Raw genomic sequence first — 72,089 nt, 5'->3', positions numbered from 1 at the left:
ATTTTTTTTTAATTACTTTATTAATTGGCCAGACATAATTGTTTTCATTACTAAATACAGGTAGTCGCCGGCTTCCGACATACCCGACTTATGCGTTTTTTTACTTTATGACACCAGAGTCTCGTTTTTTTTTTACTTTTTAATAATGTTGACTTTTGGTTTGTGATGCATGGTTTTATCTTGGCGCAGGAAGCGTAGAGCTGGTAGTACGAATAGCAAGCGAATAAGAACGCATGCACATATGAGGAAGAACGTATTTTGCACACACGAAGAAGAGCGCGCTTGTTCCCATGAAGAAGTCACACAACCAAGTAAGGGAGAGGGGACAGATTACAGCTGCAAGCCTGTGCGCAAATTTTTTGCTTGTGTTGTGAAACAATTACAGAGGCAACACCTGTATATAACACCTTTTGTACTGTTTATTGTGCATCTTCAATTGTGGTCAAATACCTGGGGCGAGTTTATGTGATTGTTTTTGATGATGTGCGGACGCTAACTGATACATGCTAATTGTTTGAGTGGTTTGTTATTCATTCTAATAACGTAATAATAATATAAAAAGAGCAATAATTCTAATAATACCTGTAATAATATAACAAACCGGGTTCTAATGTGGCGAATGTGTTTGTGTGGTGTACCTGAACGCATCGCGTGGCTGACTTGACAGAATGAGCATTTTTAGTTTTACTTTGGTTACTTGCTGCGGAGGACACTAGGCGTGTTGTGTTGCACAAGTTTATTGAATAAATGATTGGAAACCCGATGAAGCTGGCAAATTCTTTGGCGATGTTACCACAACAATAATTGCCGCCTTAACTTATAAAGACTGGCGAACGGTGGAGGACCGCCGAGATAGAACGTCTACGGCTGTATTCTTGAGGAATATCACGGATGCACACCCCACGCTCATATTTTTTTATTATATTGATCATTTCCATCATGTCACTAGTAAGTAAGCGTCACCTTTTTTCACCACTTGCACTAACATTGTTGGAACCCATGTTGATTTCTAGCAAAAGAAAATCTGCCGTATGTGGGTCTTGCGGGAAAACAAAGAAACTGCGGTGCTGTCATAGATCCTCCTATTTAGAGCATGTCGTTGGATGTAGAAACAAATGGCGAGTCAAATTGTCGAAAAGATGGTGTGTCGAAGCGATCACATGTCAAGGGACCACTGTATTGATGTCATGAGCCGCTAAAGTCAGCAAACCACACGAACGTCTGACGTCTTCATTTTGGAGCTTAGCTCGCTGTCTAGCTAGGACTTAGCGCCAACATCTTGGCAAGGACAGTTCAATGACGTATAATATATGTTTTTGGATAGTTATTTTGAGATTTAGGGGGTATTTAGGGATACCTAACGGGTTAATTCCGATTTATGCCGAAACTCGGGTTACATCGCCAGCGTAGGAACGGAACTCGTTCGTAACCTGGGGACTACCTGTACAAGAGTCATTGCAAATGAACTGCGATGATGCAAAATATTGCTTACCCATGTGTTTCCTTGAAATGAGAGGAAAGAAAACCAAAGCAACTTCAATCTCCTAACTGTCAATCTCTTCCATGAAATATGCACATCAAGTGACATGAGTAGTGTTTTGTTTACATTACCACGTCATATGTGAAACCTTTTATTGAATTTCAGAAAAAAATTCTGTTCTACAAATAAAGCTATTCATATTATTCTACTCTTTTCGCCAAAGTCAAGAGTGATAAATCATTCCTCCTATAGATGTACATTAATATTAAAATCATCGTTAAAATATTCTGACATATGATAGAAATGTGTCATCAATTATTTAGACGAAATGGTTTTCTCATCACCGACCAAAAGTAGTGGTATATGCTGACAGGGAACACAGACTACAGTATAATCTAAGCATGAGTTTTGCATTAGCAGTTGAAGAAGACATGCCAAATTTTAATTCTTAATTAAGTGTATCCACTTATCAGCAGACTGGATAAAAAAATCCCATTAATTTCCATATAGACTAAATAAACGTTGAATATACTCATGTAGCTGTAATTCTTTTGTATTAAATAGTTATTATAATCAAATGCATCACAGAACCAATGAAAATCCAAAGAATGTCACATATGTAAATGACTTTCATACCAAAAGCCAGGCATCTTACATGGAATTTATTAGTTTCTCCCTAATGCATTATTATTTGTATTTAATTATTTCCTTCCGGGTTCCCGAAGTCCTGCTGGAATATTTTCACACAGAAAACCACATGTCTGTCTTTTTTTTTTCATATTCTTTATGAGAAAAGCAGTTATTCACCTCTGACTGAACTTCAGTTTGTTATTAGGAAGAAAAAAAAAGAGGAAAATAAACAGAGAGAAAGAAAAAAATTACAGTGATTTTTAAGATATAATTGATAAACAAACCAGACTTATCAAACAGAACATTGCATCAGCTATTCATGTACCATGGCTGATCAAATATTTTTGGGGAATGAAACGGAATACAAGTCAAAACGTGATGAAGCAGTTGCAAAGCGAGTCTTGACTGTGTGAAGACACTGCCAAAGATTTTGCATGACAAATAAGGTCATGTTCTTTCGCATATATTGAAGTTTAATTTTATTCTTGGTTTAGTCCTGCAATTGACCAGAGATAGCAAAAGACACTTTCACGCAGGACACGTTATAACAGATTAAGCACATAATCAGGCTCGCTACGTGTTTAACAGTTGGCCATTCTTATAAGATAATATTTTTCTACCTCAAACCTATAGGATGGAGCATTTGTCGGAGGCTTTGTCGGCAATTTTGCAACTTTGTCTGAGTGCTGATTGAAAACTGTTAGTCAGCACTAGCGTAGCATCCTCCCATCGTAGCAAACATCGCTTTAAAATGTTTATTTTTTTACCTGTACATAGTGTAGCATTGGAAGGAACCCTATTTATCTATCAAATTCCTTGACTTTTTATGGAGACTGACGAAGCGGCTGGCAAACGTTGCCACTAGTAGCAGCCAGTGTTGTTAATAACAGTGTGAGAGTATAACGACGTTTCTAATGGCGTTTTTTTTTTTTTTTTAATAGTTGTCAGTAATCAAATTACTTTTCCCATCTTTGCAACGCTGTTACCGTTACTGAGGATGTAAAGGCGCTCATTACTACAGTTTGGTTGAATGAAGTACAAATTGTCTGAGCGAAACAGTGAGAGCAGGGCAGGAGTGGGGAGGAAGGATTGGGGTGGCGACGCCATTGCAAATGCGATGATTATTGGCTACAGTAGGTGGCTCAGAACATTAGCATAGCATCTGTGTTTTCGTTAGCATTAGCATTTAGCGTGGCGAGTGTAATCTTAAACTCTTGGGCAAGATTTTTCTACATACAGTTTGTGGCATTCAGGTGGGTACAGTTAATTGAAAATAATGTACTGTTTTCCTGATGAGTGTGCATTATCATCACCAAGTTGGCGTGTCCTTGTAGACGCTACAATATTGACAGGGATTCACTAAGGACTCAAATGCTCAAATATTCCATTTTAACAAAAAGGTTTATTATTCAGTCCATAGGAGTTCAAAAAGAGACAACAAAAAATCACACCACTTTCTGGACACCAAAAAACTGAGCATAGTCAACAAAGTAACAAAAAGGCATTTGATCCAAATGTAACGGGTACACACAGGTCCGTTGGGAAGCGTGGAAACCTCCCTGCTGATTCCTTCATATAAGGATGCTAACGGCTGTGCCGCTGGCTCGAGCTGTGGTTAGCGTCCTTGCCTGCCGAGTGGAGGCGTCGTGGCGCGCGGGTTCGCGTCCCGGCCTGGTCAGAGGTGGGAGCGGCGCGGCGCTGACACACCGGTTACACAAACATAAATGTTAGTCAAGAAGAGGCTTACATGAGCTGGTAACATAGAATGTGGCAGGATACAAGACAAACCAACAGTTGCACCTGAGTATAAGTCACACCAGCCATGCCCAACAAAGAGGATAAAAACATACATAAGTCGCACCGGAGTATAAGTCGCTTTTGGGGGGAAATTTACTTGAAAAAATCCAAAAAATTGAACAGATATGTCATCTTAAAAGGCAGTTTAAAATAAAAATACAATGGAGAACAACATGCTGAATAAGTGTACAGAATGATAATGTTACATGATGCATGAACGAAAGTTACGTATGTAACTACGGTTCTATGAATCCCGAATGACCGCCAGAGGCGGTGCTGAAAGCACTGAATGATCCCTTCGCGCATGCGCAGTGCGAGTATTAATACCAAAAAAGTCACCTGTGACCCCAGGTTGACCTCCTGCCGGGGTATAAGTTCCGGCGTCAACCTCGTACCAGCCCCTACAGAACCTTCTCGCGTGTGGCACGAGGATTCTGAGTGACGGAACGCTCTGGCGGTCATTCGGGATTCATAGAACCGTAGTTACATACGTAACTTTCGTTCTATTTCATCCCTGCTAACCGCCAGAGGCGGTGCTGAAAGCACTGAATGACCAATACCAGCGGGGTCACGAAGAAACAGACACAAACCTCACAGGGAAGTCCCCTCCGATCCGAAGACCGCACCCAGCGGGTGGGGAGAGGTGACGTCCAAACAGTAGAACCTGAAGAAGGTGCCAGGCGCCGACCATGAGGCGGCGGCACAGATGTCCTCCAGAGGCACCCCTTTCAGGGCAGCCCAGGATGTGGCCACGCCCCTGGTAGAGTGACAGCGCACACCCGACGGCAGGGGGCGACAAGCCATCTGATAGGAGTAAGAAATAGTATCAACGACCCAATGAGAGAGGCGCTGCTTGGAGAGGGCAGAGCCCCGACCACGTGCCCCGTAGCAGACAAAAAGTTGGGACGACCTACGAAAACTTGCCGTGGAGTCCACATAAAGCCTCAGGGCCCTCACCGGGCACAACAGCTCCTGTCTGCTCCCACCCTCCCCAGGCGGGGGGCGGTAACGAGCAAGGCGTAAGGGACGATTGCAACGGGAGCCAGCCAACACCTTGGGCATAAACGCAACGTTAGGCCACAGTGTGACACCTGAACCCTCGGGGTGCCAAAACATGCACGACGGGCTAACCGAGAGTGCGTGCAGTTCGCCAACCCGCTTAGCAGAGGCAACGGCCAGCAGGAACGCCGCCTTGCGGGCGACCCACTGAGACCCGGCCGCATCCATAGGCTCGAAGGGGGGGGCGCCACAAGCTGTCAAGCACCAGCTGCAGATCCCAGACCGGGGCGCGAGGACACCTGCGGGGGTGGAGCCTCAGAGCCCCCTTGAGGAATGTAGCGACCAGGCCGTGGTTCCCCACAGATCCACCAGAGACCTTGGCGTGATGAGCAGAGATGGCAGCGACGTAGACCTTGAGGGTGGACGGAGAGCGACCAATATCAAGGAGGGACTGTAAGAAGTCCAGAACAGTGGGGACAGAACAACTCACCGGGTCATCCCCACGGTCCCCGCACCACTTCACGAACAACCTCCACCGGCCAGCGTACTGCAGCCGGGTGGAGGGCGCCCGGGCGTTCAAAAGCGTCCGCCTGACTGAACTCGAGCAGGCGTCAAACAGCGAGTCGGTCCCCTCAGCGGCCAGACGTGCAGGCGGAGACGGCGAGGATCGGGATGCCATAACTGGCCCCCCAACTGGGACAGTAGATCCCGCCTCTCGGGGAGGCACCAAGGCTCGCCGACACACAGGCTGCGCAGCAGGGGAAACCATAGGCGAGCCGGCCAGAAGGGGGCCACCAGCAGCAATGAGTGCCCCTCCAAAGACACCCTCCGAAGCGTCAGCCAGATCAGAGGGAGCGGCGGGAAGGCGTAGAGCAGGACCCTCGGCCAGGGGTGGGCCAGCGCGTCCTGACCGAGAGGGCTGGAGCGCTCCCCCAGGGAAAACCAGAGAGGGCAATGGGCCGACTCCCGGGAGGCGAAGAGGTCCACCTCGGCTTGGCCGAAAACTCCCCAAATCGCGCGCACCACCTCGGGATGGAGGCGCCACTCCCCCGGCGGGAGGCGACGGCGGGACAAGGAGTCCGCCAGACGGTTCAACTGGCCGGGAAGATAGGCGGCCCGCAGGCTCGCAAGACGAGGGGCCGCCCACACAAGAAGACGGCGGGAGGCCTCCAAGAGATGAGCGGACCTCGTGCCCCCCTGGTGGTTGATGTGGTACACGGCGGCAGCGTTGTCTGAACGCACCAGCACGTGCCTTCCCCGTAGGAAAGGGTAAAAGTGCCGGAGAGCCAGGTGAACCGCACGCAGCTCCAGGACGTTGATGTGGACAGCGTGGTCCCGCAGAGACCAGCTGCCCCGAGCAGCCCTGCGCTGCCAGACGGCACCCCATCCCAAGCGACTGGCGTCCGTAGTGACCACCTCGCGACGGACTGGGGCAACCCCCAATGGAACGCCCTCCAACAAGAAAGCCCCGTTCCTCCACGGCGCCAAGGCCACCGCGCACCGGCCGGAGACTCTCAGTAACCGTCGTCGGTGCCGCCTGGCGTCCAGGCGAAAGCCATTCAGCCAACGCTGCAGGGGGCGCAAGAAGAGAAGACCAAGGGGCACGACCGCGGTCAGGGACGTCAGCACGCCCAAAAGACGCAGAAAGGTCAGATACGGACGTACCTGACCCACCGGAAAATGCGAGAGGAGGCGAAGAGCGGCCTCCACCCGACGGGACGACGGTCGAGCCAACATGGCCACCGAGTCCAGAGACACCCCGAGGAAGGTCGCCTGCTGGGAAGGAACCAGACACGACTTCCCCAAATTCACCCTGATGCCCAAGCGATCCACGTGGGCAAGAAGGACTGCCGTATCGCCGTACGCCTGAGCGCGCGACGGCGCACACAGCAGCCAGTCGTCGAGGTAGGGCAGAATCTTCATGCCCACCGACTGGAGGGGAGCCAGACCAGCCCGCACAACACGGGTGAACACCCTTGGGGAAAGGGAGAGCCCGAAGGGGAGCACCCTGAACTGCCAGTGGCGACCCCTGTAGGCGAAGCGGAGAAACCGCCTGTGGCGAGGAGCGACCGGCACATGAAAGTAGGCGTCCTTCAGGTCCACGGAGGTGAACCACTCCCCCCGGGCGACCACCTGCAATACATCCGCGACGGTCAACATGCGGAACGGAAGTACCTTCAGGTACCGATTGAGGCCCCGCAAATCCAGAACCGGCCGAAAACCGCCGGTCTTCTTCGGAACCAGAAAATAAGTTGAGTAAAAACCCCGGGGGCAAGCCCGGGGATCCACAGGCTCGATGGCCCCCATGGCCAGGAGAGAAGACAGCTCCCGGCTCAGAGCCAGAGCCCTCGCCGGGTCCGAGACAGTAGTCACCCGGACCCGGCGGGACACGGGGGGCCGGCGTCGGAACTGGAGCACGTACCCATGGGTCAAGGTGGATATCACCCAGGGGTCCGAAACTCGAGCAGCCCAGTACCTGAGCTGCTGGTGGGAAAAAAATCCGACGGCCGGCCCAACGGCCTCAGTCCCTGCCCCTCCGGCCCCGACGGGCCCTGGGGGGCTGGCGGGCGGGAGGCCCCGCCTGCGCCCGACGTGGAGGCAAGCGGGCGGGGTCACGAAAGGAATCGGCTGAATGCCGGGAGGCTGGCTGGGCACCATAGCCCCCATCAGGGGAAAGGTGCGCCGCACGGCGAGGACGAAAACCAGCAGAGGGAGCCCCCAGCCCACCTGCAGGAGCGGAGCCCCGACGCAGGCCCGACAGCTGTTGCCTGGTCGCACGGGCCGAAATAGTCCTCTCCAAGGCAGACACCGCCGCCGAGCCAAAAAGATGGCCGGGTTCAACCGGAACGTCACGGAGCGTCCTCCGGGCAGGCTCAGTCAGGGGGGACTGAGCAAGCCACACCTGACGACGAGCCTGCACAAGATAGGACATCGTCCGCCCGAGCTCCCGCGTCACCAGGGCGAACGCGTGCAACGCCGCGTCGCAGAAGCCCACGGCAGAGGTGTCAGCACCGCTCTCGGGCAAGGACGCCGAGAGGGCCAACAAGAGGTGAGCCATGGAATTACCGATGCGCCCAGCACGCGCACCGGCACCATAGGCCCGGAGAATGAGTTCATCCGTCAGCCGACCCTGTGGCTGAGGGCACCGCACAACCGGGCGGAGAGACTCCTCAGGGGACACGATGAGGGATGCAATGGCGGGCTCAACACCCGGCATGCGGTCCAGGCCCACAGCGGCCGGATCATGCATGGCCGCCAGAGCCCGACCATCGGCCGAAAGACGAGAGAGAGCCGCCGGATCCCTCCAGCCCGCATGGAGCTCCCTAACAAAGTCGGCCGAAGCAGGGACCGCAAAATTCGGGGCGGACCGCTGGTGCCGAAAAAATACGCTCGCCGGCGCCGAAGCGGGCCGTTGAGGCAAGTCCAGCTGTAGACGCGCCAACGCGCCGCGCAGCACCGCCAGTATGGAAGCGTCAGGGGAGCCGGCTGACGAGCCCAGCGCAGAGGACGAGGAGCCGAGCTCCGAAGGCACAAACGCCGACTCACCCACGTCATCATGGAACATGGAAGCCGAAGCCGCCAGCGAGACGGCATCGGCCTCCAGGTCAAGGTCGGGCATGCCAGGCGAACGCGGATCAAAAGCAGCCGCTGAGTCACCCGGGGGACGGTCACCCAATAGAGACCGCAACTCAGCCACCTCCCTGCGCAGCCGCTCGACATCAGAGGCGAGCAGCTCGTCAACTTTCGATCTCTTCGGACGGGGGCCGGACGGAGGAGCCGAAGGACCGCGACGCTTCGAGCGCCTAAGCCCAGAAGGGGGCCGCGTCTCAGATGCGGACGGGCCCCCGAGCACGACGGGGGAGGGGGACGAACAAACATCCGCAAACCCCCCGCGTGGGTCGTCAGATAGGCCACGGCAAGCCGCACACCGGTTCAGGGTGTCGGACGGCCCAAGGAGGGAACCGCAGGCCACACAGCAGTGAGAGCCCTCCATAGCGACGCGACCGTGAAAACAGCGAGCCGAGGGAAGGTGGCGCGAACGGCACCTACACGGCAAGCGCAGGCAAGCCAGCAAAAATGCTCACCACAGGTAAGCTAGCGAAAAAGGCTACCCACGGGTAAGCTAGCGAAAAAGGCTAACCACGGGTAAGCTAGCGAAAAAGGCTAACCACAGGTAAGCTAGCGAAAAAGGCAAACCACAGGTAGGCCAGCGACCGATCGCCCACAAGCGGCGGAAAAGCGACGCCACACGGCGAATGCCCGCGCGCGGCCAAACAGGGCGGCACGGTAGCCGACGCGGCGGTCGAGCAACGCGCCGGCGGGGACAATCAAACGGGCGAACGGAGCCGGCGGCCGCGCAAACAGCGAGCCAGCCGCGATCACTCACCCAACACAGACGCCGCCGGCCGGGAGAGGGGTCGCGCACGAAGCCGTCACCGGCGCGGGTCGGCAGTAGTCCCAAGTCCGGAAAACGAAACAAGAAGAAAGCCCAAGACTTCCCGATTGCCAATAGAGTGACGCAGCCTTAGGAGGGCGAACCCGCAGCTCCGACTCAAAGTCTAACAAGGCTATACGCGACACAAGTAGCAACTGCCACGCGAGAAGAAAAAAGGGGCTGGTACGAGGTTGACGCCGGAACTTATACCCCGGCAGGAGGTCAACCTGGGGTCACAGGTGACTTTTTTGGTATTAATACTCGCACTGCGCATGCGCGAAGGGATCATTCAGTGCTTTCAGCACCGCCTCTGGCGGTTAGCAGGGATGAAATAGAACAACGAAATGCGAACGTGGCCGGTATATTAATGTAACATAGCTATTAGGAGTTATTCAGATAACTATAGCATAAAGAACATGCTAACAAGTTTACCAAACCATCAGTGTGACTCCAAAACACCAAAACATGTGAAATGATATAATAATGTGTAATTTGATCATAATAATTTCACAAACAAGGCGCTCCAGAGTATAAGTCGCACCCCCAGCCAAACTATGAAAAAAACTGTGACTTATAGTCCGAAAAATACGGTATACAAAGGATCACACGTGGATATGATCAGCCTGATTGGGAAGAGCAGGAAGTAAAGTTGGAACAAGGCGGGATGCCACTACCAAAATAAAAGCAGGAAATTCTGCACAAACAAACACAAAACACAAAATTGACAAATATAATATTCATTTGTTTTTTTTATTACCAAAAATAGTGATATGCCGTAAACATTTATGGAATGACTATCCATTAACCTTGTGTGATGTTCTTTAATTAAAACAACTAGAGCAAAGACAGGAGAGATAGGAGATTCAGAGCCTGCATATTGAAAAATATATACACTGCTACCAAAAGTATTGGCACCCCTGCAATTCTGTCAGATAATGCTCAATTTCTCCCAGAAAATGATTACAATTATAAATGCTTTGGTAGTAATATCTTAAATTATTTTGCTTGCAATGAAAAAACACAAAAGAGAACAAAAAAACCAGCATCATTTTACACAAAACTCCAAAAATGGGCCGGACAAAAGTATTGGCACCCTTTGAAAATCATGTGATGCTTCTTTAATCTGTGTAATTAACAGCACCTGTTACTTACCTGTGGCACATAACAGGTGGTGGCAATAACTAAAACACACTTGCAGCCAGTTAAAATGGATTAAATTGACTTAACCTCTGTCCTGTGGTACCACATTGAGCACAGAGAAAAGAAAGAAGACCAAGCAAAATTGTGAGGAGGCATGGGCAATCGCAAGGCTACCTGTCCCTCTCCAAAGACCTGAATGTTCCGTGTCTGCCATGTGCAGTGTCATCAATAAGTGTAAAGCCAGTGGCATTGTGGCTAACCTCCCTAGATGTGGACGGAAAAGAAAATTTGACGAAAGAGTTCAACGAAAGATTGTGCGGATGGTGGATAAAGAACCTCGACTAACATCCAAACAAGTTCAAGCTGTCCTGCAGTGCGAGGGTACAACTATTTCAAACCGTACAATCCGTTGGCATCTGAATGAAAAGGAACTCTATGGTAGGATACCCAGGAAGACCCCACTTATGACATAAAAAAGCCAGGATGGAGTTTGCCACTTACCAGAAAAAGCCAGAAACGTTTTGGAAGAATGTTCTCTGGTCAGATGAGACAAAATTAGACCTTTTTGAGAAAAGGCATCAACATAGAGTTTCCAGGATAAAAAATAAGGCCTTCAAAGAAAAGAACACGGTCCCCACAGTCAAACATGGCGAAGGTTCACTGATGTTTTGGGGTTGCTATGCTTTCTGGCACTGGACTGCTTGACCGTGTGCATTATGAAGTCTGAAGACTACCAACAAATTTTGCAGCATAAAGGACCCAGTGTGAGAAAGCTGGCTCTCCTTCAGAGGTCATGGGTCTTCCAGCAGGACAATGACCCAAAACACACTTCAAAAAACACCAGAAAATGGTTTGAGAGAAGGCACTGGAGACTTCTAAAGTGGCCAGAAATGAGTCCAGAACTGAATCCCATAGAACACCAGTGAAGAGATCTGAAAATGGCAGTTTGAAGAAGGCCCCCTTCAGATCTCGGAGACTTGGAGCAGTTAGCCAAAGAAGAATGGTCTAAAATTCCAGCAGAGCATTGTAAGAAACTCATTGATGGATACAGGAAGCGGATGTTCACAGTTATTTTGTCTAAAGGTAGTGCCACCACGTATTAGGCTGAGGGTGCAAATACATTTGTCCGGCCCATTTTTGGAGTTTTGTGTAAAATGGTAATGGTTTATTATTTTTTTTTTTTCATTCTCTTTTGTGTTTTTTCATTGCAAGCAAAATAAATGAGGATATCACTACCAAGGCATTTGTAATTGCAATCATTTTCTGGGAGAAATTGAGCATTATCTGACAGAATTGCAGGGGTGCCAATACTTTTGGCCAGCAGTGTAACTGAAGTCACTATATAATGCAAATAAGGTTGCTTAAAAGTTGGTGGGGACAATTCGAGCATCCTGAAAAGTTGGTTGCGTTATATCGCTACCGTCCCTAGGCAAACCTACGCCCTTGACTGTTTTCCTGCTGAGTGTGCATTATTGTCACCAAGTTGCCGTTATCCTTGTAAACGCTACAATATAATATATATATATATGTATAGTATATTTTTTTAGTACAAAAAATAGTCACTCGCCCTAAACATTTATTGAATGCCTATCCATGAACCTTGTGTGATGTCTTTTATCAAAACAACTAAAGCAAAGATAGGAGAGAGGTAGGAGATTCAGAGCCTCATATTGAAAAATATATACATATGATTTTTCAACGTGTAGCACATGAAAAGTAATGTCAACTACTTTGCTGAGTAACTAATTAGTCTTACAAAGAGGTAACTGTGTTACCAACTTAATTACTTTTTGGGAGAAGTAATTTACTGTAACTAATTACTTTTTTAAAGTAAGATTAACAACACTGGCAGAAGCTATCTTTTTATTACCAGTCTAACCACCCATGCAGCCAAGATGTCTAATGGTCCATAGTATGAACGTACCTTATCATAACGTTCCACATAAATACGTTTTTAAATCTTAATGAGAAAACATCAATCATGTGTGTACAAAAAAAAAAAAAACATAAATAGGCCACAGGGGTCAAATAGAGAGAAAAAGCACAACATATAATCCGAAAATTATAGTACATTATCGGCAGACTGTATACAGAACAATGAGGGAAGATCTTGAAGAAAAAATGACTAAAGCACATGGTGTTTGGCAAAAGTAACACCAAAAAAGTTAACAAGAGACATGATCAAGTATCACTTGTGATGAACGTTGACCAAAGGATATGCCATAAAAGAAGTGAGCCGTTCACAATGCCAGTTGACATACACGCTCTAATAAAGCTGGCACGAAAGGGTAAAGCAGAAACCTCATTATTAATGTTTGTGCGTATAGGACATGTATGTTGCAATTATCCATTAATTGTTTGTTTACCAACTTAAATTGTGTGGCAGAAAATGGCTCCCTGAAAGGAACAGAGCCATTAATCAGAGCAAACAATTTTCTCGCCCACCATAATCCCTACGCATGCAAAGTGTTTAATTCTTTTCATTTTCTTGACAGCAATTTAATTTAACACAGGATCATGATTAATTTGCACAATGAGAGTCAACTTAACACAGTGCACACAAGAGAGGTAGACGCACGTTACACTTTTGCTATTAAAAAAAGGAAGGTGGAAAATGCAGTGGTTTAAACTGATTGGCAAAGAGGAGCATTTGAATGAAAAGTATAAGAACTCGTGAATAAAAAAGTATGGTATATTTATTTTGTTCTCCCAATAATGTAAATGACTGTCTCGAAATCACAATGAGTACATCAAGTGTAGTACATTTATTTCCGATTTTTGGAGATTGCATACGTCAAACACCTGCATTTCTATAGTTAATGACCCCTAAACAACCCGTTAACCCTTTCAGTGTCATTGATGATAAATGTCCAATCATGCAGCCCGTTTCATCCTCTTCCTGTGAATTTGTGTATATCATTAGTTTATCATTAGTAGATGTCCAGTCAATTTGAACTGTGAGGGTGGCAGCAAACAAATGGATGTTCATTTCCTGCTAGTCCTCCCACTTTAAATGGATTAAGTTTTTAGTGCCTTCAATGGCTGACAAAGAGTTAAATGGCAAATATATATACAGGTTATCACAAAAGTGAGTACACCCCTCACATTCCTGCAGATATTTAAGTATATCTTTTCATGGGACAACACTGACAAAATGACACTTTGACACAATGAAAAGTAGTCTGTGTGCAGCTTGTATAAGAGAGTTAATTTATTTTCCCCTCAAAATAACTCAAAATATAGCTATTAATATCTAAACCCCTGGCAACAAAAGTGAGTACACCCCTTCGAAACTACGTACATCCCTAAATGTCCAAAATTGAGTGCTGCTTGTCATTTTTCCTCCAAAATTTAATGTGAGTCGTTACAGGAGTGCTGTCAGTATTACTGCAGAGATTGAAGAGGTGGGGGAGCAGCCTGTTAGTGTTCAGACCATACACCACACTCTACATCAAGTTGGTGTGCATGGCTGTCACCACTGGAGGAAGCCTCTTCTAAAGACGGTACACAAGAAAGCCCGCCAGTCTCATCAGACCATAGGACAGGGTTCCAGTAATTCATGTGCTTTGTTGACATGTCTCAAGCAAACTGTTTGCGGGCTATTCATGTGCAGATAATTCATTTTTTATTTCATATATTTTTAAAATTTTATTATTGTTTTATTTCATTATTTTCGGATTAATGCCCTTTGCCTTGGCATTGGTTCTAAAACACGAAGGCTCAAGACATTGAGTTAGAAAGGTGCCGATTCTGAAAGCCGATGGGAGGGTGTGTTTGTGGTAAACTTTGAACGGTGCTGCAGTCGTCATAGCAACACACGTTACAACCTATGAAACCTTGACAAATACATTTTCTTTGAATTTTGGGACACCCCAAAAATGTGTCTCATGCCTCCAATTGCTAAGCTAAATGAGCACTCAATGTACGTTTCTTACACAAATTGTACTAACTCACAGCAAATGCACATGTACAGTTGTATGAAAAAGTATCTGAACCTTTTGAAGTTTCTCACATTTCTGCATAAAATCACCATTAAATGTGATCTGATCCTTGTCAAAATCACACAGATGAAAAAACTGTCCGCTTTAACTAAAACCACCAAAACATTTATAGGTTTTCATATTTTAATGGGGATAGAATGCAAATAATGACAGAAGCGGAAAAAAAATAGTAAGTGAACCATCACATTTAATATTTTGTGCCCCCCCCCCCCCCCCCCTTTGGCAGCAATCACTTCCTGTAGCTGCAGAACAGTGTGGCACATCGATCAGGACTAATCTAATCTAATTAGAATACACAATATTCTAATTTCCTGACTGTCTCAGGAAATTAGAATATTGTGTATTCTAATTTCCTGAGACAGTCCTGTATATATACACAGGACTGTCTCAAAAAATTAGAATATTGTGTATTCTAATTTCCTGAGACAGTCCAGTATATATATATATATATATATATATATATATATATATATATATATATATATATATATATATATATATATATATATATATATATATATATATATATATATATATATAGTGTATATATATGTATACAGTCTATAGTGTATATATATTTATATAGTGTATATATATGTATATAGTGTATATAACACTCATAACAGGCTCACAGGAGCATAAAGACATTTTGTTTGGTGAATCTATTTCCCTACCAGTTGAGTAAATGAATAAAAAAGAATGTTGTTTATTTAGTGGCCTCAAGCAAGAAGCAAGTTCAAAGTCGCCTGCCAATTATGGGATTGTCTTTGCGTATATTTAACAAACAATACCTTCTACTTGAATATGTTTCTTATCATATAGTAATGTTTAGAGGTGTGCATCGGCACTGCCCTCACGATTCGATTCGATTACGATTCGGAGGGCCACGATTCGATTCGATCCGATTCGATTTGATTCAGAGGGTCACAATTCGATTCGGTTCGATTCGGCAATGCATCGCGATGCATTAAAGCCTGGGATGCATTAAAATTCTAAAGCAAACCATATTTTTCGTGAATCATGAGGCAACACAAGCGGTCAGACATTAAACAAATTTTTATTGGCTCTTGTGTCACTCCTGGTTGAAGTCAAAGGAAAATAGTATACTTTCATATATATATAAATATATATACATACATATAAAAAACAGATCACAGCATTTAATTAGTGCTTTGAATGAGACCAGGGCTTTCTCTTTTTTTTTACACACAGTAGCAGCCTTTCACACAGTGCAACATCTGAACTCCTGTGCAAAATCAGTAATAACGGTCACTGTATTTTAGTCACAACAACCCATCAATAAAAATATTCAAGTAAATATTCAAGAAAACGACATAGACAATATTGTAGTGCAGCAGCATCTTTATTGCAATATCAATCCAGGGAATGGATTGATATTTGAATGTAAAGTAGCTCCCTCTACAGTAGAGCCTAGATCTTGAGCCCGAACCCAACCCGACCAGACCCGACTGAATTCGGGCCGGGTCGGGCCCAAAATGTCAATCTTTACGCTCGGGTCGGGCTCTCTCGCTAACTTTTTTTTTTTCAATAAATATATATTTGTATAATCAAACGATGTATGGATGTTAAACTAAGGAATACTTGTTATAAAATAAATAAATTGGATAAAACAGAGAGAAGGCGCTTTGGTAATCACAAACATGAGCCAGTGCATTGTTTGCGCACATGAACGCCATGGCCCCGCTCTCCTTTTAATTTTCCCCACCCGCTCTTGGCGCTCTCCGCGAGTCTGCAACGCTGCATCCTGGTATTTCCTTTTTGAATTCGATATAGAGCCGCAAGAGGTGAAAAGCAAACTAAAGACGGTGGGATTGAAAAGGCAAGAATCCACGAGTGGTGTGTGGAAAGGATTTAAATTGATAGTGGAAGATGTTACAGAAAACTGTCGGCCTTGCCGAATGCAACAAATGTGGCGCTTTGCTCTCGTACGAGAGCAGAAAGACTGGCAAATTGACGCTGAGCAGGCATTTTAAAAACTGTACTGGCCTAAAAGATATTAGTCAAACATCATTATTATCATTTGTTTCAAGGGCTGAACCTCTTCATGGTAAGCAGGACATCGTGGAGTTCGTCGTGTTCCTTAAAACGTCATTATTTATTTTGTTTCAGTGCTCCTTAAGGCAGGTTGTTCTTTTGTGTGGTCTGATGCGAGTCATTAAAATAATGTTATTTAAAAGTATTTTAGTTTATTTTTGAATACGCTGCTGTTCCTCTCCTTGTCAGAGAGGCGCGTATGGTGAGCACAATATCCCACACAGAAATATATTTAACAAACCTTTCCAGCGTTATTTCGTTGTGTAAATGCATTTATAATTATAATAAAAATATGTAGACTATTTAAACATTAAGAAAACTTGCGTTTTTTTCTGCCAACTCGAAGAAATTGAAATAAATGCTGAGGAAATGACGCATGAGCTATCTACCTGATAGAACAGACACACAAATATAAACGATATAAATGTTTATTGAATATGCGTCTTACAGTCTTGTTTATCTGGGAGAATTTGTTACAAAAGACAGGTTTTAATTTATCATTATGCACATAGGCATCGTCCCAGTTGTGATCACACAAAACGCAACCACGCATTGCATCCCCGCATTTGCTCCTCCTGCTGAGTCCTCACAAATAAAACGGGCTCGGGCCTACAAATGAAACGTACATTTTCGGGGGGGGCGTTTCGGGCTCGAGCCTACAAATAAAACGTAAAATTTCGGGCTCTCGGCCTTTAACACACTGGGGCCGGGTCGGGTCGGGCTGGATTTTTTAGGCCCGAACTAAGCTCTAATTTAGAGAGCAGAGAGATAGGACATAATATAACAATGGCTGAAGCGGAGAAAGTGGGAGCGAGAAAGATTATTGATGCACCTAACACATTGAAAGCAGACATCTGGAGACATTTTGGCTTCTACGAGATTGGTGGGAAACTTGACCAGAGTTATGCTGTGTGTAAAAAATGAAACATAAGAATAATAATACAAATGGGGAAACCAAATCCGTTGCATCACCGGAATTGCGCAGGGAAGATTTTTGAACGTACTTATATATTTTTAAATGCGCTGAATCAATTCGGCTTGTTGCCCGCATCGAATCGAATCGTCCATGCCCCGCATCGGGATGCATCGCCGCATCGATTATTGTTGACACCCTTAGTAATGTTTAATGCATCCCAATACACTTTCTTTCTATGTGATAATATTAAGCATTTATATATTAAGCAAATACTTACATATACATTTATACATGCAGTACATATACATATATAAACATATATATAGCAGCTGGATAGCTCAGTGATAATATCGCTGACTTGGGTACGGGAGGTCGGGGGTTCCCCGATCAGGGCAAAGTGATATCCAGGTGGGCCCTTAGGCAAGGCCCTTCATGCTATACGCCTATACCTCACACTGAGTGGAACAATCAATGATAGAGTCATACCGGCTCGAACGTCGCCCGGGTTAACAAGGTTTGCGTCAGGTGTTGGGGGACCAGGACAACCTGGTGTCAAGTGGGCTACTGGAACAAGACACAGATGGAGCAGGACGGAGAACAGGGTGTTAATGGAGTGCTATTACAGCAGCAACCCCTCCAAAAGGGGGTACACGCAGAGAATGTGGGAAGAATGGTTACTTTGAAACCCCACATCCACAAACAAACACACACAAAGAAACACTAGCTCAGTGTTCTAATATCCGCAAGAAGAACTTGCTATCACAGTTAGAGATTGATGAGGCACAATGTGTCTACAAAGATGCTACGGCAAGGGGGAGCCAGGACACCAGGTCATGTGGGGGGTTTTATCATCACCCTCCAACACCGAGATTGGGTACCAAGCCCGAAGAGCAGCGGAAGAGAATGAGAGAGCAGCGGACCTGAGAGAGAAGATCATGAAGTCCTGGGGTAATTCAACTACCTAAGGCAAACAAACAAATTACCATCAGAATCTCTACTGGAAGATGTAAATACAGCACTACAGCAATACAGCAACATCACCAGTGTAAAGATCACTGAGATCAATCAGCTGATATACGCAGCAGCATCAGTCATCCAAGAGTCACTTGGCTACAAGATAAACAGCCCCAGTAGCCGGAAGGAGCCTCCATGGAAACGAAGGCTAGAGGCACTGGAGACTGCTAAGCTCACAGCCCTAGCTATCCATCTAAAGAGGTAGAGGCCAGGAGAATAGAAACACTGCACTCCATGAATGCCTAGCAGCACAAATGAACCAGCTGCTGAAGTCGGGGACCCACCCAGAGTGGCTAACCCAAGGTCAAACAGTCCTCTTCATGAAGGACCCCCAGAAGGACACAGTACCACACTACCAGCCTATCACCTGCCACAGCTCCTATCAGGCATCATAGCGGCTAAAATGAGCAGGCACATGGAGCAATACATGCACAGGGGACAGAAGGGGATTGGCATTAACACCAGGGGACAGGGAAGTCACCAGAGACTGCAAGGCCAGGAGCACCAACCTGTGCACTGCCTGTCACCTCCTCTACATTGATGATATCAAGCTGTTTGCCAAGAACGAGCGTGACATCGATTCCCTGATTTACCTCACGAGAATATACAGCAATGACATCGAGATGTCATTTGGACTAGATAAGTGTGGGCGAATGGTATCCAGAAGAGGGAAGATTATCTCAACTGAAGGGGCTGAACTACCTGAAGGCAACATAACTGATGTGCAGGACAGCTACAAATACCTGGGAATCCCACAGGCAAATGGGAACCATGAGAAAGCAACTAGGAAGTCTGCCACAACCAAATACTTACAGAGGGTGAGGCAGGTCCTCAAGAGTCAGCTGAACGGCAAGAATAAGATCCAGGCCATTAACAGCTATGCCCTACCAGGAATCAGATACCCAGCCGGCATCGTATCCTGGCCGCTGGAAGAGATGCAGGCTACCGACATCAAGACAAGGAAGCTCCTTACAATGGACGGAGGGTTTCACCCTAAGTCCAGCATCTTGAGGCTCTACACAAAGCTGAAAGAGGGAGGCCGAGGACTAGTGAGCATCAGAGCCACTATCCAGGAGGAAACTACATCCCTCAAAGAATACATCATGAAAATGGCCCCCAGTGATGACCTGCTCCGTGAATGCCTCAGGCAACAGAACCCCAGTAAGGAGGAGGACCCTGAGGAGATATCATGGAAGGACAAGCCGCTGCATGGTATGTACCACTGACAAATTGAGGGGGTGGTTGACATGGGAAAAAATACCGGTGGCTGGAGAAGGCCGGACTGGCTTCGGCTTCGTAAGAAGCATTTCTAGTTGAAAGTCCATATTGCCCAAAGACAGCCCCAAAACATCACTGCTCTAGAGGAGATCTGCATGGATGAATGGGCCAAAATACCAGCAACTGTGTGTTAAAAGCTTGTGAAGATTTGCAGAAAACGTTTGGCCTCCGTTATTGCCAACGAAGGGTACATAACAAAATATTGAGATGAACTTTTGGTATTGAGAAAATACTTATTTTCCACCATGATTTGCAAAATAATTTCTTTAAAAATCAAATAATGTGATTTTCTGGGGGGGGTTTTTTCCACATTCTGTCGCTCATGGTTGAGGTTTACCCATGTTGACAATCACAGGCCTCCCTAATATTTTCAAATGGGAGAACTTGAACAATTAGTGGTTGACTAAATCTTTCATAAATACTGCAGATACAATTACAAATAGCAATATCACATAGCAAAACAAATAAATTTGAAATACAAATCATATTAATAATAATATTAGTCTAATAATGCGTAACGAATCAGGTTCTAATGTGGCAGTTTTGTTTTGCTGTTCCTGAGCGTACCGTGTGACTGATGAGGGAGAGAGAGGTCGTGGAAAATTGGGAAGTTTTTACTTTCTCTTTTCATGTTCTGTCGTTGTTGACGTTGGCTACGGCGGACAGTAGCCATGTTGTCTTGCACAAGTTCTGAAATAAATGATTAAAAACCTTATGAAGCTGGAAACTTCTTTTATATAATTCCTATAATAATAATTGTCGCCTTAACTAATAAAGACTATCGAACAGAGGTCGAGATCATAGATATATTCTGGCCATATTGTTGAGCCAGTTCACTGACGAGCACACTACGCCCGTATATTTTCAATCATTTCCATCTTAATTTCAATGATAAGTGTCACCTTTTTACATTTATCACCACCTCAGGACCCATGTTGAAAATCGCCGTGCTGCTGTCTTGTGGAAAAACAATGAAATTGTGGTGCTGTTGAAAGTCGTTGTATTTCCAGCATGTCGTCGAGTCAAATTTTACGTCGGATGTCGAAAGAATCGGATGTCGATACGTTCGTATGTCGAGTGTCGACTGTATATACATATGTGTATACGTATATATAGAGCATAGTTTAACTTGGTTGTTTTAGTCCATGTCACGAGCATTGTTATGCCATTCACATACTGTAGATGTAGATCACCGGCATATTGAATTTATATTATTTAATTTTATTTATTAATCAATTGCATAAAAAAAAAAAAAAAACCACACAGTGAATACTCCCAGATTTTTGGACGATGAACATTTTACCAATTTTTTATTTTATTTTTTTTTTTGCAAAATAACATGAAGTTGATGCATAGGTTTTACTTTCGCAGGCCACACAAACTTTTACTGTACTTCCGTCAAACCTCATATGAAGTGTTTGATATTTAAAGTCTTACTACATGAAATTGTACCTGAGGACTTATGCACACTTCCCTCAATTTGCAAAGCAGTTCAAGTGGGTATTAGGATACTTTTACTAATCTAATGCACAAAAATTCAAGAAGTGTTTTGTCAACAGAGTCTGTCTTTAAAAAAATAATCACAATTAATCACCATGCAGGCAGAGCAAAAAATTACGATTTTACAAAAATATCTTTCCCCGTAGCTATGGATGTTAATGTTTGAGTCTGTTTGTCACCTATCACAGGAAGCGGTTTGTCATTCATCAAACGGTAGACAGGCTGGCTAGTTAAAAAAGGGGCATGTTACTCAGAAATTAAAAAGATGATTGATAATATCTGGAAGCAGCACTTTAAATTTCACATGGATCTCAGTCAAGAAGACATTAATCCATGTTGTTGAAAATGAATTAGGAATATTAAAAGCTAAAGCCGAAGTAGGAGTTTGTCACAAGGTTGGATACCTAGTGGAACAAAGGAAATAATAGTTTTTCACAATGAAAGGCATAACAAAATCCATTATTAGCTACGCTGACACAAAGCCTTCGCTTTATTAAGAATGTCTCAGTCAGATAAGTTTAATAACTCGAGGCCCCCGTCTGTATGTGTCACTTGCTTCAGCCAACTTTGCTTTCAAAGTATTCTAATTTAGGAATTAGTTTGAATAAGCAGTGACTGAATGGAACGCCCAAATCCTGCTTGGAGGCTGTGAATGCTCTCGTCCTAATGGCTAAATCATTCTAACATTTGAAACAGACTCTGCCTTAGTGAATGAGCTACAGCAAGAAAACATAGAGGAAGGAAGGGGTAGTGGGTTGTCCTGGAAGATGCTGAAGGGGATGAAGAGCTTCCTTTCCATTAGCTGATTGAATTGGAACTTCCCTGGGCTAGGAACTGTTTGCTTCCAGTCATCCAACGCAAGCACATCTGCGCTTAAGAAAAAGAAAACGAATCCTGTCAAAAATTGACACCCTCGCATAATAGGATGCAGGTGGCCGGTTTCAAGAATGCTTTGGTGCATTTACGTGCGCTTCAAACATTTTTTTTTGTCCTTGCCATGTTTTGAGTGAGCCAGTGTGAAGGCTTAATTGAGCATAGTGTGTTGGAGTAGCTAGCCAGCTGTCCTAGACAATAGAGAGCTGGCCAGCTACTTACATTAGGATCCAGCTTTTACCCGTGTGCAATAACAGATTGACTGAATAATAAATCATTGTCGTAGAGCAACATTGCAGGCTCCCGTGTGAGAAGAGAAATGGAGAGTAGAGGATATGCGAAAGTGTTTCGCTTCTTCAGATCCAGGTCAACAGCCATAATGTTTCAGTTCCAGAGGTGGGGGGAAGGGATGTGAGCAGAGGGTGGGTGGTGCATAGTTTAATACAGGATGAAGAGCAGCGATGAAGATGCATATCTTTGGCAGAGTCTGAGAAAGTGGTGTCCAAACTTTTTTCTATCTAGGGCTGCATATATTAGAACTGAAAGATCCAGCGGTTACTTGGAGATCGTTTGGCTTATAAACTGCAGGTCTATATTCTGACCAGCACCTTTAGGAGATAAGCACAAGCAAACTACATTAAGACTATCTTTAAATGAGCATTTACACAGAATAGTTTATCAGGTTTTTAAGGCTGACCTTAATGCAGACCAGATATGCACATGAGTCTCCTGATTTTAAGGATGTGCCAATACCAAATCCTGATCCGATACCTCGGAAATTTAGAGACAAATTTCCTGAGCGAAACATGGGCAGCGCCATCTTGACCATTTCTGCTCCGAACACCTAGTTTAGACAGAACAATATGAAGTGCGGTTGAAGTACGTAGTGTGTTGACAAAGTTAAAACTGCAAAATCAAAACAAAGGAACCCAGGGAATCTCCAAAAATGGATTTAGCACGACGTAAATGAGACTTTCTGTGCTGTGTGTGAACTCCTGAAAGCGCCTATATACGTATATAGTTGGAAGTGGAATGTTTTGATCAGCAACCAGCTAGTAGCTACAATGGCAGTGTGTATCTACTTCGCCATACGCCTTAAATCGAAACCAGCTGCAGACAATATGTTAAGGATGTACCTAAGGATCCACCTAAAATATTATGTTTGCTTGCTCCTATCACTTCATTGATCATTCGTGGATAAAATTCTAACAACCTTTGCAGCCTGTGCTAACGTGAGGTGTAGATTGATACGCCCGCTACTTAAGTGACCAAAATGAGATAAAATTACAAATAATATTACAGTTGCCGAATGGAGAAGGGCTGACGCGTGTTTTGTTGTTACAAGGAAATTGTACAAGGTATGTACATATAAACAAAAATAGTTTGTAATTCTTTTTTATTGGAGATATTGATCGCAACGAAACAGTCGGACAACATGATTCCATTTCTTGTTTTATTTAAAACGATTGGTGCATGAGCAAAACAGGTCAATAAATCTAAATTTATTAAATTATTAGTTAAATATTAATAAAGGTGGAGCATTAGTTGAGCCTTCCATCAACGTTTTAAAATGATGATTTTGGCAAAAATTGGCCCAATCGCTCGAAAATTTCTTTCTGTGTCTTAGCCTCTTGCTTGAGGGTGTCAATGATGGCCTTCTGGACAGCAGTCAGGTAGGCAGCCTTGCCCAAGATTGCGTTTTTGAGTAATACACCAGGGTGGGAGTTTTTAAAAGCCTCAGGAATCTTTCGCAAGTGTTTTGAGTTAATTCGTTGATTCAGAGTATTAAGTTAGTAGTTAGGTTTAGGTTAGTTAGGTTTTCATGATATGCTAATTTTTCGAGATTAGGATTTTTGGCTTTTCTTGATTTTTTTTGCCAAAATCATCAATATTAAAACAATAAAAGGTTTGAACTACTTCAGTTGTGTGTAATGAATCTAGAATATCTGAAAGTCTAATGTTTATCAGTACATTACAGAAATAATCAACTTTATCACGATATGCTAATTTTTTGAGAAGGACCTGTATGTCCATCGACGTGCAGTACATGTTGTTGTGAGGCACATCAAATTGTCATCCTTTGCCTGACAGCGTTTTCCATCTGTAAACAAACGGACAAAAACCTTGTAACACTACCATTTATGCGTTTACATAATTGTGCCTTCCTACACGTACTGATTATCAAAAGCAGCAGATAGCATGTGTTGCAGCCACAGCAGTACAGTAGTTGTAGTGAATAATATTAAAGATCAGTCATCAATCATCATCGTAATGACAATATCAAAGACAAGAAGTCATTCAATGCGCAATAGTTCACCATTTTTTTTTAGCACTGGACACATGAAAATGCAGGGATAGGAAGAACATACCTTCCATAACCCAGTGGCATAAACACCCGGTCTTTGTGGTGGCACGGGCTTGGGTTTACATCTGCCTTCATGAACATCCATCTGATGGCAGATGGTTGCGGTATTTCCAAATTGTCCTTTTTGAGGGATTTTGATGAGTAATGTTACTCCAGCTCCACTGTTGTTTCGGATGGACAAAGTCGCGAGCAGAAATGCGGAAGTAAAGCAAAAGTTTACCTGAAGAAACTTGTCTATTAAGGAGGAGGGGAGGGGGAGCACATCCAAATGTCTGTTCTCAAATTAGTTGCACAGCACAAACTAAGTTTGTAAACAAATCTTGATGTCAATCAATGTGATCATTTGAGCTATTTTCATGTGATTGTCCTAACTTTTTTGCTGTTGCTACACATTTCTGCTAAATTTGTTTCAGTAGGCTAAATATACTGTAAATGCATATGTACTCTAAAACAGGCTCTAACATATTACATTACACTATTTTTTTCTGCAATATCCTTATACCTCTGCATTATTTTGTTGGTTGTCACCCTTAACTTATTCATTGCCATTGACAGTTATAGTCCACAAATCCATTTTAACTAGAAAGGCTGTCACTGAGTCATCATGTTTCACTGCCATTGTTGCCGATAGTAGTCCAATCAAATTTTACTGGAAAGTTCACTCACAAATGTTGCGTGTCATGAAATGTCTTGATGTCAAGAAACATTTTATATTCAGTCTCCACTTTCCAGCTAAAAAACACCAATTGTTGCATAAGTCCACTTTTGCCACACTTGACCTGAGTGTTGGTCAAAACTTTATGCATTTAATCGGACCTGAGGCTACCGCCTACACCTACAAACTATTAAACATTTAGCTCCTACTTATTCTAGAAACTTCACTCAAGTGCTTAAGAGAAAACGTATAACCTAATTGGACACTATTGAAAAATCATTTCCAACTGATTAATATTTAAGTATAGCAAAACAAGGCTATAAAGCTGAATTGAGATTTATAAGAAATGTATTGCCTACCCTCTGGGTGCAATATGATTCAACACATTCAACAATCCCCCTGCGCTGCACTTATTCAAGTAATTGCATTTATTTTTTACACCTATTTTCATTAGGCTCACAATCAGATAACATGTAAATAATAACAATGTGCTCATTACACGCTGTTTTTATTGCTACGACTTGATAAAAGTATTTGTGTATTTTTTATAATCAATATGAGGAAATGTCTGTCAAGATGGATGAGTACTGTCACGGAGTTATTCAAAATTGTGAGGCCTATACTAACTGGTAATTCTTCAAGTACACAAAAAAATGCACATGCAGTGTTTTAACTTTTAAATAGATGTTTTTAACTGTATGTACACATTAGCTTTGTGTTTTTGCAAATTACTGATTCCATAGTTGTATATTATGTTAGCGAGTCAATTAAAACACTTATGAAAAAGCATTGCTTATCTTTTAAAAAGGTGTTTTTCATGGTATATACACATTAGCTTTGTGTTTTTACAAACTACTGGATCCATTGTTGTATGAAGGGAGTTCAGCATTGCTAATATATACGTAACGTGATTGCACAAATTGTGTGACTTATGTCCTTCTGAGGTTGCCATAGCTGCCACTTTACAGCTATGTGCTATAAGTGGCCTCAATATATTCATGCTGCCGAGAACAGACTCTCACTTATAACAATGAATGAGTTGCCACAGCACATTTCAGACTGGGCCACCACTAATGTGTAACAAATTTAATGATAATTAACACATTTTGCCTATTATCGAACTGCTATGATGGCCAGATCAAAGCTACAAACCTGTCAAACATCGTTAACTTTGCTTACCAAATACCAGCGTCACTTGTGACAAAACATCGTTAACTTTACTTACTAAATACCAGCTACACTTGTAACAAAAAAAAAAGTTTGATTGCACTGCTTAGCAGGAGGGAGCTGTGAGAGGCTGAGTGGACTCACTCAATGAAACATTTAATAAAGACAAGCATTTTAGTTATTGTTGTTTAAAAATAGTTCACATGATGAAGGTGCCACAGTGGTAACGTCCACATCACAGTTCTAGGATTGTAGGTTCCATCAACGTACACTCATATACTCTGATGAAGTTGGAAGTAACATGCATAAACATGTCAAGTAAATGAACGACCGAAAAAAACTGTCTGAGATAAAAGATTCAGTCATTTAGTCAAGTAATCTAGAGACAGGACAAAATTCAAAGTAATCTGAAGAAAAAACAAAATGAACTCAATACAAATTATTGTATGTACGTTTTTTAATATCTGGGTAATCGAGTTATGTTACGTGTAAATAGTTCTGGTTTGTACACTTTACACAACTTGACTTCATAATTTTTAAGAGATGTTGCTTAGTTTCTACAAAAGGTGATTACACGTTTTAATTCTAATTCTAATTGATTTAAGTCTTACTTAAATCAATTAGGCATTTTTTATTTAACTATAGACTACTGTCCGAGTTACTTCACCACTGTTATGCACAAGCACTCCTGTCTGCGGTTTCCAGGAAATAAACGCAGTGCCACACCATATGCTTCTATTTGTTATTTTCCAAGTGGAGCGCTAACTGTGCATTGATTGTAACATCCCAAGTAACGATGTCAGGCTTATTTCAATCACAACTCGGCGACTGCTCGTAAAAGCCAGGTATGCTCTCCCTTCACCCTCGCTCCTGCGTGATGCGTTCGATTGCGATCACGAAAAAAACAGTGATCACAAAATAATGACAGTCTAGAAGGTAGTAATGTGGTGTAGGTGAAGTAATTTCGAAATTTGCCACCGGCGAGTAATGAGTTGGTAAACCACGTGGGCGATGACTTAACATATGAGGCTACTCCTTTCTACGCATGCTTAGATTGCACAAATGTAGGCGTACCTTGCAGAAGTGGGGGGGGGGGGGGGGGGGGGGTCTTAAACGCACCTTGAACGTAAGTGTGGATAGGTATAAATATAGTCAGCAAAATACCCTGGAGAAAATTATCTGTCGTAGTGCAGACGTATAGCCTAAACCGGAAGTTCGGAGCAGACATTTTCCAAGATGGTGCCGCCCATATTTCGCTCAGGAAACGTGTCTATAAAACTTAATAGTTACTTGTGTGTAACCACTTCAAATAAGATTCTTACGGAAAATACTGTTTCATTTTTTTGAGTGTATATGCGGACATAAATGGGTTTTGTATCTGATAAAAATATGAAAATCTTGGAATCAGTAAGCCATATCTTTTTATCTTGTAAAACCAGATGGAATGATGACTATTTTGGGATGACTGTATTTATGATTGGAAAAAAACATACAGGACAAATAGCATTGGTTTATTCTCATGTCTTTTTAATGCTATTTCACTAAAGGGTTTGTGTTAAATGTGTTGCGGGTCAGGTGCGGAAAAACACAATGGATAAACATTTGCATGCCTGCAAACAAAACAGGTGCACGGATGCATGCGTTTAAAGGGGGTGCCTCACGCACGTTTGGCCAGATGGAGCTACAACCTTGTGAATTCACCAGCGGTTCCTGCAGGAATACGTTATCTGTGATTACTGACCGTGTAGCTCGCCTTCATTTTAACCCTTGCATGACCAGAAAGAGTTCTCCTCGTGCGTGTGTGCATGGGATGTTGTCATGTGGGCAGAAGAAGACGCAGGCGGGTGGGGGCGCTCTGCTCTCATTATCCCTTCTAACCAGAACGCAGGACTCAGTAGCTTTCCAGGGTGCTGAAAGTCGGAGCGTTCCCTCCTCTGTCTTTACTCCGATCAAAATATAACCTTGAAACCATATTTCTTTTATTTTGTCCGTTCACGTCGACCCTCAGTAAGGATTTTTGTGGACTCTTCTGGTCGATGGATGTATCCACTCGTGTATGCGCAACAAGAGTGTGCTTTAATATTCATTTGCACCTCTAGGGAATACTGTATTAAAATTCAGGATTTTATTTTTTAATTGGCTTTGGCTGACCGTTTGGACGTGATATGAGCTGATCTAAGGTGAGTCGGCTCAGGGTTAATTTGACGCAGAGCTACTTTAACAAGGACGTCATGTCAACACGGAATCACACGCGGCAAACGGTATGTGTTTATGTCTTATACATTAAAAAAAAGAAGAAAAAAACAATAATAATAAATAAATAGAATAAAATAATACATCATAGCGTTCATAGGCATAGTTATCCATGGAAGCTGGTAAAGTTTCCAAAAAGGCAGATTACTGCAGGCTGCTTGGATTTGGATTTAGTGATGAGAGAAGTCAATTTTAAAAAACGGTGAGTTCAAATACTATCACAATTACAGATATACATAGCCTCTCGAAACGTGCTAAAATCAATAATTTGAATCACTCGGAGCTACAGTATATGCGCAATACATTGGCGGATTTTATCTTTAATATTGGTCTAATTAGACATGCATAAATGATGTTATGCGCCTGTTGAGCGGGCAGACATGCAGATGGAATCGACATAGACTATAATAATCTTCAGAATGAAATGCGAGCTGTTTTAAATGCATGGGACTGTGGGTGGCACTTTAATGTAAAAATCATGATTGTCCTTGTTTCTCCACAGCATGCAGTCTTACTTGATGTGGCAATGACGTTCGTAATTATAGCGTCGCGCGGATACTGAGTGGACACCAGCGGTTTAGGGATGTCATCCCCTTGAATCCCGGTGAATCTTTACACCGCGGTGAAGGATGGCTTCCGTCCTCTCGGCCGCCTTCGTCCTCTTGTTGGCCCTGATCGGTCCCGTCGCCACGGTCAGTAACCTCGAGGATTACGCCGGAGACGAGGCGGAGCGGACGGCCGGTGAAAACCTCGTGTTCGATGACTACCGGGGCAAAGGGTGCGTGGACGACAGCGGTTTCGTGTACAAACTCGGGGAACGCTTCTACCCAGGCCACTCCAATTGCCCCTGCGTGTGCACAGAGGACGGGCCGGTGTGTGACCAGCCCGAGTGCCCCAAACTTCACCCCAAGTGCACCAAAGTGGAGCACAATGGCTGCTGCCCCGAGTGCAAGGAAGTTAAAAACTTTTGCGAGTATCGAGGGAAAACGTACAAAATTCTGGAAGAGTTTAAGGTAAGCAGGGTTTACCCAAAACATTTCAAATTTTGAAAATGTAATATACTGTACAGTGATCCCTCGTTACTTTGCGCTTCAAACTTCGTGTCTCAGTCCATCTATGTTTTTTTTTTTTTTTTTTTTCAATTAAAAAATGAATAAACAAATAAATACATAAATACATAAATAAATGCACTATTTTATAGAGCTGTCCCGATCAGATCACGTAGTCTCTCACTGTCGCTCCAGCCGCTTTTCTTGGTCACACAGTGCACTGGAGTTGCTCATTAAAGTTAACGATAATTGACAGGCGGTTAAGGTTTGATCTTGCCGAAGATGCATAATCAAAGCGCCTATGTGTCAATCAGAGTTTAACTTGTTAAACAGTTGCTGTGGCAACTCATTGTGTGTAAGTGAGCAGCTTGAGTAGATTTGAGTGGACTCAAAAGAAAAGCATTTTTGTACTATACTCTTGTTTAAAAATAATTCGGTGGGACAGTAACATGTTTAAAACATAATTATTGTATTTGAAGTGTATAAAAACATAATATATATACATATATATGGACATAAATTTTCTTTTAATTATACTTTGCGAAAAAAGTGAAAAATGACGTTTTATATGTATCTCTTTCCAATGCTAAATCTGAATAAGTACATTGAACAAAGAACAAACAACAGCAAAAAAAACTATTTTTATTATAGTTTTCGTAGTGGGTTCTGGTCCCCATTAACCGTGAAAAATGAGGGCTCACTGTACTTTGTGTCCTCCTACAGAACAAACAGACTGAACTTGTTTATGTAGTGTGAAGTACTCAAAAGAATTCTACTTGAGTCTTAGTTTATTAATCACTGAATAATATCTCCACATGGGAAGATTAAATATACGTACATTCTATTGTATAAAAAGTGGTATAACCTCCGACATCAATTTACCCAATCAAGACAACATTTGATGAAATTAATCACACACATGTCAAAATGGCGCCGGATCATTTTGTGTGACATGCAAAAGTATATCACGTGCATCGACTTTGTGTTTTTCACTGAAATAAAATGTATGCAAAATTTTCGTAGTCCAAAGATCATTCCGTTTCATTGCCTCAAAATACTTTTTGCAAATATTTCCCTCTCGTACGTTTAAGCATTGCGTTTTCTTGTGGTAGAATTTAAGCAGATTGTTGATCTGTTGACCACATTAGTCACGTAGCATATTTAAACCACCCTTATTTGATATTAATACATTTAAGTATTTTCTTAAGGCATCTTTAGTATGTTTTGTCTGTATCTGCATCAGAACAAAACAAGCTGAAAGCGCACGGTAGTACTTTGGGTGTCAAATTCACCTCTTGTTGGACGTTTCACCGGTGTAGCACATTTTGGCTGAACACCGGTTTTGTCATACTATCATCTCTTCTCATCTCATTCAGTCTTTCCTGTTCATTTTGCTTTTGCTCCTCTTTTTGTGAAATATCTACAGTGTGGTCATGCTCATTAATGTTCCTCGAGAGTTCAAATTGAAAGTGTTGAACAGATGGCATGTTTAAGTCACTAGAGTCATACTCTGGAAGCCCGGCAGAGTAACCACGTGACTCCACCGCCCTGCGACCTCAACTATGCGCGATGTACTAGTTAAACAAATTTACAAATTGTATAAAAACGAAAACATCAAGAGGGGTTTCAATATCAAAAACTTTTTTACTCATAATAACATTTATCTTTTAAGTCTTTCTATCCGTGGATCCCTTTAAGGTCTCCCACCTTTTTTTAATGAGGGAAATGGGGGTGGGGGTTGTTGTTAAAAGGCTCAATAATAATAATTTGGACAATTTTGAGGTCAATAATGACTTAACGGTTTATTGAAGATCAAGATAGATGACGATTAATTTGCTAATCAGTTAGTCAATTAATTTTGACAGCCCTAGTTTACCTGCCATTTGATGACGCTAGACGTCCAGCCCATTTTACCTGGAGTCGAAATGTATTGGACATCAATGGTAGACAAATGAGTTAAGTATTTACTGTATATGGATTGGCCAACACAATGTTCTTCTGAAGAATCCACAACCACAAAAGTGGCCACGACAAAGATTAATTTGACACCCTCGACTTACATCAACAATTAAAAGGAGATTTGGCCAGATTGCCAATATGTCATTAATCAGTCATCTTTTTATTTTCCTTTGGGCTCAGCAGTCATTTCCAACAATATCAATATATTTTTGAGCAAATAGTAAAACCTCGGAACGCCCCTTTTTTATCGCTAATGTCAATATGCTACCATGTCTTACTGTAACGGCGTTGACAGAACATGGAGACAAAAGGGCATGAAATATATACATTTTTGTACACTGGGAAATTCAGAGGAAAACTGGAAGTTTGGGAAGAATTTTGTCTTAGACTAGACAAGAGGTCCAGGCGTATGCATAAGGCTGACTGATGGAGTGATGTCATTGTCCCTGCAGCATCAGCCGTGCACTAAAGCATCATAAGACAGATGGCCGTAATATATAGATTTATGGACAGTGATACATAGCTGGCAAAAGAAGCCAGTTTCTTTTCCAGTAGGCTGTTAAAGTTCATGACAACACTGTCTGGGTCCAGATATTTTTTTGTGCTAGTGCATTTAAAAATCTGCATAAGAATCTCATAACTATAATTTTGAAAAAGGAATTTTGGAGACAGTTTTGTTACTTTGAGAGTTAAGTAGAGATGGTTCATTATTGCAGACTTCTAAGGCATTGCAAGAACAGTGAAATGGAATTGTACCGCCGGACATATGAATTGTTGTTATACTTCTATTTAAGGAAATACCCACAATGGTCAATATAGAAACTTAATACTGATGAGAATTTGTCAAAATGGATTCTGGACAGATGAGGCAAAAGTGGACCTTTGTGCCAAGTCACATAAACAAAAAAATGAAATGGACAATGAACAGAGCACTTGACCTACTGTGAAACATTTTCTACATCTGATGTGGGACTGCTTTGCTGCAGTGCCAGAAAGCTTAGTCTTGTTTGCCTCCAACAGAATAAAAAAAAAAAAAACAGACAAAAAATATCAAAGAATTGCTTTGAAAAAAAAAACATTGGACTATTCTGAAGTGTCCTTTTCTATATCTTATTGAACGTCAGTGCAGCTGAAACTTTCAGACTGTACAAAGCTGAGACTGCTGAATCCAACATAATTTTGTATGGGTGTCTGAACCCCTTGATTTTGAGGATCTGCCAATACCAAGTCCTGATCCTTGGAACTGACCTTGGAAATCTAAAGGAGGGGGCGAAAAAAAAAATCACAAATGTCTTTTTTTCCCCCAATTTGAGTAATACTATCCCAATATTGCATCCATATTAAATGGCTATTACTACAGAAGTGGTTTCAATCAAGCGGGGGAAAAAATCTGCTTTGTTTTTTTTAGAAATCAGTGGTACCCTGAACTCATTCACAGCCATTGACCGTTGATAGACATCAAATCAACTTCAATTGGAAAGGCTGGCATTGAGTGATCATGCTTTACTGCCATTGATGGTGATCTACATCCCAATCATAATTGGCAGGGGGGGCTGGCAGCAATCAGATTGGGGAAATCACTAAGTAATTTGACTTATTATCATTACTTATTTCAGTGACTATGGCTTTATTCTTATTTTGATGACCATTTTCATCAACGCGTGTATGTCAGCAACCTTAAGGACAATTTCTCTCCTTGAACTAACTAAATGCATTCACATATCTAAAGCAATTCCATGCACAGTTGGTAGGATACGATTTGTTTCAAGATGATTTGAATACCAGCCACTACCAGCATCCTCTGCTTTTGATATTTTGAGTACAATCTTGACAACCTATGATTTCATAACACATTTAAAATCACAAATAACGGCCAATGTCACTGTAGTAAATGAAGATGTAAACAAAAAACACTTTTTCCTGTTCTGCTCATATCTATTTACAATATGTTTCTTGACAGAAACATTGCACTGGAGGCTCTAAGGAATGATAACATTTCAAATCTGTTGAAGCTGTATTATTTGTAATGTAATTCAGTAGTTAATGCTTCAGATCTGTTTTTGTGCGTTTCCCAGCAATTCATATCCAACAAAGTAAGTACAATTAGATAAAAGCACTGTGTGCCAGACATTTTCCAACAAGACCACCCAGGGACATTCAATTTTGAGCATTTTAATTGATCTTTCAAGGACCACAGAAAATGGTTAGTTATGTTAGTTATTTCATTGTCGTTGGCAATTATAGGTGTCCAATCATGTGGCTCTTTTCATCCTTCTGTTGGGAATTTAAATGCGTTTGTGACTAGTAGCCATCCAATCCATTTAAACTGAGAGTGTTGGCAGCGAATGAATGAGTCTTCATTCGGTGTTAGATCAATGGATTGGATGTCTATTGCTGTCAATGGCAGCCAATGAGTAAAAAAAAAAGTAATTCTTTCATGCATTAGAACATTCATTAGTTTCCCTCAAATCACCTATTTTATATATATATATATATATATATATATATATATATATATATATATATATATATATATATATATATATATATATATATATATATATATATATATACTGGACTGTCTCAGAAAATTAGAATACACAATATTCTAATTTTTTGAGACAGTCCTGTGTATATATACAGGACTGTCTCAGGAAATTAGAATACACAATATTCTAATTTCCTGAGACAGTCAGGAAATTAGAATATTGTGTATTCTAATTTCCTGAGACACAGGACTGTCTCAAAAAATTAGAATATTGTGTATTCTAATTTTCCTATATATACAGTATATATATATATATACACACACTAGGGGTGCAACGGTTCAGTCAGCCCACGGTTCGGTTTAAACCTCGGTTTTGGGATCACGGTTTCGGTTCAGTTACAGTTTGCGTTTTGCATTTTTTTTTTTTTTTTTAAACTGCCTTTATTTTGCTTTTTTAAAAATTAAATAAACACTCAAAATGTAAACATTTTCGACTGTTAAAATGCCTCTTAGCTCTTTGGCTAGTGTAGTGACTGACTACTGAAATACACACACAGTAGCAAAAAAGTTACTTGGCAAAGTAACTGGTGTTACCTTTCATGTTTTTTTTTCATTTGTTTTCAAAAAAAAAAAAAAACAGTAACCTTTGCTATGTTTGGAGGTCATTTAATGTTGTGAATCAACCGTTAAAGTTGATAAAATTGCTCCCTTTTTTGCATTAGTGCCCTTCTGTCTACTTTCAACGTGAAAATTTTAAAACTGTTTCATCCTTTAAAGATAGACTCAAGTCAAGATTTTGCCGATTTAGGAGAATTTTAGATAAAAAATTGCTTAGGTTCGCTCGTAAGGTTTACAACAACAGACCCTTTCTGAGAAGTTTACTGCTCTAAAATGGCGGCTGTTTACTAACGCTACCGAGTCTGTCATTTCGCATGTAGTTCTATATGCATGAGATATCTAGGCGTAGATTGTATGCTGTCGGCGAAATCAGGAAATATTTGAGCCACCTAGCCTAGCATCGCGTTGGCTACAACGTCTCAACAAACACTCTTCCCTCTCCGTGTCTCTGACTTTTCTCGCGTCATTCAACCAACGTATGAACGAACATTGTCTCGTTGCAGAAATGGTGACCAAATCCGAACGGATGAAAAAAAAAAGTAATGCACGAAAAACGTGCAGATTTTGAACGTAATGTACGGCGTACACATTTAAAAATGAGTGCTCACTTGTACAAATTCCGACGAGACCGTACAACTTGACAGGTATGAATTATAGTGGACCGTCACAGTTAGGTAGTAGCACTCTGTAGCACGGGACGTCCAACTTCCAACTATCAGTGGTCAGGACGAAACTATGTGCTTTAGCAAAATCATCTTCGATGGCTTTGCGTGCCATTTCATAAATGTCGGGGACTACGTTGTTGGAGAAATATGTCCGCGAGGGAACAATGTAATGCGGGTCAAGCGTTGCAAATAAATTAACGAAGCCCTCCGTGTGTTTTCACTGGTTTCATCTTCGGGGTTGTCCTACCCTGAGGAAGTTACATCTGTGGGTGATGCCGGCTGAGGTGCCGGAGTCATGTTATAAAAGTGTTGCCATTAGCATGGGGAACAAGCGCTGAGCAATGCTTGCAATTTTTTTTATTTTTTTTCAATATTTTCTCTCCCTCCGCATTGTAGTCCACGGGGAAACCAAAATGTTGCCACACCGCAGATTTGAAAGAAGCCGGTGCTTCCTCAAAATTCGGTCTCTCCACTCCTCCGCTCGCCATAGCTATTTATTTTCTTTCTTGTTTCACTTTCACTTCGCTCTAGCGAGGGAGGGCGTTACTCGGCTTCTATTACACAGGTGCTTGACAGCGATCCGACATTTACTTGTGGGGTGGGAATTTCTCCACAGCGGTGCTTCACGTCACACACAGGCACACAGAGTTCGATCAATTCATTCCACAAGCGTTCGGAATACATTAATACATTATTGAACCATACAGGGCGAACCGTACGGTTCGGCTTTGAACCGCAAACCGTTGCACCGCTAATATATTCTAGTATATACTAGTATATATAATTTCTGCACAACATTGCTTTTACACTAATATGGTTTGCTTTCCAAAAACATCTGAACAACACGTTATTTCTATAAAACATCAACAATGATGAAAACGTGCTTTTGATGGCAACATAACTGTCGATTTTTTTAATTAAACATGCCAGGCAAATTAAGAATGACATTTCAACGCATTAGAAAGTTTATGGTAAACGTTAAACTTATTTCACTCTTAATCCTAAACTTGATTTTTTTTTCTTCTTCTATGTGTGTCTATATTATTACCCCTGAGACATTTACTGAAGTGATGGGTCAAAGTGGCTGACTTTGTCAAACAGCACTATGTGTATTAAAGCTTAATGTGAGTACTTTCTACAAGGGTTAGATTTTGGAACGTTACTCAAGTGAAATAACTGTCTTGCATGTAAGAGAGTTCTAGCTCAAGGATAGACATCACTCTTTTATCTCTTGGGAATTGACTTGCGAACACTGAACATGTTACAGCAAGCCTTGCGGGGTAAATGGAGTACAAAGTAGAAGTATAAAGAGCATGTGTGTGTAGCAACAGTATGTTTCTGTCCAATTATAAAGCTGTTGCTACAATATGATTCTTGACCCATGAAGTGGCTTGAAAAGATTGCCCTTGTAAAACATAGGAAAAGTGGACGGGTGGTAGAAATTATAGTGTTAGCTGAATAGACAAAAAACAAACCCTATAGTAGGTTTAGACTGACATGGGCCATATTTATTAATCTTTGCTTTTGCTGTAATTATGATTGCTGCTGGTGTGTCATTAATGTGGGCACTTCAGAAGAGGTCATCAATCAGAAAAGTGTGATGACGCCAGGCTCACAGTGACAAAGCATATCTTATCTGTTCGTTTAAATTGCAGTTGCATGACATTTTGATATAATGTGGAAGTCCAGTAGCAAGATTGAAGACAATAGAAGAGGAAAAACAAGACTAATGCCCAACATAATAAATGAAGGAGTGATGAATCAGAGTTCATGTTTCAAAATGGCAAGCCTTCTTAAAAGGGTGGTAAAACAGAGACAGGCATAGTTCTAACTTCTAAATGACTGAGATAACTAATGTTAAGGTGGATCTGTCACAATGTGCGTAAAGAAGCAACAAGATTATCTGGAACGTTGACGTCACAATTAACAAAAATGCAAAGAAGGAATAATAAAAATCAGACCAGGACCACAGGGGAATTTAAAAAGAACAACTAAAAAAACACAACAAATTATAACAACGACTTGACAAGAATGGAATAAAACCAGTGATGCAAAAGTGAGGAACGGAGCTGAATGTAGGAGACTCAGGAGAGATAAAAGGAGTGACTGCTTGGCCAACAGGTTTGCAGTTATAATGAGACAGCAAACAAAAACATGAGGTGAGACAGCAAGTATACATAAGAAAAATCAATCATAACTCACAAAGTAAAACCAGCTTTCACTGACAAAAAAAAGTAAAGCACTCTGCTACTCATCTAAAAATCTTCTTTTGGGCGCCATTTAAAGTGAGAGGCCCAGAAATTACTTTGATGGATGGAAAGCAAAAAAGTTCATAATCTTGTGTGTTTTAATTATATATGAAGAAGTTTATTGTCATTTGACGGTCTTGTTCTTGCCTGGAAAAACTAGCAAAATGCAGAAACAATATCAAATAGTTACTTGATGCAGTTAAGTAATGCTAGTGCAGTTCAGTGTTGTTTTTTGCAGCCCCTTTAATTTTCGTCTTAGTCTTTTGGATTAAAATATTTATCGTAATTTTCGCATGATAAGGCGTACCTGACTATTAGCCGCCGCCCACCAAATGTGACACAAAAACGGCATTTGTTCATAGATAAGCTGCACCAGACTATAAGCTGCAGCTGTCCTCACTGAATTATGTGATATTTACACCAAAGATATTATCCGGTAACACTTTATTTGCATCATACGACTGTCATTAGATCAAATGAACCATCATGAAGCTTCGAACCAATTGGCTTCAAAGCTTCATTGATTCAAGAAGCTTCATTTGGCCATCACTGCTCCCTTGGGGGAGACAGTCAGCCTCTGCTGCCACCTGCTGTCGACACTGTTGTTGTCCAACATGCCTCCTAGCATGCATTGCAGCACTACAGATATAAATAGCAATCAAAATTCATGTTCTATGCTAATTATCTTATCTTCAGTTACTGTTCCAGTTGCTTCATTCATTGCTAGTTATGGTATTTGGTAAAACTTTATTTGACACTGGCGCCATAAGACTGTCATTAGACCGTCATAATTATGATATGACACTGCCATGAGCATTGATAAATGCTTATAAAAGATGTCATTTAGTGTTATCCGGCAAATGATCTCACTTTTATAGGGATATAAAAGATCCGAGCTGGACATAAATGGAGTTAGTGAAATAATTTGCCGGATGACACTTAATGACATCTGTCATAAGCATTGAGTAATGCCCATGATAGTGCCGAATCATAATTATGATGGTCTTATGACAGTCTTATAACGCCGCTGACAAATAAGGTATGACCAAATACGATAACTAGCAATTTATGAAACAACTGGGACAGTAACTGAATAAATAATGAGCACGGGACAGAATCTTTGATTGCTATTTACATCTGTAGCTCTGCAATGCATGCTAGGAGGCATGTGGTATCTACTAACCCAAATAAATCAACAAATAAGCAGCACCGGACTGTAAGCTGCAGGATTCAAAATGAAAGAAAAAAGGAGCGGCTTATAGTCCAAAAATTACGGTATTAGTTTTCGTCATACTTTTGTCCTTTCATAATGTGTCTATGTCTAATTTTAGTCAACGAAAACTCAAATTTCATCTAATTTTAGTCGAAAATTACTCAATGTTTTCGTCTGTAAATTTCACAAGCTTTAGTCCATGAATAAATAAATAGAATAAAAGGATTCCAACAATTCAAATGAACATTGATAGACAAGCACATAGTTGTAGAGTCTACAAGGACATCGCCATCTTCGTGATGATAATCCACACTTAGCAGGAAAACAGTACTTTATTTTCAATTAATTAAACTTACCTGGACGCAGGGAACTGTATGTAAAAAGTTTTCCAAGAGTTTAAGAAGACACTCACCATGCTAAGTGCTAATGCTAACGCTGCAAGTTACATTTAGTGTGTGATGATTACTCAGCACAGACCTTTAAAGGCTAAAGCAACATTGCATATCTAGTTAAGATAAGAAAAAAACTTAGCAAGCAGCACCTGACACGTGTTTCACAAAAGGAGCCTGGAGTGGGCACAAGCTTACTCACCAAACAGTGAGTAAGCGTGTGTGTGGGGTGCGCAGCACGTCACGAGTGACACGACCAAATACTGCCAAGATGCGTGCTAACTGCGCATACGATAAGAAAATGTCACACATTGTGAACTTATGACAGAAACTATGGCGAAGTTTCATCTCGTTCTCGTCTCGTCAGACGACAACTGGCATCAATCTCATTATGTTTTAGTCTCCCAAGACATGTTTTTAGCTCATCATTGTCCCGTCATCGTCATGAAAAAATTGTTCGTTGACGAAATATTTTCGTTATCGTCATCGTTGACGAAAACAACACTGCTAATGTTTTGTTTTTATCCTATAGTTCAAACACACTGCAATATTACCAACTCAAAAGAATGGAAAAAATTAGGTCAGACATTTTGAAATGAATAAAATTAATCTTGAAGGCCTATTACTGCGGAGGGCTTTCATTTTCAGGCAACCTCATTACACAAAGGGCAATTGCCTCTGTCTAAACTCCTATTTATGAATACAAATAACTGTCGAAGTTCCCCTTTACAAATCTCATTTTCAATAGGAGCCTTCTGTATGGAAATTTAAATACTTTTAAGACCAAATGCATCAATGTCCTTTCCATACGCACAACACAACATCTGTAATTAGTACCTTGGCTTCTCTGTACTGAAAATGCAAGATCATTCATCTTGTGAAAGTGATCAAAATGATTACTCCGATGGATTTTACCATCCTATTTACTGGTGTCGACATTGGTTCTAATGAAGCGAGTTTATGAAGTGCCAGCAATTAGACTCTGGATGAATCTTATACCTGCTTTACATATTCAGTGCATTGCTCATTCATTCATTAACCATGGGGGTCGCCAGACATATTTCACTGGGGCACATGCCCCAGTATTGATCTGCAGTGCCCCAGTAGAAATTTCACTGGTAAAAAAAGAAATTAAAATAAATGCATGAATAAATAACTAATATAGAGTGTTAAGTCTACATAGCGTAATCTACAGATTTAATATGGTCATATACTCTATTCACTCCATATACACAATCGACACATGGCTCCTATGGTAATTTATGTGTGTAACTTGGGCTGCGATAGATGTATGGGTTGACACTTCCGCAAAGCACATTCAGGAGATATGCTGTGTTCATGACTGTAGGGAGCTCTGAGTTCCCAAGTGGGAAAATCGTTCTGATGTGTTGTTAAGTCGTATTGTGGGATAAAAATATGGTTACTTCAATGACGAGTAGTGGTATGAAGAGGAGTTAGAGAATTTTTTTTTTCGATTACTCCAACAACACGTGAATGCAGCATCAATATTACGGTGCGTGTGCCGATTATATAGCCGACGGGGCAAGTTACATCTTTCCACCTGCTTTACAGGTTAGTGACAGATAAATTGCCCATCCTTGTGGTTAATTTTTATCTCTGTGTTGATGTTTTTTTGGTGGCCTATTCCCATGAATTGTGAATTTAAAGTGCGTATGACAGGATTAAAAAAAAATAATCTTGAATAGAATCATTATGTGAATTAGAATCATATTTTTAGACAATTTGACTATATACAACAAAAAGAGCAGATGACGAGAAATTAGTCTTTTAATCTACCGTTTAGCCCTGCCTGCCATTATAGCGCTCCAGCGTCCTCAAATGGAAGATGACATCGGCAGGGTCCTGATTTCATCTGATTTAGAATTTGACCCACTGAGGGGGAATTATTCAGAACGAGGAAAATGTGACGAAGATGGAAGCAAAATGTCATTGTTTCAATCTCTCTACTCTAATATTTTTACAGGATATTCTTTTTATCCAAGAATTTTTCCCCAATGCTAAATAAATGGTATCGTCATGACAAATAACAGTCTTATGCTAAATAGAATATGAAATATTAAAAATGCATTTATTCAGTACTACATGGCAAAATTACTCCAAAATGGTCAAAAACTGTCGACTTCACCTTCACTGTCGCACCTCCCGAACAATATTTTATGCCACCCTAGTTAGTCCAACTTTTGTCATTTCCCTTCCCCTCCTTTGGAGAATGCAAACAAACCAGGAGGCGTGACAGTTAGCTGACATGTTAACCCGAACCAAGTAATAAAAAAATCACACAAAACTACCCCGGTTCATCTCACACGGCGCGGGGTTGTCGATTGTCTCCATGGATCGGCAACCCGCCCGGTGGCGAGCAAGTTACGACTCGTCGTTCCCCTGGTTGTGGCAGGTGAGCTCGTTTGCGGGGAAGCAGCTGGAGAATGACCGCTGGACAAACCGGCCGACGCTGGAGGAGCGCGTAGCTGCCACATGGTCAACACGAATATGGCGTAAATTAATGCTTAACTACACAGCGAAGACATAAACAGTCAGAGAATAGCGAGCAGTTGTTTTGTGCAGCTAACAAGGCAGGATACATTTCTGTCCATGATCAAACGTGAGTAAATAATCCTTTTTTTAAAGAAAGTTTGGTGTTTACTTTATAATCATTGTATTTGCGGCTATTTTAACACAAAGTTGCAATTTCTGATGGGGTGGAAAATTTAACAGAACACCGGGCACACGAAGAGGTCAATAAGCTGAGTACTCTCCCGGCGGGCACGCCAACGACCGAGGGGGGTGTGCGACAAGCCGCCGGCCGTTCGCCTAGTGGCATTCTTGGTGGAAAAGGAGCATTGTCAGCCACAAAATGCAAGCCACCTCCGTATTAAAACGTGTGCCATGGGTTAGGGTTCTTGATGTTTACTCACTTCCTTGTAAGTCCAATGGTCCCACAGTTGTCGCATACTAGTTTTGGCCAATCTGGGGGGGAACGGGAATTTTTTGAAACCCAAAAAGGCTCACATGCCTCTCCCTGGTGCAGCTACAAAACCCTGCAGCCGTTTGGCTGGCGTGATGCAAAAAATAAACAAATTAATACGCAAAATCAGCTGAATCTGCAGTCACTCTGCATGCTAAAAACAATGCTGCTATTGTGAGATGCTGACCCGGGTAACGTCAGATTTGCATTCGTCCTCAACTCGTGACTGGAGCCAGAAGTCACACATTTTCATGGTGCGGGATTCAAAAATTGAATAAATAAAACGATCGCTTCCGCACACATCCAAGCGGTCCATTTCATTCAGGAGAATAAAATATTGCATGGAATATGAAATAAACATGCTTTTTGGTGTCAAACGCACTTTAAATCGTTCAACTTTACTCTTCACGTATCAGGCATGTAATTGCGGTAAACTACTCTGGTCGCATATTGGAAGTAGCAGATTATCTGCTTTTACCTAACTGGCTATGAATACAATGACAATTACAGTAAAATCGACTTGAGTGAGAGGCTCTCAAGAGCTTTGTCTTATATTGTGTCAATGATGTAATATGTAGTATTTGAACTGTATCAATACTGATGCAATGTATAGCTATTTGTTTATATAACTAAAGCGAATAGAATCAATCTGTATGAATTAATTGGGATATAACCTCTAACATTTTTGTATGTGTGCTCATCATAATTTCCAGCTGTTTTACAAGCATTTTATTTGTCACTGTAGTCCCTGTAATTTGTAACAAGATGTATTATTCTTTATTTCTCTTTGAGTCAAACAGCAATAATCTTGCAAATTTTTGAAAGTTATTTGCTTGCAGCAAGAATAATTCAGCAAAGAGGATTTAGAGAGGTAAGCTAGGTAAGCCACCTAGGAAACACACTTGAGAAACACGGATTAATTGCATAACTGTTTCAGTGATTTGGAACCATTTCTGTCCAGACAAAGTAGAGCAGCAGAGTGGAGGAAGAGATGAGGGAGGGATGGAAGTTGATGATTACGAGCAAAGGTGAATTGACTATCAACAAGGGATGTACCAATTTTGAGTTTCAATACTAATGGCTGAAATATATATGCAGTGCCTTGCAAAAGTATTCGGCCCCCTTGAACCTTGCAACCTTTCGCCACATTTCAGGCTTCAAACATAAAGATATAAAATTTTAATTTTTTGTCAAGAATCAACAACAAGTGGGACACAATCGTGAAGTGGAACAAAATTTATTGGATAATTTAAACTTTTTTAACAAATAAAAAACTGAAAAGTGGGGTGTGCAATATTATTCGGCCCCCTTGCGTTAATACTTTGTAGCGCCACCTTTTGCTCCAATTACAGCTGCAAGTCGCTTGGGGTATGTTTCTATCAGTTTTGCACATCGAGAGACTGACATGCTTGCCCATTCTTCCTTGCAAAACAGCTCGAGCTCAGTGAGGTTGGATGAAGAGTGTTTGTGAACAGCAGTCTTCAGCTCTTTCCACAGATTCTCGATTGGATTGAGGTCTGGACTTTGACTTGGCCATTCTAACACCTGGATACGTTTATTTTTGAACCATTCCATTGTAGATTTGGCTTTATGTTTTGGATCATTGTCCTGTTGGAAGATAAATCTCCGTCCCAGTCTCAGGTCGTGTGCAGATACCAACAGGTTTTCTTCCAGAATGTTCCTGTATTCGGCTGCATCCATCTTCCCGTCAATTTTAACCATCTTCCCTGTCCCTGCTGAAGAAAAGCAGGCCCAAACCATGATGCTGCCACCACCATATTTGACAGTGGGGAGGGTGTGTTCAGGGTGATGAGCTGTGTTGCTTTTACGCCAAACATATCGTTTTGCATTGTGGCCAAAAAGTTCAATTTTGGTTTCATCTGACCAGAGCACTTTCTTCCACATGTTTGGTGTGTCTCCCAGGTGGCTTGTGGCAAACTTTAAACGAGACTTTTTATGGATATCTTTGAGAAATGGCTTTCTTCTTGCCACTCTTCCATAAAGGCCAGATTTGTGCAGTGTACGACTGATTGTTGTCCTATGGACAGACTCTCCCACCTCAGCTGTAGATCTCTGCAGTTCATCCAGAGTGATCATGGGCCTCTTGGCTGCATCTCTGATCAATTTTCTCCTTGTTTGAGAAGAAAGTTTGGAAGGACGGCCGGGTCTTGGTAGATTTGCAGTGGTCTGATGCTCCTTCCATTTCAATATGATGGCTTGCACAGTGCTCCTTGAGATGTTTAAAGCTTGGGAAATCTTTTTGTATCCAAATCCGGCTTTAAACTTCTCCACAACAGTATCTCGGACCTGCCTGGTGTGTTCCTTGGTTTTCATAATGCTCTCTGCACTTTAAACAGAACCCTGACACTATCACAGAGCAGGTGCATTTATACGGAGACTTGATTACACACATAGTGGATTCTATTTATCATCATCAGTCATTTAGGACAACATTGGATCATTCAGAGATCCTCACTGAACTTCTGGAGTGAGTTTGCTGCACTGATAGTAAAGGGGCCGAATAATATTGCACGCCCCACTTTTCAGTTTTTTATTTGTTAAAAAAGTTTCAATTATCCAATAAATGTTGTTCCACTTCACGATTGTGTCCCACTTGTTGTTGATTCTTGACAAAAAAATCAAATTTCATATCTTTATGTTTGAAGCCTGAAATGTGGCGAAAGGTTGCAAGATTCAAGGGGGCCGAATACTTTTTTTTTTTTAATTAACAGAAACTTGGATTTTGGTCAAGTGACTTTGGTCAAAAGGAAGGGTGAGAATATTAACAGAAACTTGGATTTTGGTCAAGTGACTTTGGTCAAAAGGAAGGGTGAGAATAAATTAGGTTATATATAGTTTAAAGCGCTATTTCTGACCGCTAAAAATGTTTTTGCTCGATTGCCAGTGCCCCGGTTGTGCCCCAGCATTGTATTAGGTCTAGTGACACCCCTGCTAGTGACAATGGCAGACCTCAAATCATGTGGCTCTTTTCATCCTTTTGTTGTGAATTTAAATAAGTTTGTCACTAGACGTCCAATCCAACCAATCAAATGGATTGGATGTCTATTGCCGTCAAAATGCCATTTACGGGTAAGTAAATTTAAGTCAAACACGGAATGGCTTCGAGCATGGTTTCATCCTTGATGACTAACCTCTCCCTGTTTCCTCCTGATTCACTTTAAAAAATATTTAATTAGACCGGCATTTTAAGCTTTAACACAATCAACAAGTAAACCAGTGACGGTTGCTCAATGATTCATTTCGTCCCATAGTGCTTTAATGTTCTTGGAATTAGAATGAGATGCATGGAATGTTGATGAGGAGAGACTTTTCACTTCAGCTAGAGGATTTAACATTTACAAGTGCTGCCAATGGAAATGTTGCTTGAACTGTTTTTATTGTGGAAAATGTGATCTGGTAGCTGTGCCAGGTATAGATGCAATGTAAAGCGTATATTGTTGTAGCCATTGTTATTCATAGCATTTCCATGCATAGTTTGGCAGCCGATCAAATAAGAATCCAAATTGGTGTAAGCTGGCTCCTTAAACCTCATTTAAATAATTGTCCTGCTCCAGCAATGCATTTCTGTTTGCGCTGCACTTTCTTCCCTATTTAGCAACTTCAATCTGACACATAATTGATAATCTGCTGCTGAGCTAGGGCTCTGTAAAGGAGACGGATGCAGAGTAATAACATTAAATTTACAAAACAGTGAATTTTTGTCGATACTACTCTTATCTGGTTTTGGGTCTGTTCAGACAGTTGTGGACAGTTACTACCCCAAAGGCAATATTTGAGGATTAAAATGCTTTATTAAATGAAGGAATAACTATGCATTGGACTGTGCTTGGAAGTGGAAGACAGTGTACTCAGTGAAGGCACACACACAAATATGGTTTGGACAAAATCCACACTGATGTTCCATCAGATTTTAATCTGGATGACTGTGAGGAAAATGTACTAGCATACACCTCTTGAGCATATGCTAAACTAAAAATATGTGCTAAACCAAGGCATGTCTTTAACTACTAAAACAAAGCTGACTGGAAGCCTTTTCAATATATTCCCACAGCATTCAAAAATGAACCCCTCATTTTAGGTAGTCCAACCAGCAGTGGTAAAAGTGGCTTGAATTTCTTCCCGGAACTCCCTGATATGAAGGTCGCCATGGAGCCAGAATGTTTAATTTACATTTATCTATTTATTTTTTAAACCGGTGAAATGCCAGTTATACCTATAACACATAGACACAAAAAAATGGTTTTACACATGCATTAGGCATACATGAGAAACTGATTTGGCATACGTGAGAAACTGATTTTCATTGAAAATTGGATTTTTTCAAGGATTTGCAAAATAACAGTTAACAAAAACAACAGTCACCTAATTTTCCCAATTTTTATTTTCCCTCATTTCCTCACATCTAAATGCAAAACCTCCATTTTAACTACTTAAGAACATAGGATGTACATTAAAATTGAAGATAGTGTAAAAAAAAAAAAAAAAAAAAAACTTGTTTTTTTAAATAACAAAGATATAAGTAGCATATGTTCACAAAAATAAGTACCAATGATTACATTATGCACAGTGAAATTGAATATATTTTGAAGACGCAAACATTGCCTTTTTTAAATTATAAGGAAATTAATAAGTAGCCTAGCATAAATGAACCAAAATAAGTCTAAAGTGCACATTGAAATTTAAAATGTTCTGAATCTTCATATCAGAGAAAATAAAATAAAAATAAAATGAATAAGCCTGTTTAACTGTTTTCTTGTTCTTAAAGATCTGATCAATTTTCTTCTGCATTGCCCTTTTTATCACATTAATTCAACAAGCTTTTTTTTTTTTTGCTGTTCCAGAAAATATGCGCATTTGAACCAATCAGAGCTAACTATCTATGCTGATCATATAGTATGTCAGGCTTTAGCCAATGAACGGACAACTGAGGTTTGCCTGCGTGTGAGATGCGTGTGTGGCAGCGTTGCAGGTTGCTGTTCTTGATAAGATAATTATTAAAAGGTTATTAAATATTTGCTTTCACCAATGAAGGCTCACAATACAGTATTGATAGCTATTATAGTATGTTCCATGATTGATTGCAGTAAGAGACATTTTAGTGATTAGTAACTATGGACATGTTTATCTCTTGATAAAACTGCCTTGTCATTCTGACCAGTTAAAACCGGCCTAGGTTCCACAGGTCAACTTCAAGACAAGCCACATACATTGAGAAACAAACTGTCTGGGACATTTAAGAAGTTATTACTTGCCAAATGCTATTGCTTCATGAAATGTATTTGATGAGATAATTATTAATTTGCTATTATATATTTGCTCTAATCATTTGCTGCCCGCAATGAAGAAATGCTTTTGCTTATTGCTGCCCGCAATGAAGAAATGCTTTTGCTGATTATTATTGTTCACAAAGAAAGAATGTTTTGTCTTGAAGAAGCCTCTTGCCTGGTCATGGGCAAAAGAGGCCGATGTGCTTTGCTGGCACACATGTACAGTGTATCACAAAAGTGAGTACACCCCTCGCATTTCTTCAGATATTTAAGTATATCTTTTCATGGGACAATACTGACAAAATGACACTTTGACACAATGAAAAGTAGTCTGTGTGCAGCTTATGTAATAGAGTTTATTTATTTTCCCCTCAAAATAACTCAAAATATAGCCATTAATATCTAAACCCCTGGCAACAAAAGTGAGTATACCCCTTAGAAACTACGTACATCTCTAAATGTCCAAATTGAGCATTGCTTGTCATTTTCCCTGACTCGTTACAGGAGTGCTGTCAGCATTGCTGCAGAGATTGAAGAGATGGGGGGTCAGCCTGTTAGTGCCAGACCATACGCCGCATTCTACATCAAATTGGTGTGCATGGCTGTCACCCCAGGAGGAAGTCTTTTCTGAAGACGGTACACAAGAAACCCCGCCCGTCTCATCAGACCATAGGACATGGTTCCAGTAATCCATGTGCTTTGTTGAAATGTCTTCAGCAAACTGTTTGCGGGCTTCCTTGCATACCGTCTTCAGAAGAGCCGGAAGGTAGTACGTAAAAGCAGAACGAGCGAAAGTCAGAGCAGGTGCAAGACTGAACTGGATGAATTTCAAATTTGACCTTTGGTCATTCCTATGTGGATATAAATCGGATATCTTAAAGATGCAATGTGAACGTGATCTTTACATTATCAACAGGTGAAAAACATCACAAGGTGTTCGACAAATCATACAAAAAATGCGAACGAGCAATGGCGGATGACGGTGCAGAAAATAGCTTTTCTTCTTGTAACCACATTTGAAGCTATCAGGTTATGAAAATGTTAGCTTCAGTCCATAAGATTGTTAAATTGCCACAAAAGCATGCGGCGGAGACCTACCAAACAGATCACATTTAATTCCGTAAGCACTACTACAAGTGACGACATGTTAAGGCTGATTTATGCTTCTGCGTTGTGGTGACGGTGGACCTACGCCGTTAATGCAAACCCGATTTATGACCCTATGACCGTGTTGTCACAGATTACTTGAAAAAGTAATATAATTACTGCTTACGCCTCAAAAAAGTAATCTAGTTAATTTACTGATTACTTTATTATCAAAGTGAGTTACTTTAAAAGTAATTTATCAGTTACTTTTTACCTATTTTTCTTAGTTACATAGTGTTGTTTTAAATTCCTCCCTTCCATGAAAAAGGTCTCAGTTGGCTCTATCCCACATTGACTCATGTAATATATTTGTTGCAGATATACGGAACAATCAATCTGGAGTGTCTGGTTACTGCAGTATGAACATACGATTAGACATCGGGACAACAGGTTTTGATTCAATCGCTTTTGACTTCATCACGAGACAAATCATTTTCAAGAATAAATGAGATAGCAGCAAACATGTAAACCTATGTGACATCAACAAGACTCTTGACAATACAAGAATCTAAACACACATTAAATAACTGTTCTTTAAACTAGTTCATCCTTACCCCACACAGCAGACCACTGTTACCGGTTTTCTTACCTTCAGTTAACTCTGTCAGGTCAGGGGACGTGCCAGTGCGTCCTTTGCGCTCGCCATCTTTCGAGACTCGCAACTTAGTGATTATGTCATCAATGCGCTTTTGGTAACCCTCATTCAAAAGTGCGGAAGTGGAGCTTCACCCTCATTTTTACTTAAAGTCAACAGATCAAGTAAAACCGGAGATAACGCCCCTCATTGATATGCATTAAAACGCTGCATGGACTATGTGTTTATGTCCTAATTTCTGTCCATTTTCCAATCAGAAAGCATCGTGGAAAAAAACATATTCCATTATTCTATTCGGATTCGAATATATGCACATTCTTCTGAAGCAAAAGGCATAACCTCATCAGGCACTTACTTTTTAACAGGTGTGAGAGACTTAAATAAAGGTTTACTGATTACACTCACCCAGCAAAAAACGGTGAAGCTCGTGTAGCAACCCAATAGGTGTAACTTATCTAACTCTAAAGGCCGTTTCAAACTAGCGGAGGCCTCGTGTGAAGGGTTCAGCAGCAACCTATTCATTGTGTGTGTGGGAGGGGACTTCTCGGCGAAAGTGAGCGGTGGGTGGCTGTTTTGGGTGGAATGGCAAATTTGAATGAAATTGCACTGAGAGGCGGGGCCCAAAATAGAGCCTTGCTCTATATTCAGATCACCGCCGTGCTGATGTCAACAACGCATCAAAGAGCTGAGGGGCAGGCATACTTATATCTGTGCTATCAGGCTGTTTCGGAGGACGGATATACACAAACCAAGGCCGACGAAACCTTTCACAAGCTCTGGGGCACTTGAAAAATGACTCTCATGTGCGTTTGTGTGGAAATGTAGTTCACCAAAAACAACAAAAAAATGTTCACTTTCTCACTGAAACTATCAAAACTCTTTACACGGCAATTATAATGCCTCCTACGCCTTCAAATAGGAAAAGTTGCTGTTTTCTTGTGATACAATGAAAAAAATAAACGCATTGGTGCTCGGGACTATAGTAAATATGCTTGCCAGTTTTCACTCATGACAGCGTCTACGTCAGGCTACGTGGCTCCTCCCATTTTGTACTTGCCATGGACCGCACTTCACACTGAGCTGATGCTATTGTGAAAAGGCCTCAGAGGTAGCTGTAATTCCCGAGAGGTGGTGATTTTCTGAACATGCAAAATTCCATTAGAAATACTGTGCATTTGGAAAAATAAGTGTAGATGGGCCAAGGCTGCCCGGCAGCATCTGCCGCTGGGCTTTCCCCTGGTGTCAGATCAATGAAACAACTCAAAATGTGCAAGAATTCAAGGGAAGCTAGCCTATGGAGTGCACAACAGAAAAGGCGTTTAAATCTTTGCCACAATGTGCGCTAGGCCAGATTTCACAGATTTTGCCACCCACAGCTCATAACTTCCCCGAGGGTGGGTCAGACTTCAGTCGATGAGAGCTTCTGCGCAGTCAGAAAAGTCAGTGGCTTCTTCTGACCTTAGCACACAGAATATGACCCTAAATGAGCAGCAGTAACTCCACCAAATCCCCTACAAAAAATAAACATTAAATGAGTATGAGGCATTTTTCTGATTGATTTGTTTACCGTTTGACACTTATTTCAATTCAATTCAATTTTATTTGTATAGCCCAAAATCACAACAAGGTTGTCTCAAAGGGCTTTGCAGAGGCAATATGATACACAATCAGAAACAGCAAATGAAGCAACAAAGATGAATAAATAAAGTTCAAGTCTTGGGCATCCCCCATCCTTAGACCCTCCATGTCGGCAAGGAAAAACTCCAAAAACTCCAGAGTCTTTGGGTCTTTGGGAGAAAATGAGAAACCTTGGGGAGTACCACAGTCAGGAGAGATCCACTCCCAGGACATATAGACAGGTAGCACCAGGACTGCTAATAGAATTAGCAGGCGAAGTTACAGTACGTAAATATGCAGTGGAGTAAAGGAACAAGAAGAGGTCCATCTAGCCAGATGATACGGGGGTAGCAATGAGGACGTCCATCCAGCCAGGGGTCCGGACAGTCAGGAGGCTGCAACTGAAAAATAGCCCCTCCCCTCAGGGACACCGGGTGACTAGTGATGAAGAGACAAGACAACTAGATATTAACATTGGAAAATAGAAATAAAGTGAGACAAGTGGTAGGTAGAGTGAGAAAAAGGAGATAGAACTCAGTGGCTGTACTTCCCCCAGCATTATAGCTTCTAGTGCAGCTGAGACTAAACTGTGTGTCTACTCTGACTTCAACTAGCCTGACCATAAGCTTTGTTGAATAGGAACGTTTTTAATCTAATCTTAAATGTGCAGACTGTCTCGGCTTCTTTAATATTAGCTGGAAGCTGATTCCATAAAACAGGGGCTTGGTGGCTAAAGGCTCTAGCTCCGACAGTACTTTTAGAAACCCTGGGAACTACCAGTAGACCTGCATTCTGAGAGCGGAATGTTGGGGGGCGGTATGGAACCAGAGCATCGGTGAGATAAGATTGCCCCAACCCATTAATGGTCTTAAATGTAAGAAGGAGGATTTTAAATTTAATTCTAAACTCTGACTGGATGCCAGCGAAGGGCCTTGAGCACATGGGTGATGTGCTTTCTTCTATTGGTTCCTGTTAAAAGTCTTGCTGCTGCGTTTTGGATTAGCTTAAGACCTTTTAGAGAACTTTTAGGACAAGCTGCAAGTAGGGAGTTACAGTAATCCAATCTCGATGTAACGAACGCGTGAATGAATTTTTCTGCATCGTTTTTAGATAAAATATTTCTAATTTTGGCTATGTTGCGCAGGTGAAAGAAGGCCGTTCTGCAAGTTTGTTTAATGTGAGCTATAAACGATAAGTCAGGGTCGAATAGTACTCCTAGGTTTTTAACCGTGGTGCTGGAGGCTACACTTACATTGTCCAGAGTGACTATCTGGGCAGCTAAAGAGTCTCTCACACTTTTCGGGTCTATTATAAGGACTTCTGTCTTTTCAGGGTTAAGTAGAAGATAGTTAGTGCTCATCCAGGTATTTATATCTCGGACGCAGGTGCTTAGTTTGTCAATTTGCCTTATCTGCTCAGGTTTAATTGATAAATACAGTTGTGTGTCGTCAGCGTAACAATGAAAGTTAATGCTATGTTTTCTGATGATATTACCTAGAGGAAGCATATACAGCGTAAACAAGATGGGCCCAAGGACCGATACTTGCGGCACACCATAACTAACTGTAGAGTACGGTGATGATTGCTGGTTTACATTGACAAACTGGTACCCATTAGATAAATATGATTTAAACCAGCAGAGGGCTGCTCCTCTAACGCCTATGTCACATTCTAGTCTTTACAATAAGATATTATGGTCGATTGTGTCAAAGGCTGCACTCAGGTCCAACAGAACCAGGATCGAGACTAATCCAACGTCAGCGGCTAGTAACAAGTCATTAGTTACTTTGACTAATGCAGTTTCAGTGCTATGATGAGCTCGAAAGCCAGACTGGAAATGTTCAAATAAACTATTGTCCTGTAGGTGCTGACAGAGCTGTTTAATTACCACTCTTTCAAGGACTTTGGAGAGAAATGGTAAATTAGAGATAGGTCTATAATTGGCCAAGATATCAGGAGCAAGACTAGGTTTTTTTCAAAAGCAGTTTAATAACTGCATATTTAAAGGACTGCGGCACGTGGCCAGTAACTAATGAGGTATTTACAGAGGAATGATTGTTTTTTCCTAAATGTTTAAGTCGGATAGCAAAACTGTGACTAGTTTTCAATAAAAAATTACGCATAATGCACATGATACAGAATCCTGGATTTTTCGCTGTCTGGTTGATTTTGAGTCTTGAGCCCACAGGGTCCTCTTCCAAAGTGGTGTGTGTGTGTGTGTGTGTGGGGGGGGGGGGGGGGGGGGCTATTTGAGGGTCTATATCTGCTGCTCCATTTTGCATGATCAATTTTTTAACTAGTGTTTGAGGAATTAACTAAGCATCGCAGTGGTTGAAAAAAAGCAGTCCTAAACCCATTAGGTTCCTTACATAAATATTTCTCAATGACTTGCTGTTTTAGGGATATTGGATCATTATTTGTTGAGCTTTTACTAATAAAATTGTCCGTTTCTTCATGTGTCCGGGAGTAGATATTCATTAAAACATATTTCTTGAGATTTAATTCAAAGTGACCTCTTCATTTGTCTATTGAAATGTGAGATTAAATAATCAATTCCGCCTATTAATTACATTGTCTGTTTTAATCAGTTCAAGCAAATTGACAATAAGCTTTAGGGTATGAGCAATGTAATTTTTTAATCATTTTGAAAAAGAAGCACATACAAGGATTCACATTTACCAATTTAGTGACTCATCTAACCCGCATTTTGTTTCTTCATCCTCTCTGCCCACAGCCGTCACCTTGTGAATGGTGTCGCTGCGAGCCAAATAATGAGGTCCACTGTGTGGTGTCCGACTGCGCTGTCCCAGAGTGCGTCAACCCTGTCTATGAGCCGGAGCAATGCTGCCCCATCTGTAAAAACGGTAAACATTAAACCTATCCACAAAACTACAATCTCTCTCTCTTCAGAAGTCATTAAAAATTGATTAAATGACGGCAAGTATATCTGTACTGTCTGCAGCATTGGAAACCCCTTATCGGAAGGAAGCGGGGGTAATTGATGTAGGCCTATTATGAATTTGAATTATTACCACAGGCCCGCTGGACACTAATGAGTGGTAGTTAGTTTTAATTCTAAACGACACACTAAGCGGGGTATACGTTATATCATTGATTAAAGACATGGTTGGAAGCAGTAATGGGTCTTTGGAGAGCCTTTTATCTCCCATTGGCACAATGTACACAGACAATTCTCAAAATTACCTCAAAGGAATGCTACTGGGTCAGTGGTTATGATGGGGGAAGCATGCAAATTTTAAAAGATCGCAACCAGAGTGTGCACTGCCAGAATGAATAAAATAGTATAGTTCAAACTGAGGTTAAACGTACAGTGAGGTATACATAATCAGATGTGATTTACACTGTTACATTTACTTTAAAAAATTTTGGATAAAATGTTCATGTCAGAGTAGTTTTAATGACTATTTTTTTACTTTTACTTGAGTATTTTTGATAAGAAACTCTACTCTATTACATTGAGCTACATTCCAATGACCACTTTTATAGTTTATGTGACTGTTCCACAAATCTAATGTAACCACTATGTGGAACTCGTTTTCATCAATCCAACAGGAACAAGATCACATACAAATTCTGCTTGACACCTCCTATACCGAAGTAATTAGGTTTTAACCTAATTGGCGTTCAGGCGAGGGTGACCAAACGTCCTCTTTTGTCTGGACATGTCAAAGGCGTAAGTTTGTTCTCAACATGGGTAGGGACGATATAACAGCATAACCTGCATGTACACTTTTTGCTGGGGATGGGACATTAACAAGACCAAACAGATTGGCTGAACGGGGTCAGGACTACATTTCTTACAAATATGAACCTAATTAATTGATGGGCTAAATGATCAATGTAAAATAAGTCTGTATTGACTTATAGACCCTACCCACGTGACGTCACAACTCCTTCCTCCTGACTGGTGCCGCCCAATTGTCCGTCAATACATCATGTTTACCTGTTACGGCTACGTACATTCCTCCTATTTACGACGTGTTTTTCTGCTCGTTAACATTAATAATCAAAATGGTGAAGGCGTGTGTGGCGGCCGGTTGCAATAACAGAGAAGATAGACGGAGAAGACGGAAAGACTTGAAGTTCTACCGGATTCCGAGAGACCTGGAGAGAAGAGAGCGAGATGGGCTGCTGCAATTCGACGAGAAAACTGGGCTCCAAACGATTACCACAGATTATGTAGTAGTCATTTTATATCTGGTAAGATGCATTTAATATATATTTAGAGGGTTTTGGGCTGACAACCACAATTAAGATCATTGCTAGGCTAATCGCCGACAACATACACGTATCGCTAAACCATATAAACATTAAAAGCCCTAACTCCATTGACAAACGACATGAAATACATTAGACTTGACAGTGGATGTTAGCAATAACAAAAGATTTTGAATTGAAAATTTCGTAACTCACCTTTCCAAGCACAAGATAGATTCCTGCCGAATTTTCGTGGACGAGGACCTGTTTCACCCAACCAGCAACAAAGTATTTATAAGCCTCCAAGCTCTTAAAGTTTTTCAAACTTTCGTGAGAATAGGCTGATTTTGTGTGGACAAGATAGTTGTACATATCAGGGTAGTTAGCAGATGTCAGGCAAATACGGCGGAGACAGCGGGTCGAAAAACATCGATTTAGGCATCAAATATGGATCTGGCGAATGGATAAACTGAAGCTTTTCCACATAACGCCTTTTATGCAACGCATCAAGTGAGTTTACGGCATCCGAAAGCACCGGGTCTTCCATGAAATGCATTATAAATTGCTCGATCAATTGAGACCATTGATAATACAGACACAAAATGACGGACAAGGGGGCGGAACCATACAGCGAGCACGTGATTTTGTGACGTCGGTGGGTAGGGTCTATAGTAACTTTCACGTGTATTGGTTCAGATAATACACCGTTCGATTGAGACCTTTGTTTTCTAAAAACTACATTTTGAAAACCTCCAGAGTAAATGTCTGGATTTTAATAGGAAATTGAAATTGCTATATTTGAACATAACTTCAATTATATTAACACAAACACATTACACTGTTGGCCAAAAGTACTGGCACCCCTGCAATTCTGTCAGATAATCCTCAATTTCTCCCAGAAAATGATTGCAATTACAAATGCTTTGGTAGTCAGTGCTGTTAATCTTTAAAAAAGTAATTAATTACAGTTACAAATTTCTTCTCCCAAAAATTAATTGCGTTAGTAACTTAGTTGCCTGAATGTAAGAGTAATTAGTTACTTGGCAAAGTAACTGGTGATAATTTTCATGTTTTTTTTTTCTCAAGAAAAAAAAAAAAAAGGTCACACAATGTGAAGTTTAAAGGATTTTTTGGGACAATTGGCCCTAGCCCAATTCTTTACCCTAAACTTAACTAGACACAGGGGTATTGCAAATATTGCGATAACTAGATAGTAACCTTTGCTATGTGAGGAAGTCATTTAATGTTGTGAATCAACCGTTAAAGTCTGTCTACTTTTGACATGTGTAAGTTTTAAAACTATTTCATCATTTAAAGATAAATTTAAGTCAAGATTTTAACGCATCTAGTTCTAGTTCTTTATTATACATGTTGCTAATGCAGCCGTGTCTGTTATTTGCATCTACTTCTGTATATATGTGATATCTACCGAAGCATCATGTGGGCGTAGTTTGTAGGCTATCGGCTACAGTCAGGTATTATTGGTATAGTAGCATCGCGTTTGCAACGGCGTCACCCTCCCTTGCCACCTCCCCACTTCTGCTCTGCTCTCTCATCTCCGTGAGTCCGTCTTTCTCAGACCTTTCTCGCGTCAGTCAACCAACATAGTAACGCTCGCCTTTCCCGCCTCAGTAACGGTAGCGGTGTTGCCAAGATGAGAAAAGTAATTAATTAGATTACACACTACTGAAGAAAATAACGCTGTTAGTAACGCTGTTACATTCTAATGCCGTTATTAACAACACTGTTGGTAGTAATATCTTCATTTATTTTGCTTGCAATGAAAAAATACAAAAGAGAATGAAGAAAAATATTTAAGTCATCATCATTTTACACAAAACTCCAAAAATGGGCCTGACAAAAGTATTGGCACCCTCAGCCTAATACTTGGTAGCACCACCTTTAGACGAAATAACTGGGAACAACCGCTTCCGGTATCCATCAGTGAGATTCTTACAATGCTCTGCTGGAATTTTTAACTATTCTTCTTTGGCCAACTGCTCCAGGTCTCTGAGATTTGAAGGGTGCCTTCTCCAAACTGCCATTTTTAGATCTCTCCACAGGTGTTCTATGGGATTCAGGTCTGGACTTATTGCTGGCCACTTTAGAAGTCTCCAGTGCTTTCTCTTAGACCATTTTCTAGTGTTTTTTAAAGTGTGTTTTGCGTCATTGTCCTGCTGGAAGACCCTTGACCTCTGAGGGAGACCCAGCTTTCTCACACTGGGCCCTACATTATGCTGCAAAATTTGTTGGTAGTCTTCAGACTTCATAATGCCATGAACACGGTCAAGCAGTCCAGTGCCAGAGGCAGAAAAGCAAATCCAAAACATCAGGGAACCTCCGCCATGTTTGACTGTTGGGACCGTGTTGTTTTCTTTGAAGGCCTTGTTTTTTTTCCTGTAAACTGTACTCTTTCCCAAAAAGCTTTACTATTGTCTCATCTGACCAGAGAACATTCTTCCAAAACGTTTTTGGCTTCCTCAGGTAAGTTCTGGCAAACTCCAGCCTGGATTTTTCATGTCAGAGTCAGATGTGGGGTCTTCCTGGCTATCCTACCATAGAGTTTCATTCAGATGCCAACGGATAGTACGGGTTGACATTGTTGTACCCTCGGACTGCAGGACAGCTTGAATTTGTTTGGATGATAGTCAAGGTCCTTTATCCACCATCCGCGCAATCTTTCATTGAAATATCTCGTCAAATTTTCTTTTCCGTCCACATCTAGGGAGGTTAGCCACAGTGCCATGGGCTTTACACTTATTGTTGACACCGCGCACGCTAGACACAGAAATATTCAGGTCTTTGGAGATGGACTTGTAGCCTTGAGATTTCCCATGCTTCCTCACAATTTTGCTTCTCAAGTCCTCGGACAGCTATTTGGTCTTTTTTTCCTCCATGCTCAGTGGTACACACAAGGACACAGGACAGAGGTTGAGTCAACTTTAATCCATTTTTACTGGCTGCCTGTGTGATTAGTTATTGCCACCGCCTGTTACTGTATGTGCCACAGGTAAGTAAATAGTGCTGTTAATTACACAAATTAATGAAGCATCATGTGATTTTTCAAAGGGTGCTTTTGTCTGGTCCATTTTTGGAGTTTGTGTAAAATGATAATGATTTTTTTCCCCATTCTCTTTTGTGTTTTTTCATTGCAAGCAAAATAAATGAAGATATTACTACCAAAGCATTTGAATTAATTTATTAATAATTTTCTGAGCGAAACTGAGCATTATCTGACAGAATTGAAGGGGTGCCAATACTTTTGGCCAGCAGAGTAAATACAAACCTGTTAATTATCTCTTAACTATTCAGGAATGCTAAAAATAAACATTTATCTTCAGACCACTCAATAGTGTATGTCTAAATAAGTTAAATATAACTGAAAAAAAAAAATTTTGAGTCAGAATATAACAAAAATAAATAAAAATGGAGCCTTCTTTCACGTAAAACACTTCTGCTTTTGTCCACATGCACAGCCAAACCCAACAAAAAATGAAATTTTTTTACCTCGATTATGATTAATGTATGATTATCTGAGAAAAATGTGTGCATAGGCTGCAAATAACATTTTTTAAATAAATAATGTAGAAAACAAATTAATACATTATAAATAAATGCAAGTCATCAGCCAATCATACGTGCGTTTGAGGGGGATAAAAGTGACATGAAAGTGAAAAGGGGTAAATGTCAGTCTGAACATCATAAAAATAATTCACTTAATTATGGTAGGGTCAATTATATCCGAACAACATATGGGAAGACAATTATGGTAGGGTCAATTATATCCTTACATTTGGAAAGACAATCTAAATTACCTATGTAACTGAACTCAATATATATTGCAAATAAGGTTGCTTAAAAGTTAGTTAGGGACAATTTAAGCATCCTGAAAAGCTGGTAGTTTTATGTCCCTACCATCTCTATGCAAACCTACGCCCTTGGGACATGTCCACTTTTCACTTCCTGTTCATGGTGTCCGGCGGCTTTTATAAATTCATGAAAATGGCCCGTTTTCATTATTTTTCACGGGACCAATTAGCGTGTGTTGTGTGTGTTGACTGACGCTTTGCACAGAATACTACAGTACTGTGCTGCTTGTGGCGTGTTCCCAGAGAGCCTGGTTAGTTGTTAAGACTTTTATGACGATCAATACGTTTTTATCAAATGCTCATGTAGCCAAAAGAGTAATTAAGACAAAACTACCTTGATACTACTGTGGATACAAAATTTGCTCATTCGTGCGCAGTCACATACTGGCTTCATGGCGTCAACTGTCAATGCTCACTGAAAACAAACCTTCGTCACGACAGGGCGTCACATGCTTTTACTTTTTTTTAGCTTTGTACTTGTGTGATCTGTAAAATATCGTTTGGTGTTGCATTGTTGCACTGCCGATGATTGTAAACTTCTATAGCAATGTCTGATCTTGCCTCGACTACCGTTGCTCGCTAATAGGTTAGCTGTCAGTGAGCAAAGGCACGCTAGGCATTATGGTGAATGTAGTTTTAAACTGCTGCGTTTGGAAACACGCTGGTTGAATCGTTTCGTTTTTCGGCTTTTATTTGCGTGCAATCTACAATGAACACTGAATGAGAATAACGATTGAGTGGGAATAACAATCTGTCAAAGACGATTGTCATGTTAGTAATTTGTAAAAATGTTTAGTTCGCACATAGCCTACTGTGTGTGTGTAATGACTAGACTGAATTTCCATTGTATTATTATTATTATTTATCATTATTTAATTGTTTTTTTGTTTTTGCGTTTTTATTGTTTGATTATTTTTTAGGAATAATAAAGCCTATTGTGTAACCTCTGAGAATTTGAATTTGTGTCTTTAGTTATACATTATATGGGTATAATTCTTTTTAATAAAACTGATTTTTTCTATCCAGACGGAGGAGGCATTCTTTAAATATATTCAAGTTATACAGGCGTCTTTGAGTGAAGTATGAGTAAAATTCAAGTATCTCGACACTGGGCCGAGTGTCCTCTTTTTTGGAAATCAAAATATGGTCACCCTAGTTCAGACATTTGTGAGTTTGTCTGTGTGTAGTTTGGGTTACTTCCTGGTTTATGGCCAACTCCACTGATATCATAGTGGCTGAAAATTTCTAAAATCCATTAATTGATCATTAGGATTAGGATTAGGATCATTAGGATCTGAAAATGGATCAGAACAGCCAGTCGATGAGTCAAATACCCATATCAACAGTTTATCCTATGCCTTTAAGCCAAAGAAAATGACTTTTGTTGCAATATACAGTCGTAGAGCTCATCGTTACCATGATAAAGAGGGAAGTGACCTTGATGCTCCAACAGCGCTGCCTGACTGCTTCTGTTTGACCTGAATCAGAGATAATCACTCCTACGTACTATCAAAGTATTTTGTGCTCACCATTGCCTTGATGAAACGTCATTTAAAACTTCTAGCCAGATTACTTTCACCGTCGAGTGGCAAATGCCCTCGAGACCCAAGCAATGTCGCTCATTAAAATTCATACTGACGTTTGTAACTTTTCTCTCCCCATTTGCCCCTTTATGGCTTTGTTCTGCTGTAGCACTCATCTGCATTTGTGTGGTACCATGCCTCACTTCCCTTCAGGGTTCATAGAAAGTGATTTGAAATGAGCTAATTAACTAATGATTGAGTACTCTGTATGATCTTTGAAGTTTTTTGAAGCCAACTTATTCAGTCATTGATTTGGAATTATTATCAAAATTATGGTTTGTTTCCAATTCAGTCCATAATGTGCAGAGTTGGGTGGGTACACACGTTTGTAACGTGTTTTCAAAATAAACTCCATTTTTCTTTCAGACATTTGCCTCAATTTCCAAAAGCTGACTACTTACTTGTGAATGTCACATGCTTCTTCAACTTCAACAAGCTTATTTATCAAGAGTTGCAACTGAGAAGTGACATTTTCTTTTACATTTTTCTTCCAATTGGATGATAAAATCTTTTGTACGTCTGCATGTAGCTCAACTTTACATAGCTGATCTTGTTTCCATCGACCCCAAAATAAGACTGAATGACTGTCTCAGCACTCTAAGTGTAGTGCACTCGCTTTTGAATCAATTGCCTGAACATTCTTTAGAATCATTAACAATACTCTACTGTCATAAACATCTATAAAGTCCTGGAGCTTTCCTCCATTGTATGACAACAGCTCACGTACAAAGGAATTATATGACAACAGCTCACGTACAAAGGAATTAAATGCAAGGCTCATGATAAATGACCATCTCAACACCTTCTAACATTTTCCCTCGGATACTTTCCACCTTCCGCTTTTTTGTCCCAATGTTGACTACATACTGTGACTTAATAATACACACATAGCAGGCCTACAGATGCTTCTTGGTGAGAGATAATCCATCCTTAAAGGACACAGTGACAACCCTTGGCATTTAAGGGTAGTCTTGTCATTTCTATGCTCCCTCGAGAGCTTCAGGTCGAGCTCTGGCAGCAAAATAAATCTCAATGAGACTGGCCGACTGGTGTGAGTGTGGAGTGGGGACTATAATAAGGGCTGTACTGCTTCCACAAACATTTCAGGTAAATGGCAGGAGACTGGAAGGACAAAACACCCACCTGTAATGTCCCTCCTTTACGTTTCAAAGCAAGATACAATGAATATGAAATGAATGATGTCCCACCAAAATGTGTGGTAAGTGGCACACCATTAGCAGGAACTGACCTGTTACTGCTCTAAAATTAACGAGGAAATTAGCGAAAATGAATTCTTATTCAGTGTTTATTAATTATTGTAATAATTGTTGTCCACCATTGACAACGTTAGACATTCAGTTACAGGTAGTCTCCAGGTTACGATGTACGTGATTTCGACTTTATGATGCCGGAGTCTTGTCTGCCATTTTGTCTTCACTCAGTTTAAAAATAGGTTTAAAGAAATTCTAAATATCCATCTTGCCTCCTCTGGTGTAGTTTTGGCTTAGCAAAGCAAAGGATAGTCTCCGAGGTGCTAGTCTCATGATCTGTTTGAAAAATGATTTTGACCCATTATGAAAACTTTACGTTGTAGGATTTTTGTTCATTTCATTAATTTTTATTGTTTGTTTTATTGCTTTACAACTTTTGGAGACAACATTTTAACGGCTACGTCTTTATTTCAAAGGGGAAGTTCAGAATTTTTTACAGTAGGCTTAATCTTGGAGTTAGCCGGGGTTTAATTAGTCGTTGGAGTTGATTTAAACAAATTTTGTGCAATTTGTCAGTTTTCGGGCTCCGGAATGGCTAAGCCAGGGCGAGTCAATGGCTGGTCGACTAATTAAACCCCCGCTAACTCAAAGATTAAGCCTTATGTGAAAAACTCAATTGCATGCGATGACATTTTTCAGTTACTTTTATGTTGAGGCAGCAAAAGGAAAAAAAAAATGGTAAAAAGTAACTGATAAGTTACTTTTAAAGTAACTTAGTTACTTTGATAATAATCAGTAAAGTAACTAGATTACTTTTTTTAGGTGTAATCAGTAATCAGTAATTAAATTACTTTTTAAAGTAATCCGTGACAACACTGTATATAGCCTACAGCAAAACCCTAACTGTAGGTGAGAGCACGCGAGGGCATAATCAAAGACGCCATGATTTTAACAAGATATTATCCCGTACTTACCTCATTTCGATCCAAAAACTCCATGTAGCATGTATCACTGAGTGTCAAGACACAGTTGGGAATGGTAACAGACGGATTTTGGGGGGATCTTATGGGTGAAACATGGTAATATAACAAGGGTCGCGATGCAGAAATCACAGACATCAAGGATTGGTCGAGATTTTCTTTTTCATATATTTACCCTTTTAAATGTTATTTTTTTCCAATTTTTCTTTGTTTGGATTGATTATTTATCATCTAACATATCGGGGGAAAGCGACAGCAACAACAAAAAAATACAGTTTAGCGATAGTTATGAGGTAGATATCCGTGACTTATTTACAGACACCAGTTTTTCTCATTGTGACGTAATTTGTTTAAAAGTTTAAAATATGCGAGTGAATAATTTTTTGAAGTTGTTTCTTTTTTTTATCGAAATTTAGACATTGATTAATGATTTGAAGCTAAAAAAGACATTTTGAATAATGAATAGAATTACTTACCTTCTTTTTATAGCTGGGTTGAAACAAAAGCGGTTGCGCAACATTTGTAAACGGGGGTTTCCAGGGTAAAACGGAAAAATTAAAAATAGTTCGGGGGTTAATGCGCCATGAATCTCCTATGGCAGCATGTTGTTCTATCAAACACAACAGTTCTTTTGGCTTAAAATACAGCAGTTTATTTTAAAGAGGGGTGCAAGAGCAGACACTGCTTTTTCAGCCATATATACATATGTTTACTTTTGTTTTGGGATGCACGCTTTTATTTTGGCACAGGAAGCGCAGAGCATGTACTACTTCCGCACACGAGTAGGAGCGCATGTACACACGAAGAAGAGCGCACGTGCACACACGAGGAAGAGCGCATTTGAACCCATTATGAAGTGGGCGAGAGACGAGTGAGAAAAAGGGGATAGTTTACAGCTGTAAGCCTGGGCGCATATGTTGCTTGTGAAGCATCCACAGAGGCAATGCCTGTACATAACAGCTCTTATACTGTTTATTGTGCGTTTTCAATTGTGGTGGAATACTTTTTGATGATGTGCGGACGCTAACTGATACATGCTAATCATTTGTGCGGATTGTTGTTGCTGTATCAGCAGCTAGTTATAAACGCAAATTTGAATTGCTGTTATTGTAGATGAAACTGATTCAATTTGATTTTTATTTTAGTTTTATTCTGCAAGTGTTGATGCAAACCACACGGACATCTGACATCATCATTTCGAAGCTTAGCTCGCTGTCTAGCTAGGAATTAGCTCCAACGTCTTGGCGAGGACAGTACAATGACAATATAATAGGTTTTTGGATAGTTATTTTGAGATTTAGGGGAACTAAAAAGGGTTAATTCCGACTTGACGTGCAAATTCGGGTTACGTCGCCAATGTACGAATGGAACTCGTTCCTAACCCGGGGACTACCTGTGATTGAAACTGTGAAGACTGGCTGTGAATTCTCATCTTTCAGTACCATTGATGACGCTAGATGTCTAATCCATTTTGGCTGGGAGGAGTTCAAAAACCATCACTGGCAGCCACTGAGTTAAATCAGAGGCATTAATCAATACTTTCAATGCAAGCTACTGCATGTAATGGAATGATGGGACAACACCTCGCTGTGGCCACTCAGGGGAAGCCTAAGGTGGAACATTTTATGGACTAATTTATAGACTAATTTAAAGTCACCGTCATGCCTTTTTAACGGCCGAATGATTGACTGAAATAATTAAAACTGGGAAGGATTCATGGCTCTAGCTAGCACTTCAGTATCCAAGCATCTCAAAGAAGGGACAACAGTTGTATCCTATAAAAATAAATATTGCCATTTCATTGTGATACATCAGAGGCGATGAAGATGACTGTAGCTTTCCCAAGCTGATTTCCGCTCTCTTCCTTCTGTTTCTTCTGTTCTTGAGCCACTGCGCACCGCCAAGCCAATGCCTGGCAGTCGACCATGCTTACGTCGCATTAGGATGCAAGGCGTTCCATGTCCAGAGAGAAGGGGAAACTAACAAAAGCGCTTAAGTGTTGCAAACACAAGCTCGTCTGTGCACGTCTGTGAAAATAGTCTGCTCCGACTGCAGCCTTACAGGAAAAGTTCTCAGGAGAACCACATCCGCTCTTTGTCTCTCTAATTCCCTCTTTCCTGTTTTCCTCTGACTTCCCGTGTGGCAGGTCCAAATTGCTTCGCTGGCTCGACCATCATCCCAGCTGGAATTGAAGTAAAAGTGGACGACTGCACCATCTGCCGCTGCCACAACGGAGATTGGTGGAAACCGGCTCAGTGCTTGCGGCGTGAGTGCCTCAACGGCCAGTCATCGTAGAGAGACTCCAGTGGGGACTAATGCACCATTTTATAGGTTCTGGAAGGAGCACAATTCTGAAACAACCAGAAGAGGAACACTGTACAGATACTGTCAGAAGCGTAGTGTGATTCCACAGTTGATGATGGTTATGATGATAGTGGTGTGGCTGTCTCCGGTCTTTTCCCACAACTTTTCTCTAATATGTACAGGATTTGACTTGCTGCTGTCAACATTTAAGAGTTGAACTTTCTTCACCGTGGGCAACGTGAATTAATCATAATGTTTGTTTTTGTTGTTCCTGTCAGACACGACCTAACAGCAGGAAAAGGGACTGCAAGCACATGTCTGTGCTAGTTGTTTTTTCTCTGAGGAGGATTAAAACACATTGTCACAAATTCACTTGAAAAGCTTGTTTACAGGATGTACGTCACATTGAAATGTGTATTTCCAATTACGGTTTGAATTCACCTACTGTACAACACTGATTGATGCTATTGTTCATTAAATTAGATTGTATTGATTTCTGCTGAGTTGCAACATAACAAAAAGTATTAAATGTGCCCTTTTAGGAAAAAAAAAAAAAAGTTGCAAAATCATATACTGACAAACATGTTGAGACAAGTTAAGGCTAGACTTATTATGTTTAATAAATGATGAAATGGTCAGTGTTTTCACACTTACAATCAACACCATTACCAGTATGAGAAATTGGCTTGTGCCTGTGATTCTCTTCCTGAAACAATTGCTTTTCCAAAACATATTTATACAGTATATATACGTATATTTATACATATATTTATAAAGGTAGTCCCTGGTTTAAGAATGAACTCCGTTCCTGCGCTGGCGACGTAACACGAATTTCTGCGCAAGTCGGAATTAACTCTTTAAGTACCCTTATTCTCAAAATAACTATCCAAAAACATGTATTATACATCATAGTAATAAAATAAGGTAAATAGATATTTTTCCCCGCCCTTAACATCGATCACACCATACTTCTTACAACTGACATTTATTTATTTGACACCGTCAAACTATGAACACACATTTAGAAAATACAATCATGACAGAGTGTACGATAATGCTTTAAAGTAAATCAGTAAGGAAATATTTGCTTACAAAAACACCTAAATGGCTGCACAATAATGCTGAGGGAAATAAGGTCCAAGTCTTGGGTAATTCAATGAGGAAAACAGCAACTATGAGTGGCACCGGTTCCGCGGTGAAAACGAACGCTACTCAAAAAACTAGCAGGCTGATAGCGAGCTAATGGAGGGGTATCACTGAGCCTGTGCTGTTTACCCTTTCTCTCTGCCTTCTTGTAATGTTAATTGGCGTTCACCCCCGCTTCCCAATGTGAAAGCAACGCTCGAAATCAATAAAAAAGTAGCCCTGGCGTAACGTCATACAAGTCCGAGTGCAACAAAGGAAAGCACACCGCATAAATAGTATAATGAAATACCAGATATGCATGGCAGTTACAGATCAACCATTTCAATTTAATGAATACCAAAATTAAATGACAAATAATATACTGTACTTACCGTCAATGTTGAGAGGTGGCGGACAAGACACGGTTACGCGATGTGAAACAACAACAACAAAAAATGACTGGAGACAAAATGGCGGACGAGACTCAGGCGTCCTAAAGTTGTAATTACGTAAGTCGGGTACGTCTTAACTCGGGGATTACCTGTATATACTAGTATATACAAGTATATATATTATATACTGTATACAGTCTTGTGAAAAACTTGGGACACCCCATTAAATATTCAGTTCTTTATTAAGGAATGTTTGCATATTAATGTCTGATCTTGTTTTTCCTTATTTCTGGATAAGAAAGTGATTTAATTGCAGGTAAACAACAAAAATTAACATTGTTTTACTCATTAAACCCAATATAATCAACAAAAATGCATATTCTAACAGAGGAAAAAGTTAGGACACCCTACCACCTCATAGCTAGTGTTACCCCCTTTGGATGGAATAACGTCAGTGAGATGCTTTTTGTAGCCATCTACCAGTCTTTGACATCGGTCTGAAGAAAGTTTGCCCCACTCCACAATACAGAATACAGTGGAATGGCTGATTTTGTATTCTTTTGAGATCTTTTGAAATCCCGTATCAGAGTCGTAGGCATCTACAATCTTCTTTCTGAAGGCCTCAGACTGCTCCTTTGATCTCACCATGGTGTTTTCTCTCACTTCAACAGTTAGGGGCACACCAAACTCAATGTGAGGTTTAAATAAGGCATGCCTCCTTCAAAACACTGGGTAATGATGTTCTAATCATGTGCACCTGATGTGATACACTTGTGATTTTAGCCATTTTAAGTGGGATTGAATGTGGGGGTTTCCCAATTTATTCCTCAACAGAAATTGCATTTATTTAAAATAACATTTCACAGAAAGTTACAAAATATCTTTTTTCTCCAATTTTAATTGTTTAGTTCTGTTACTTCAATCTCTCAAGATTATTAAAATTAATGTTAAATATCCATACGACCAAATATTAGAAAACACACAGGCTTCCATAGGGAGTCCTAATTTTTTCACATGACTGTATATTACATCCATACATACATATACACACTACCATTCAAAAGTTTGGGGTCTAAGTGACCCCACTGTGTTTGTCTCTGCCTGTTGGTCTTGGGTTTCGTACAGAAATGTGATTATCACAATAAGATTACGTCATACCTAGTTGTTTAGGATTTTTATTCTCTCAAAAGAAAATGACTTCTGTTGTTACATCATTACATTCTCATCATCATGCTACCAATCTTGTTTTGTCAGAGAAATTACTCACACCACCGTAGTATTGATACAGTAGGCTATACTTACAGTATATCAAATGAAAAGTGTAAGATTGGGAAAGAGATGGCCGGTTTTACAGATATTTACTACAGTCAACCTAAAAACAAAGTTTCTTTGTTATTTAATTGGAAACTCCAATTTTGCTTTTTCATAGAGGTGCTCCAAATATGGCCACAAACCAAATGTTTTTACTTGCAAACAAAGTAATTAGCGTGCCAAGAGCAGCCTGCTTCTATTCCCCTTGATCAAGCGGTTTGCAGAGTTTTAAATCCTCCAGCTGGGTGCTTGGCAGTGCTGTAGCCTGCAAGCAGGGGAGCAGACAAAAGGGGGAATCTGCAAATGCTTTTAAGCAGCATTAACATGCACATTGTCATCCTGAGTAATCACTAGCACTCAGTTCCTACGTGTAGCTTCACTGGTAAAAATGTATCTGTGGACTTTCAAAATGCTAAATATTGTGCTCTAGCTATTCTGTTTAAATAACTTCAATGTGGTGTATTAATGATTGGATGAATTTTTCATTTGACTTTACAGTACACTGGTACAATAGTCCAAATACCTCATGAGAGTAGTTTTGTTAATGCTTCAATGCTTTAGCATTGGTATTACTGTCACTCATCGCAAACCCACACCAAGAAAATAATCAAAAACACTTCATGAAGCAGCCTTACACCATTTGTGTGTCCATATGGTTGTTAAGTCACTACACTATACTTCCAAATTCATGGAGGATGACGAAGAGATGGCTCTTCAGCCAGAGACATTCAATTAACTCTTGGCCTATCTCACCCCAGCTACAAAGTCTCATGCTTACTCCATTTTGAGTTTTTCTGCCTCCTGCGTCCTTCAAAATGACTTCTGTGGATATAAGGAACAAAGCTTGTCGAAGCTAGACTTTTGCACGGTTTCATGAAATCAGCTGGGTTCAGGTAAGGTTCACAACCCAATGTTTTTGACATGAGAAATACTCACCAGCAACTCAGCCTTGCTGTCCAGTAAAGCAGTCATATCATCTATCATCAGAGCTCCCCCATCCAAATAATCTCTTCCTGCTAACCTTTGAGAGCCTTTTCTTGGCTGCTGATGGATGGTCCACCTAATAGCAGCATTTGGCACCTTATAATTAGATAGTAATGAAAATCAGATAAAGACCAATGACTTATGAATGGTTGTCGTATCAAGGTGCAGCAGCAATTGGTAGGTTAAATCTTGGGCGCAAAAACTGAGCTAACGTCATATCCATTATTAAGCAGCTGTGATTTAAAGTCTTTCCGGGCGGAAAGACAAGAGCCCATCCATCTGGCTTGAGGTATGAAGACACCTTTGGTTTATCAATCACAACCATAGCACTCCAGACATCTTGAGACTAATAAACAGTTATTTATCTTCATTATACATATCGCAGCCTTGTTAGAATTCTGTCCATGTGTATGTGCTCGTACAATTTGGAGTGACTCTACCGAGCGGCAAGAAAAAGGACTTTGAGCGCTTGATGAAAAGAAAAGGCTTCGAGACATTGCTCTCACCACTGATGCCTTTTCGTTCTAAAAGGATAAATGAAGGTTGCTCTTTGGTGTTGTGGAAAAAGCACAAAAGGCTTCAACGTTAATAAGCATCCATTTTACTCCACTGGAAGTCTTTCAGACCTGGCTTGAAACGAAAACAGACTGGACCCCGGACCGTCAGTGGACAGTCAATTAAAAGGCCGTCGCAAATGGCGCAGTGAGTCAACGACGACAAAACCAATGGACTTTCTATGTCCATTTCACTATAACTATATTGGACTGTAGATTCATATGTAAAAATAAGAATGTTTCTTTGAAAAAAATGACATTTGTTCAACTAAAACAGTAGATTCAGTGTTGACATAGACCAGGGATCGGCATCCCGCGGCCCCTGAAGCCAGATGCGGCTCTTTGATCACTCTTATGCGGGTCAGTTTTTTTATTTAATACATGTATACTTCATTAAAATTTATTCTGGTGCTTTCGAGATTTAACAAAGAAGTTCAACTGCCCTAGAGTAAGCAGATCAAGTCAGGTTCACTGGTTTGTGTGCTCGATAGCATTACACTCTCACAGGTCATGAATTCACCAACTGTGTAAAGCAGGGGTCTCCAAACCAGTCCTCGAGGGCCGCTGTGGGTCCTGGTTTTTGTTCATACTGATCAAGCACAGACCTTTTAACCAATGTGGTTTCTTCTAAAACAAGCAGCACCTGACTGCAATCAACTGATTACACTTATAAAACCCCAGATTGGTGACAAGGTGTGGTCTTGTTTTGTTGGGAGTGAAATCCTGCACCCACTGCGGCCCTATGTGGAATAGTTTGGAGACCACTGGTGTAAAGTCAAGGTTGCTGCTCAAAAGTGCATAGCTCAAAAGTACATACCTGCAAGACTTTGCGCCATTAAAAGGTGCAAAGACGTGTGGGCAAGCGTGACTTTACTTTGCTCACTCACGGAGGTCATGAATTGACCAACCAATGTAACCAATGTAAATTAACGGTTGTCACTTGGAAGGTGTACCCACAAGTCTTTGCACCATTTATAGGCATAAAATTTGAATAAAAATTAAGAGGATCACTTTAAGGGAGCAGGACATATGCGGATTTTGGGTGGAAGGGGGGCAATGGCCCCCATGGTGGCCCAAAAATTAAATTTCATTTAACTGACTTATATTGACCTATATATCAATTTAAAACACATACCTAGCCGGTAAAATGCTGTCTACTTATAAAGCAATAAAACAACAAAAATGAATGAAATAAACAAGAATCCTACAAAGTATTACATTATGGGTAAAAATTATTTTTTGAACAAGTCATTTGAGGAGCACCTTAGAGATGGTCCTTTGCTTTGCTTAGTCAAAACTACACCTGAGGAGGCAAGATATATTCGGAATTTCTTTAAACCAAGGCTTCAAAAACAACTGAGCTTAACTGAGGATTGAGCACGAACAGTGTCAAGATGTACAGTATATACAGTATATATACACACACATATATATATACAGGGGTGCACATAATTTTTTTGCCCAGGTTCTCAGAGGAGGACCTGGAGATGTGACTTGGTCCTCATTGAGCTTGAGAGCCAACCCGCCTGATGCGATAAATTTATGACAAGCTTTACTTAGAGCCAATTAACTTGAATTAATTATATTAACAATTAATGCTTGATTAACATCAACTGGCACAACAAAATTGCCATTACTTTGAAATGTAAAGAAATAAAAAGCACCAATTCAAAATAAAGGGCATTATGCGGCTCCCACATTAACTCCAACCCTTTTTAAAAGTGGGATGTCCTCCTCATAAGACCTTATTGAACGTGCATGTTTAGCTTTGTAAAATGCGAGCAAAAACACGTTTGTCAGTGCATGTCGCTGTTCATTACCTTTATTCCGCCACTTGTCCATAGGGCGAGCGGGGTCCTGTTTGACATCGATAGTTTGCTTAATTGCCACATGCTGTTTTTTTCGTGCTTTTCAAAGTTTGGATGGCTGAAATTCTTTGACTCTACATAAAATGCGCTGCTCTTATCGGCGACATTGGGATTCTCACAGCACATTTTGTACCGCATTTCCGTGCGAGCATCATTTGCTTCTAGCCATGGTACCTCCTACTTTTCAGCAAAAGTCCATTTTTTCGGTAGCTCCGGTGACGTCTCTGTCGTCTGTCTGTCTTTTGACGGGGGTGGGGGAACACGGAAGTAATTACTCAGTGTGGCCTGCCTCTTTGACATTTTGAGAAGTTATTTTCTCGTGTCCGCCGCAAATACGGTGGTCAGCCATCGGTACGCAAAAGCGTATGGAAGTCGTTGAGGGCCAGCGCGTTTGTCTACGTCCGGTACGCATGCGCGCATGCGGACCACTTATGTGCACCCCTGTATATATATATATATATATATATATATATATATATATATATATATATATGGTGGAAAACACTCAGGTGGCTTCAAGTTCCACTCTGAGACCCCCAGTTTGGCCAAATTTCAAAATTGTCCGATATGCACAAGTGATACATCATTGAAAGCTTGAATTCTCAAGTTTCTGGGGTAAGAAAAAAATTTGAACAGGAGGGCATTTAAAAAATAAATAAATAAATAAATACACAGCGAAACCCTGGAGGTGAGCGCACGAGAGAGCAGAATTAAAGACGCCATGACTTTAACGAGATATTATCGCGTACTTGCCTTATTTCGATCCAAAAACTCCATGTAGCATATATCACTGAATGTCAAGACACAACTGTGAATTGCCAGAGCCGGATTTTGGGGGTGAAACATGGTAATATAACAAGGGTCGCAGACATC

At 40.8% G+C, this 72,089-nt stretch overlaps 2 protein-coding genes across 3 annotated transcripts; one reads left to right on the top strand and one right to left on the bottom strand.

Moving 5' to 3' along the window:
• Positions 1-5,173: 5,173 nt before the first annotated feature.
• LOC130926852 (uncharacterized) lies at positions 5,174-9,615 on the bottom strand. Its single transcript, XM_057852141.1, has 5 exons — positions 9,552-9,615; positions 9,294-9,474; positions 7,689-8,952; positions 5,397-7,633; positions 5,174-5,318 (listed from the first exon to the last, which is right to left on the bottom strand). Exons 1-4 carry the CDS (start codon positions 9,613-9,615, stop codon positions 5,483-5,485), a joined length of 3,660 nt encoding a protein of 1,219 aa, XP_057708124.1. The 3' UTR covers positions 5,174-5,318; positions 5,397-5,482.
• An 18,492-nt stretch (positions 9,616-28,107) lies between these two features.
• LOC130926570 (von Willebrand factor C domain-containing protein 2-like) lies at positions 28,108-65,600 on the top strand. 2 transcript variants are annotated; one of them, XM_057851515.1, is made up of 4 exons: positions 28,108-28,485; positions 29,061-29,571; positions 53,552-53,681; positions 64,825-65,600. In XM_057851515.1, the coding sequence occupies exons 2-4, from the start codon at positions 29,188-29,190 to the stop codon at positions 64,971-64,973; spliced, it is 663 nt and encodes a 220-aa protein (XP_057707498.1). In that variant the 5' UTR covers positions 28,108-28,485; positions 29,061-29,187; the 3' UTR covers positions 64,974-65,600. The 2 variants fall into 2 exon arrangements, with proteins under 2 accessions (XP_057707498.1, XP_057707497.1); XM_057851514.1 differs by having other exon boundaries at positions 28,108-28,566; positions 64,825-65,598.
• Positions 65,601-72,089: the final 6,489 nt, after the last annotated feature.

Source organism: Corythoichthys intestinalis, chromosome 12, assembly GCF_030265065.1.
Source record: "Corythoichthys intestinalis isolate RoL2023-P3 chromosome 12, ASM3026506v1, whole genome shotgun sequence".
Taxonomy (NCBI): Eukaryota; Metazoa; Chordata; class Actinopteri; order Syngnathiformes; family Syngnathidae; genus Corythoichthys; species Corythoichthys intestinalis.
The sequence above is the reverse complement of the archived record's forward strand: the minus strand, read 5'-3'. Positions and strand labels throughout refer to the sequence as shown.

Coding starts and splice junctions, on each gene's coding strand:
- LOC130926852 (XM_057852141.1), bottom strand. CDS start 9,615: ATGCGCAGTGCGAGTATTAATACCAAAAAAGTCACCTGTGACCCCAGG. Junction 8,953..9,293: donor GCCGGCGGCGTCTGTGTTGG/GTGAGTGATCGC, acceptor CTTGCCGTGTAG/GTGCCGTTCGCGCCACCTTC. Junction 7,634..7,688: donor CCTTGGAGAGGACTATTTCG/GCCCGTGCGACC, acceptor CCGCTCCTGCAG/GTGGGCTGGGGGCTCCCTCT.
- LOC130926570 (XM_057851515.1), top strand. CDS start 29,188: ATGGCTTCCGTCCTCTCGGCCGCCTTCGTCCTCTTGTTGGCCCTGATC. Junction 29,572..53,551: donor AAATTCTGGAAGAGTTTAAG/GTAAGCAGGGTT, acceptor CTCTGCCCACAG/CCGTCACCTTGTGAATGGTG. Junction 53,682..64,824: donor CTGCCCCATCTGTAAAAACG/GTAAACATTAAA, acceptor CCCGTGTGGCAG/GTCCAAATTGCTTCGCTGGC.